Source organism: Salvia hispanica, chromosome 1 (assembly GCF_029641045.1).
Source record: "Salvia hispanica isolate PSC_SH4W2 chromosome 1, Shi_PSC_v1, whole genome shotgun sequence".
Lineage (NCBI taxonomy): Eukaryota > Viridiplantae > Streptophyta > Magnoliopsida > Lamiales > Lamiaceae > Salvia > Salvia hispanica.
The window spans coordinates 59610445-59682533 of record NC_142692.1 but is presented as its reverse complement, the minus strand read 5'-3'; the positions used below and the strand labels follow the sequence as shown (position 1 = coordinate 59682533).

The following is a 72089-nucleotide window of genomic DNA, read 5'->3' as shown; positions in this document are numbered from 1 at the left end:
GGAATGCTTGTGGCGCTTTTTGAGATGACTGACTGTTTATTAGAATTTGTACATTTTTATGAAAAGAGAATATTATGGCCATTCATAAATCAAATCAATGAAATAATTGAAAAAGATATCAAAGTTTTGATATAATTGACTGTTTTTAAAATTTGCAGAATGACTAAACGTTGACCAAACTTTTTGATCTATCTTAATCTATTGCTTTTTATTTTATGTATTTTTTGTATATTGGATAATCTTTATATTGACTATTTACCACATCTAAAACATTTCTCTTTTTGAAATTTTCCTCAGTAAAAAAGGAAAAAATCAAAAGAAAATGTTGCTTGACATTTTATGAATTGAATCAATCGAATGAGGTCTTATCACGTTCATGAGTTTTTGAAGTCAACTAATGAAAATTGAAATAGAAAAACCCAAAAAAATATAAATCCTAGCATTTTTAGTTTGAAAATCCAACTAACTTATACTCCCTTCGTCCCCCATTACTTGACACAGTTTGCCATTTTGGTCCGCCCCCATTACTTGACACACTTCACTTTTTCCATTTTTGGTAGTGGACCCCATATTCCATTAACTCATTCCTACTCACATTTATTATAAAACTAATACTCCCTCCATCCCATAAAAGTTGAGACAAAACTTTTGGGCACGGAGATTAAGAATTTATGTTAAATAAATAAGAGAAATAGAAAAAGTAGGAAAGATAAGAGAGAGTAAAGTAAATGATGGAATAAAATAAGAGTGATTAGATGTTTTGTCTTTAGTTAAAAAAGGAAATGACTCAACTTTGTTGGGACGGACAAAAATGGAATACGACTCAACTTTTATGGGACGGAGGGAGTACTTTAAAAGTAGGACCCACATCCCACCACCTTTTTCAACACACTTTCCATTACATTTCTTAAAATCCGTGTCGGGTCAGACCGTGTCATGTAATGGGGGACGGAGGGAATATGTTCCATTTATCTTTTAAAGTATACAAGGATGTGTCCACGATCTTTGGGATCCTTAAGATGTTTACTGAAAGGCTTAGATTTCGGCTACGCGTGTTCAAATAGGAAATAGCAGGTTCCCTAGATCCAGCAAGTCCACCAGATCACTCGGTCTAGGAACTTGTGGGTCGCGAGGAATCCCGGTCGTCGGACACACAGAGCACTTTTTCTTTCAAAAACCCTCAACCACTTTACTAAACCTAGTATAGGGAAGTAGGGATCGATCCCACAGAGAATGATGCGTAATACTCATGTTCAAGGATCTGGGAGTGTTTTTGGTGTTGGCTGCTGCCACGCATTTTCTTGGGTTGAGGAAAATCAAAATTAACTTGACTTGGAAACTTTTTTTTAAAAATTCTTAAACTAACAGCTAGACCTAGGAAATAAACCTACTGTGGGGACCATGTCTAAAAAAAAGCAAGGTACGACTGAAAAGTTGGCAGAATAACTAACTCTCGTACTAACTGACAGTGACATCGTCTTCTACAACCAAAATTGCGTAAAACTTCTTAAGAAAGACAGCATGAGCAAAATAAAAACAGAGCTACTGACTTGAAATCAAATTTATGCATAATAACTAAGAACTTAACAGATCTGCATACCCTAGACGAAGTAAAATAGAAACCAAGAAGAAATAAAGATCTATCGAACCACTATCTTTCCACACGTCAAATCCAACCTCAGACGCTAAATCCACTCCGGATCCAAGCGTCCAACATGAACTCCAAACAACAGAAACTCTCCATCACGTCAGATTTTTAAAATATAGAACTCCAAATACTCAAACAACCACAGATCTGTCACCAAATTCCACATCAAACACCTCAACATCAAAATAAACAGAGATCGACATAACATTTGAAGAAATAAACTAACAGCAGAGAGATCTATGCAAATTGACTTGAAATTTAACTGCTAAACGCAAATCAACAAACGGTAAAACAAGTAAGCATCATCATCATCAAGGTCGACTCCCAAAAGTGAAGTTCGACGGTAAAACAAGCGATACAACTGAAATTTAAGGTAATTGTATCTTCGCCCTCACTCGGACGGTGTTGCCAACCACAAAATTTCTAAAAAATAACCTTCCATTCCCGACTACCCCAGATCTATTTCCAAGTGTGTGTAAAGTGTGTGAGCTAAGAAGAGTGAAAAAGTTCTCCCTTTTGCGTTGCATGCTCTTCTATATATATAGGCGTTTGAGTGGGCCCAGCGAGGTATAGATAAGACTTTGTTGCCCTCAGTTGTAGACTCCTCTGTCACGCCAATTTTCCTTGTAATTCCAGCTCACTTCGTTCCTTTCCCTCGCTAGACCATCTCCTTCATTACTTCCTTGATCTAGCGATTTTCTTCACACACCTGGCTTAGGAAACGTGTTAGACCCAGCAAATTATAACATTTTTCGCACAATACCAATGCATGAAATTAGCCTTATCATTTACTGACACGACTGATTCGATAAAAGTATACCTAATTTATCATATATAATAACACTAGGTCTAATTAATGTACCCGCATTCTTCGGGGTGCTTGTGACGCGTCTTGATACGACAAAAATACACCTAATTTTTCACCTATAATAATACAAGATATAATTAATATAGTCCTACATTAAATTTTTTACTACATTAAATTTACTTAAATCTTATTCTCTCAAAAATGTCTAATAAAGTAAATGACATATAAACATAACTTTTTCTGAATTCACATCAATCAAACAATTAAAAAAGTATCAAAGTCATGATATTATTGATCGATTTTAAAAATTACCAAACTTTGTGGTTTTATTCGACAATTTACTACTCCATCTGCCCCATAGTAGATGTCACACTTTCCTTTTTTAGATTTTCCCACAAAAGATGTCACATTTCCTTTTTTAGAAAAAGTTCTCTCTCACATCAATTATAAAATTATATTTCTCTCACCACTTAACACATAAAATAACATCTCCTAAAATACCATGCAATCGTCCAAGGGTGACATTTACTATGGGACGGAGGAGTATAAATAAATTTAATCTCCCAAGCATGAGAAGAACCTAGCTACACATGTATATGTATCGTAATATTCGATCTTAAATCTGTATTTTGTGTCTATGTGTTCTTTCTATAATCTCTATACGAGGTTGTTGAGATGATGATGTTGATGATTGCTTAGTGGGGAGTGAGTCCCTACTATGAGTTTAACCGAATTCGGGTCTTAGAAAGGGTACGTCCCTACTCGGACTAGTGTACATGATGAGGACCGTGAGTCATCGAATGGGTTGGCCGGTTTTCATGCTCGTGGAAAGTGGTCACCTTACACGGCCCTAAAGAACAGATATGTGATACGTTCGGATTTTGCACGGTTTTAAGGCCATTATTTGCTCCGTTTTTTATGTCAAAGTCACTTTACATGTTGATTATTTGCATATTTTATCTATATTGGTATTTTGACATGTTTTGTAAGAAATGTGCATATTTGGGTCGAAAAACGGCGTCAAAACGCAAAGTTTGGAAATCTGGAGTCCGGATGGCAACCGGCGACCGCCGCAAAGTTGTGCGGCGACCGCCGGCGCCCGGCGGTCAGAGTTATGCAGTGGCCCGCCTCGGAAACTCACGCTTGGAATTGAGTCTCGCCCGGCGACCGCTGGGAGTCATGCGGCGGTCCGCCGCCGAAAGGACAGAGTCTCTGGAATCCAACGTAGTGACAGCCGGCCAATGTGCGGCGGTCAGCCGGAGAAAGGCGGCGAAAATGGCCTTGGATCTTCCTTAAATTCTTTCGTATATGCATATTCTAGTAGTTCTTGATGTTGTTGTATGTTCTATTTGTTAAGTGCGACGCTATTGCCTCCCATCTGCAAGTAATTTACTTCAAATAGTAAAAGTTTATTCGGAAACCAAAAAAGTAAGTCACAATCATTCGAGCTATTGTCTCAATTTAAATAAAATTCAATCGGATAAGAATAAGTTGACAAACATATACGGAATATGAGGTCTCAAAATTCACATTTGTATTAGTCTCTGACCTATGAGCGAATATGCAAGCAGTGTACATGTGCGCATGCGTGAGTGTGTGTGTGTGCAATGTGCGTGTCGTTGTCTGTGCATTGTGTGTGCAGTTTGTGTGTGTGTGTAGTGTTTCGATTTTTTTCTTAATTATTAAATATTCCTTAATTTTTACTTTATTGTAAAATCTGAAAATTATAAAATATATAAATTGAACAATTCCGACCCATATATATCATTGGATTATTTGAATTTACAAATAAAAATAACCATGAACTATGTTGTAGACCTAGTAATCTTCCACTGCTTCTATCATATGATACTCATCGTGGCAGCCACAGGAGCCGTCTTGGGCCTTTCTTGGCTTTTCACGAAGGTCTTTTATGGTCAGGCTGAGAGCACAATACACATGATATCATAGGGTAGAGGAGATCATAAACCGGACAGACTCTGGTCGTTGGACCCACTCTCAGACAACTCTCAAAAACCTCAACCCGCTACACTAATGGCTAGTATAGGTAAGCAAAGGATCGATCCCACGAAGAAGGAAAGGATGTGAGTCGCATTCATCGTACATCAGAGATCAAGCAGAAATTAGAACTCAGCAACTACACTTACTAGACCTGGTAAACGGGCTTCCTAAAACAATTAGACAGAACGAAAAACATGATATGGGGACCATGTTCCCAAAACAGAAAGGTACGGCTGAAAAGCTGCAACGAGTAAGTGACGAAACTTCTGACTCTAACTAACTACAATCTTCATCTCTTTCAACGAAATAAGCACAAACATGTATAAAACACAGTAAATTATGATTAACCAGAAAATAAGCAGATGTACACTACTAGGTCAAGTAAACAAACAGAACAGCAATAAAATATCCATAACCATGCAGAAATTCACCAACCTGTACAGATCCATACATCAAACGCTTAATCCACTCTGGATACAAGCAATCCGAACTCAACAACGATCAAACCCATCTCCATCAACTTTGATTCAAACATTCAACCACAAATCAACTTCGATTCAACAAATCAAATGCGAAAAACATTCAAAATCAGTAAATAGCATCAACCAACATCGAAGTAAACCAAAACGAAACATAAACTTCCATAGCAACAATATTCAGATATTCAACACATAATCAAAAGACGTCGAGCTTCTCAAGATGGAGTCTCGGCTTAAAAACCCCAAAAACAGAAATTAAAATAGCAATTGTATCTTCGCCCTTCATGAGGACGGTGTTACACCACGATGCTACGACAAAACCTGATGAAAGCCCTAATTTACCCCATTGTATTGAAGTGTGTACGTTGAGGCGATTCTTCATTCTGTTGAGTGCTTCGCTATTTATAGGCGAAGCTTTGGTCTTCTAGAGTCTTCTTTCTCTTGAATTCTCCATTTTTCCGTTCCTAGAAATCCTCTCTGCCATCTTTACTCCTGCTCCACGCTCATCCTGGCTCTCCTTGGTCATGTAGAATGTTTCTCTTTCACTCACTTTTTTGTTTGATTCCTCCGCTTGGTAGATATTACTCTTCATTTCCTAGTCCTGGCGGATTCTCTACATACCTGAACTTAAAACATGTGTTAGACCCTGGAAATCACTGAATTTACCCCCATAACCTTATGCATGAAATTGGCCTTATCAGTCATAAACTCCCCGCAGCCATCGACCGCGTAGCGTCCGATATGAGCTGTGACAGACGAATGTATTTGGCGGCAACCCTTGTGTTTCCTGGCCAGGAGGATACCTAGACCTAATCATGTCGTTGGATCTGTGCCTAAACGCTCTTATCAACAAAAAAACCTCAACCCACTACTACTGGCTAGTATAGTGGAGTAAGGGTTGGAAGGGTTGGTTTGCTACCACGCTTTATGGGGTTAAGATTAAAACTAGGCGTGAAATGAAATGGAACCTATATCTAAACTGGAAAACTTGAGCTTGCTAACAAAAACAGGACCTATAACTAAACTGACAAGTTAGTGAAAATGAGATCTATACCCCTCCAGACCAGGTCAGGGTGGGATCTGTTAGGACTGGTATACTGAAAAGCATATTTCAAGCATGTTGCACGGATAGAATTTCTTGTATACAATAAAACTCTACAAATAAGTCTTTCTTGTTATTTCTTAATCATTTTTTATATAACATTGAGCATACGATATTGATTATGCACTATGATTTATCAAAAGGTGCAGATTTTGAATACTGATATTCTCTCTTCTTTCTAATCAAGCCCTTTTCGATTCTAACAAGCTTTGCCCACCCAAAGGTTCGTGGTAGAGTATGAAGATCATCACATAGAGAAGCTATCGACGATTCTTTGGAGAATCTGTTCGGTAATCCTAAAGCGTAGAATATCATGAATTAGGTTTTATTTCCTAAGCATGATTTATGTGCGTTCTAGCATGCAATTAATATTTTAACATGTGATAAATTGTTCCCATAATCAGTCAAATAGATCTGTGTACATGATTAATTTGTTTATGCATGACTTCCGTTGTGCAAGGGGCACCAAACCCCAATTGGTATCAGAACCAATTTTTGGCTTTGATTATGTGGATTAATTTCATGTTATGTGATTTGCTATGTGTTTCGATGTATGTTAGTTGTTTAATTTGTTTCCAAAACAACGAACGGCGAAGGACACAAGAACGTGAGGAGGGGAATTGCTTGCTGCAATAGTTCGACAATTCCATGCATACAATGAAACCTTCTTTGACTTCTGATCTCCATAAGTGGAAACTAATTTGCTTAACACGTGATCACTATGTCCTTGTAATGATTACTTGGTTGAATTAATTGTGGATCTCTTTTTGTATCCATATGTCAATTTGGGTAATGCATGGTATGAATCCCTTTGGGAGCATGGAGTAGCACCGCGACGGTGCTGGGCAGTTTTGTTCCAGCAGGCCGGGTGCGGCAAAGGGCTGAACTCCAGCATCTCCGACGCCTGCGTGAGATGGAGAAGACAGTCCAATCCAGTGGGAGCCCAATTAACTAGGGCTGATCGGATAGCGGCGGCTGTTCAGGGAATAATCAACGAGCCCCCAAATCAGATTGTTGATCCGAGATGACAAAGAAATGGAAGGGAAGAAGAATGAGATCGCGAGAGGTTTCTGGGAAGAATTTTTGTGTACTGATTCAAATTGGGCAAAATTATAGTTGAATTGCTCTAAAGCCTTAACCCCCTTTCTTATGCTGAAACTAACTAAACAACAAAACAAAATGATCCTATGGCTAGGATTTGATCTCAAATCAGCTATGCCATCGGACGGCTCACAATCATCAACTACTTAATTGCAGCTAAGCAATTAATCTCTACAAATCTCCACCTTCTTTGGTTAGATGGAATTATCAGTATCTGCACAAGCCAACCAGTTTCAGACAAAGTTCAAACTTCTCCTTAGCTAGCGGGTTTGTGAGCATATCTGCAGGGTTCTCTGTAGTGTCTACCTGGAAGAGCTTCACCCTTCCTTTCTCAATTTCATCTCTAACAAGCTGTAGCCGCACATCAATGTGCTTGCTACGCTCATGAAACACTTGGTGCTCCGCCAAACTCAAAGCCCCATTGTTGTCACAGCCTATGGGTATTGTTTGCTGCTCCACCCTAAAATCAGTAGCAATCTCCTTAAGCCAAAAGCTTTTCCTCACAGCCGATGTAAGGGCAATATACTCAGCCTCGGTTGTAGATAGAGCCACCACATTTTCTAGGCCCGATTTCCAGCACACTGCAGCACCATACATGGTGAATATGTAGTCGGATTGAGACTTTCTAGTATCAATACTCCCTGCAAAGTCACTGTCACAGAATCCTATTAAAGCATCACTTTTAGTATCTGCACCAGGCTTGAATAGAATCCCTAAGTTTCCAACTCCCTTAAGGTATCTGAGTGTCCATCTTAGAGCCAACCAGTGTTCTCTGCCTTGGTTGCTCATAAATCTGCTGGTAGTACTGATAGCATGTGCCACATCTGGCCTGGTTCTAATCATTGCATACATCACACTCCCCACAATTTTTGCATATAGAATTGACTGCATCTCCAGCCTTTCTTCTTCATCCTTTGGTGCCTGCTCCACAGATAATCTGAAGTGTACAGCCATGGGTGTTCCTGTTGTCTTAGAATCTTCCATTCTGTTCAAGCTCCCAGTCCATCTTTGCAACCACAGCCAACAAAATCCTTATAGAATGGTGTTTAACTACAGGTGAGAACACTTGTGTAAATCCCCGAGCAACTAACCTGGCTTTAAACCTTATCTTCTCATCCACTTTGTCCACTAGAACCCAAGTGCCATTTTTGATTAGGGAATCGATTTCATCTATCATTGCTTTCAGCCACTTGTCCCTTTCTTTGCAGTTCATTGCTTCCTTGTATGACCCAGGCTCTGAAAATTCTATCTCCTTAGCCACACATAAAGCAAAATAAAGCGTCTCAGAGTAAGTATATCTAGATGACTGCCTTACATTCTGCCTTCTGGTTCCGTCTCGAGCTAGCTAATAATCCCTCAAATCAGGTAGTTTAGTCTCACTTTCAGATTGATCTTCATCCGATGTATCAGATGAAGCACTGTCTGGGATGAAGCACTGTCAGATGCTCCCTTAGCCTCCACCTCAAAACCAGAACCAAACTGAGAATCATCACAAGGCTTCTCTACATTCTTAAAAGGAATATCAGTCTCTGTAAATATCACATCCCTGCTAACAATGACTTTTTGATTCCCAGGCTCTACACACCAGAGCCTATAACCTTTTACTCCTGACTGATATCCCAGCATCACACACCTCAAGGCCCTTGCATCCAACTTGGTTTGCTTTAAATATGCATAGGCCTTGCACCAAAAAATCCTCAGATGAGAATAGTCTCCAATGCTGCCATACCACCTCAGATCTGGAGTGTCCCCATCAATACTGGAGGATGGACACTAATTGATCAACTTCGCTGCAGTAGCCACAGCTTCTGCCCAAAACCTCTTTTCCATGCCTGAAGTGAACAACATGCATCTTACTCTCTCCGTAATAGTTCTCTTATCCCTTTCTGCAACTCCATTCTATTGAGGGTTTAGGGGAACAGTTCTGTGCCTTTTTATTCCCTTACCCTGACAGTATGAATCAAATTCTTTGGACACAAATTCTAAACCATTGTCAGTCCTTAAGCATTTCACCACACATCATTTCTCCTTTTCAACAATAGCACACCACTCTTTGATCTTAGAGAAAGCTTCTGACTTCTCCTTAAGTATATACACCGAATACTTTCTAGAGTAGTCATCTATTATAGTCATGTAGTATTTGCCTCCACCAACTGACAAGACCGGGGATGGCCCCCACAAGTCACTATGCACATAGTCTAGAGGAGCCTTAGAAGTGTGTTTACCTTTCTGATATGGAAGTTTCTTTGCTTTGCCAAGGATACACTCCTCACACTGTTGACCAACTCTCTCCTCAGTGCCATGAATCACTTCCTTTTTCATTAATTCTCTGATACTTCCATCAACTGGATATCCCAGCCTCATATGCCAGAGCTCAATGGATTCTGACTTGACTGAGTTAACCAGATTAGTTGCTCTGATGGCTGATCCAAAGAGGTAATATCAGCTGCCATTCCTCCTTCCTTTGATGATCACAACTCCACCCTTCCTTATTTCCATGCTCCCATCAGATGAATGGAAGGAGCATCCTTTTCTTTCCAGCAATCCAAGGCTGATTAAGTTTCTTTTCACCTTAGGGATGTACCTCACTTCACTCAGGATGGTAGTTGAGTTATCATCCAATCTGAATCGAATCTTTCCAATTCCCTTGATTTGGCACACTTGATTATTCCCCAACACAACAGACCCGTGAGCCTCTGAGATTTCCTCAAATAGTTCAAGACTTGGGCACATATGCAGACTGCACCCTGAGTCTAGAATCCAGTTCTCACCACACAATTTCTCCATGACATTCAAGGCATGTGTATTTTCTTGTTCCTCAATACAATCAGAGCTAGGTTTGGGATTTGTACCTTCTTGTGCCTGCTTCCTCTTCCAAGCAAAGCAATCTTTCTTCAAATGGTCGGACTTCTTGCACCAATGGCAAGCCAGAGTCTCCTTCGGCTCAGTGCCACTAGATTTTAGGGCTTATTTCTCCTTCTTGAACCCCTTCTTTGCCTTGAATTTCTTTATATTCAAGCTGTCTGGAGCTGATGCATTTGCAGGATCTCCATTTCTTTGGAGCTCTTTGGATCTCAGTGCTGACTGGACTTGTTGCAATGTGACAGTCCCTTCTCTACCAAAGAGAATCGCATCCCTCATTTGATCGTACACCTTTGGCAAGGCATTTAGCAGGAGAATTGTCTTGACTTCATCATCGATCTTGACGTCAATGTTATCAAGATTGTCTATAGCCTTACTGAAATCTTCCAATTGCTCCAGAATGTTCCTCTCCTCCGAAAACCGATAAGCATACAATCGCTGCTTCATAAAGATCCGATTCGCAAGCGATTTTGTCATGTATAGCTCTTCGCATTTCTCAACGATCCCCAACTCCGTGGTCTCTTTCGACACCTCTCGGAGAACCTTGTCACCGAGACACAACACCACAACACTGTGTGCTTTAGCAAGAACATCCGCTCGCTTAGCCTTGGCTTTCTCGTCGAGCACCACCGTCGGATCATCCTTATTCAACGCCTATGCTAACCCTTGTTGAATCAGCATCGCTCGGACCTTCATCCTCCATAGACTGAAATCATTCTTGCCGGTGAATTTTTCGGCCTTATATCTTGAAGCCATCGCTCTCGATCTGGAGCTCAATCGATCTCAATAATAGGCTTCCACCTCCGCCCTTCCCACAGACGGCGCCACTTGTCAGATTGTTGATCGGAGATGACAAAGAAATGGAAGGGAAGAAGAATGAGATCGAGAGAGGTTTCTGGGAGGAATTTTTGTGTATTAATTCAAATTGGGAAAATTACAATTGAATTGCTCAAAAGCCCTAACCCCCTTTCTTATGCTGAAACTAACTAAACAACAAAACAAATCAGCAATGCCATCGGACGGCTCATAATCATCAACTACTTAATTGCAGCTAAGCAATTAATCTCTACACCCCATCTGCAGCGACTTGATGCTGCGCATCTAGACGAAGTGGGCAACAGAGGCCTTGTGAGGCCAATGTCGGCGATCTGCTCGAACAAGCCAGGCGGGCTGACGGCAAATTCCGATCAGCAGCCGCAGCGGCATTCAGAGTGGTAGCCTTGCGGCGGCGCAGCTTTCCAAAATTAATTAGGCTTTCTTAATCTAAGAATGAATTTTGGATTTAATTCAAGATATTTTATAAGAATAAGATTTGAATACATTTTAAGTGGATTATCTAAAAAAATTTAATTTTAATTAAATTTTGGATTAACTGAATTTTTATTCTTATTTTATAGAGTTAGATAGATTAAATTCTATCCAGATAAATTCTAGATAAATTAGGATAATTATAATTAATTTTATTTATCTTATGGATTTATATAGATTTAATTCTATGTGAATAAATCCTAGATAGACTAGATAAATTAATTAATTATATTTGGATCTTTTATCCTTATTCTATGGATTTAGATATATTTAATTATATCTAGATAGATAATTAATTTTATTGTCTTATCGATTTATATAGATTTAATTTAATTCTATGTGAATAAATACTAGATAGACTAAGATAAATTTTAATTATGTTTATTCATATCTTGTAGATATAAATAGATTTAATTCTATCTAGAATGTATCTTAGCTGATTTGGATAGTTAAAATCCATGTTTATCTTTATCTTGTGGATACTTATAGAATTAATTATATTTAGAAAATATCCTATTAGATTTAGATAATTAAATTTGTCTTTGTCTTATAGATATTGATAGATTTATATCTGTCAAGAATATATCTTAGAATATTTAAATAATTGTTAATCCAGTATTGTAATTATCTTCTGGATTTAAGTAGATTTTGTTTTATCTAGTTAAATCCTAGTTGAATTAATTAATATTAATTCTAATTTATCCTAATTTTATGGATATAAATAGATTTATTTCTATTTAGAAAATATCCAAGATAAATTTGGATAAAGATAATACAAGATAATTCTTATCCCATCCCGAAAAGAAATCCCTCTATTAATAAGAAACGGAGGGAGTACTATATTATAGTGTAATATTATTTATAAATAATGTAATTTCATTGTTTGGTAGTGATCGTGTTATGTCAAACTAATTTGTATAGTAACTTACAAACATTACCAAAATCCGCACGAACACACAGAATTAATGGTTTGAGACCAGATAAGAACTGATGATTTTGGATTGAATTAGGGTTCGACCTTATTGGGTTGGATCAATATTGGATTGACCCAATAAAGACTCAACACGCACAATTTTCCAGCCTTAATACATATACTGCATCCTTTGATATTTTAACATGATAAGTTTATTTAATAAAATCATTGAAAACATCTAAACTGAGAATGAAAATAAAAATTTCATATGAAATATTATTATGAAATACATACGTTAACAAACTAGTAATTTCCCACTTCTTCCATTTTTTGATAATCCGGTGGCAGCCTTTGGCTGCGCAGGTGAGCTCCGTCTCCGGCCTTTCTTGGTTTGCCACTGAGGCCATGAACTTACCGCTACCATCGATGGTGTAGCCTCCAATATGAGCTTCTTAATTCTTTATGCACTCGAGGTAGATTTTAATGAAATAACAACTCCATTCTAATCTTGTATTTGGTAAGCGCAAGACAAACAAAGGGAATGAAATTGATATTCCTTAATAAATTTCATTCTTATAGAGTACTTGATAATTGCAAATAATATATGAATTGAATGAAAAAGTATCAATTAATTAATTTAGAATTGAATTTCAGTTTTAATTTATTGTTATTACTATAATTAATAATTTCAGACACATGATGTTTCTCGTTATTGAATTGGAATTCTAAAGAAATGTGTGTGTGTGTGTGAGTCAATGTGTGTGTTTAGGTGTGCGTGCAATGTGTGTTTACAATGTGTGCAGTGCATGTTTCCAGTGTGTGCAATGTGTCAATATGTTTCATGGTCTGTGTTAAAATGACACCTCTTAAAGTGACACTATGACACCATGTATCCAGCAATATTATAAACGCTACACAGCAATAGTGTAAACGCTAGACAACAATCTATACTATCTTGAATATTGGACATTGCTGGCCGAGAAAAATTGTTGTACGGTGTATTGGATATTGCTGGCCGAGAAAATTTACCGTTGAACATTTTTTATGATTGCCACATGGCAGCTGATTATTCGTCCACGTGTACAAATGATTGGCTAGGAATTGTGGGTGGTATGATGTTACTTTAAGAGGTGTTGTCATTTTAACGCACCCCTATGTTTCATAATTAAATAATTACAATGCGGTTATATAGCACCCCATATGTCCGCAAATAGGAGTCCCATTTTTTTATTTTAGTTCGTTCGTAAATAGGAGTCTCGATTTTAGTACTATATAACTTCTTAAATATCAATATGTTTCATAATAACATAATTACAATGCGGTTATATAGCACCCCATCTGCCCGCAAATAAGAGTCTCTTTTTCCATTTTAGTTCATTCGCAAAGAGGAGTCCTGATTCTTTTTTTACTCTAAATGCTAATAGAGTCTCACATTCCACTAACTCGTTACACTCACATTTCATATAAAACTAATACTATATACAAGTAGAACTCATATTCCACTAACTTTTTTTGCACACACTTTTCTTAATATTTTTTAAAACTCGTGCCACCAAGAAATGAGACATCTAGTAGTGGACGGAGAAAGTATTTTTTTAAATATTTTTCGACCTACCAAAAACTTCCCATTATATTAGTACGATTATGAGAGTGGACAGGTTGCTTAAAAATTAAAGTGGATACAAATAATTAATACAATTCGATTTTCATCTATTTTTTCCTTTTTTATATTTCCTCCAGCCCATAAAAATATGAGCATATGATATGGCACGGGAATAAAACCAATGAATTATTTCCTCCGTCCCATAAAAATATCGTGTGCTGAAAAAAAATGGCTCCACTAGTGTGGAACGGAGAGAGTACTTATTATAAAAATCAAATTTTTCTTATCCTTATCATTTTAAAATCTATATTTTGGTGTTCAATGAATTATTAAATCCTAAATAAATTTCGCCACTTGTATTTATTCCTCTAAACTATATTTGTAGATTAGTTGCATTCGGATGTAATTGTGAATAAAACCAATTATGTAATTAATAAATAAATAAAAATAGCAAGATTGTACATAAGTTAAGGTGTATATGTTGTAACAATATGAATATAGACGTAAGTGAGAACGGAAATAAAAAATACAAAGTACTTAATTGCATTTTAATTATTCAATTAGTAAACATATTGAGGTTTGAGAAGTTATATAGTATTCCATCTGTCCCATTAAAAATGAAACGTTTTCATTTTAAGGTTGTCCAACTAAAAATGACACACACACTGCAAACACACTATACGACTGCGCGCGCGCACACACTGCACACTAGGGCTGTCAAATCATGCGGGTTGGGTCGTTATCGTGTCAACCAATTATCGACCCAACCCAACCCAACCCTAAATCATCGGGTTCTTATCGTGTCCCAACCCAACGGGTTCGTGCGTGTTATCGTGTACCCAAAAAAAAATCACTTCTCTATTATTGATAGTAAGTTACCATGACAAGACACGATAACAACTAAAACATGATGTTATTATACGATTTAAACATGATAATACACGATAAAATAAAAAATAACCCAATTAAAATAATTATTTTATTAATCAAAATAATAAAATTAAAGTATAGCAATATTAAATCTAAATAATAAAATCAAATGATTAAAATAATTAATTTTTAATAAAATCTAAGCATAATATTTTCTTAAAATTCATAAAAAATTGATTAATATTTTTTAATTTAAAAAAAATTAAATTGTAGTATTTTTTAATTAATTAAAATTAAAATATAATATTTTATTAATTAATTAAAATTAAAGTATAATATTTTTAATCAACAAAAATAACTAAAATTATAGTTTAATAATTTTTAAATTATTTAAAAATAATTATTTTTTTTCTTAACATATAACCAAAACCCGACCAAAACACGACCCGATCCAATCTGTTATCTTCAGGTTCTTATTGGGACGACCCATTGAGGACCCAAATCCTAAACATGCATGTTCGTGTTGTGTTAATTTTGTAATACCCGCACCAGTATTTTGTTTTCGATATAGTAATGTGGAACTAGAAATGTAACGTTCTCTCATTTCGTGAAAATAAATGGAACTCGAGCCGTTATTGAAACTTAACCTTTTAGTTACAAAAAAAAAACTAAAGAAGTAGGTGAGCGAATTAAAAACAGACTAAAGATACTTTTCGGAAAAATAAAGTGTTTCGAATGGCATTTCATGTTCAATAAAATGAACAACTAATAAAATAGGTTACATGGATCAAAGTCCTCAAAGAAAGAAAACAAGGAAAGGAAAATATAAAATTTTGGGTGCACTTCGGGCCTTTTCTCCAGGCCCAAATTAGGGCCCGTTTCGAGCAGCCCGTCGGCCCAGACAACGAACCCAGGCCCGCTCGAGGTACAGCTAGGTAGTAGCCAAGATTTCTCTCTCACCTGCAAGATAAAAACAAGTTTTAATGGCTAAGGAACAAGAGTAATTAAGGGACTACTATTAGAAGGGGAGAAACAACCTTTCCTTTTGCTATGGAGGACCAAAGACTCACCAAGAGGGGAAAGTCAATCCTGCAAATCCTCCACACTATGCAGCACCTGTTTCTACCAGCCACAATCAAACAATTGAATTCATTAGCCAAGTACCAAGTACCCAAACTAGGCACCAAACTACATTAAGATAAAGTGGCTGCAAAAGATCAAAAAAAAGGGAGATTTGCTGCAGGAAAATAACAAGAAAATACAACAGCTTTAATTAAATTTTGGATTAACTGAATTTTTATTCTTATTTTATAGAGTTAGATAGATTAAATTCTATCCAGATAAATTCTAGATAAATTAGGATAATTATAATTAATTTTATTTATCTTATGGATTTATATAGATTTAATTCTATGTGAATAAATCCTAGATAGACTAGATAAATTAATTAATTATATTTGGATCTTTTATCCTTATTCTATGGATTTAGATATATTTAATTATATCTAGATAGATAATTAATTTTATTGTCTTATGGATTTACATAGATTTAATTTAATTCTATGTGAATAAATACTAGATAGACTAAGGTAAATTTTAATTATGTTTATCCATATCTTGTAGATATAAATAGATTTAATTCTATCTAGAATGTATCTTAGCTGATTTGGATAGTTAAAATCCATGTTTATCTTTATCTTGTGGATACTTATAGAATTAATTATATTTAGAAAATATCCTATTAGATTTAGATAATTAAATTTGTCTTTGTCTTATAGATATTGATAGATTTATATCTGTCAAGAATATATCTTAGAATATTTAAATAATTGTTAATCCAGTATTGTAATTATCTTCTGGATTTAAGTAGATTTTGTTTTATCTAGTTAAATCCTAGTTGAATTAATTAATATTAATTCTAATTTATCCTAATTTTATGGATATAAATAGATTTATTTCTATTTAGAAAATATCCAAGATAAATTTGGATAAAGATAATACAAGATAATTCTTATCCCATCCCGAAAAGAAATCCCTCTATTAATAAGAAACGGAGGGAGTACTATATTATAGTGTAATATTATTTATAAATAATGTAATTTCATTGTTTGGTAGTGATCGTGTCATGTCAAACTAATTTGTATAGTAACTTACAAACATTACCAAAATCCGCACGAACACACAGAATTAATGGTTTGAGACCAGATAAGAACTGATGATTTTGGATTGAATTAGGGTTCGACCTTATTGGGTGGGATCAATATTGGATTGACCCAATAAAGACTCAACACGCACAATTTTCCAGCCTTAATACATATACTGCATCCTTTGATATTTTAACATGATAAGTTTATTTAATAAAATCATTGAAAACATCTAAACTGAGAATGAAAATAAAAATTTCATATGAAATATTATTATGAAATACATACGTTAACAAACTAGTAATTTCCCGCTTCTTCCATTTTTTGATAATCCGGTGGCAGCCTTTGGCTGCGCAGGTGAGCTCCGTCTCCGGCCTTTCTTGGTTTGCCACTGAGGCCATGAACTTACCGCTACCATCGATGGTGTAGCCTCCAATATGAGCTTCTTAATTCTTTATGCACTCGAGGTAGATTTTAATGAAATAACAACTCCATTCTAATCTTGTATTTGGTAAGCGCAAGACAAACAAAGGGAATGAAATTGATATTCCTTAATAAATTTCATTCTTATAGAGTACTTGATAATTGCAAATAATATATGAATTGAATGAAAAAGTATCAATTAATTAATTTAGAATTGAATTTCAGTTTTAATTTATTGTTATTACTATAATTAATAATTTCAGACACATGATGTTTCTCGTTATTGAATTGGAATTCTAAAGAAATGTGTGTGTGTGTGTGTGAGTCAATGTGTGTGTTTAGGTGTGCGTGCAATGTGTGTTTACAATGTGTGCAGTGCATGTTTCCAGTGTGTGCAATGTGTCAATATGTTTCATGGTCTATGTTAAAATGACACCTCTTAAAGTGACACTATGACACCATGTATCCAGCAATATTATAAACGCTACACAGCAATAGTGTAAACGCTAGACAACAATCTATACTGTCTTGAATATTGGACATTGCTGGCCGAGAAAAATTGTTGTACGGTGTATTGGATATTGCTGGCCGAGAAAATTTACCGTTGAACATTTTTTATGATTGCCACATGGCAGCTGATTATTCGTCCACGTGTACAAATGATTGGCTAGGAATTGTGGGTGGTATGATGTTACTTTAAGAGGTGTTGTCATTTTAACGCACCCCTATGTTTCATAATTAAATAATTACAATGCGGTTATATAGCACCCCATATGTCCGCAAATAGGAGTCCCATTTTTTTATTTTAGTTCGTTCGTAAATAGGAGTCTCGATTTTAGTACTATATAACTTCTTAAATATCAATATGTTTCATAATAACATAATTACAATGCGGTTATATAGCACCCCATCTGCCCGCAAATAAGAGTCTCTTTTTCCATTTTAGTTCATTCGCAAAGAGGAGTCCTGATTCTTTTTTTACTCTAAATGCTAATAGAGTCTCACATTCCACTAACTCGTTACACTCACATTTCATATAAAACTAATACTATATACAAGTAGAACTCATATTCCACTAACTTTTTTTGCACACACTTTTCTTAATATTTTTTAAAACTCGTGCCACCAAGAAATGAGACATCTAGTAGTGGACGGAGAAAGTATTTTTTTAAATATTTTTCGACCTACCAAAAACTTCCCATTATATTAGTACGATTATGAGAGTGGACAGGTTGCTTAAAAATTAAAGTGGATACAAATAATTAATACAATTCGATTTTCATCTATTTTTTCCTTTTTTATATTTCCTCCAGCCCATAAAAATATGATCATATGATATGGCACGGGAATAAAACCAATGAATTATTTCCTCCGTCCCATAAAAATATAGTGTGCTGAAAAAAAATGGCTCCACTAGTGTGGAACGGAGAGAGTACTTATTATAAAAATCAAATTTTTCTTATCTTTATCATTTTAAAATCTATATTTTGGTGTTCAATGAATTATTAAATCCTAAATAAATTTCGCCACTTGTATTTATTCCTCTAAACTATATTTGTAGATTAGTTGCATTCGGATGTAATTGTGAATAAAACCAATTATGTAATTAATAAATAAATAAAAATAGCAAGATTGTACATAAGTTAAGGTGTATATGTTGTAACAATATGAATATAGACGTAAGTGAGAACGGAAATAAAAAATACAAAGTACTTAATTGCATTTTAATTATTCAATTAGTAAACATATTGAGGTTTGAGAAGTTATATAGTATTCCATCTGTTCCATTAAAAATGAAACGTTTTCATTTTAAGGTTGTCCAACTAAAAATGACACACACACTGCAAACACACTATACGACTGCGCGCGCGCACACACTGCACACTAGGGCTGTCAAATCATGCGGGTTGGGTCGTTATCGTGTCAACCAATTATCGACCCAACCCAACCCAACCCTAAATCATCGGGTTCTTATCGTGTCCCAACCCAACGGGTTCGTGCGTGTTATCGTGTACCCAAAAAAAAATCACTTCTCTATTATTGATAGTAAGTTACCATGACACGACACGATAACAACTAAAACATGATGTTATTATACGATTTAAACATGATAATACACGATAAAATAAAAAATAACCCAATTAAAATAATTATTTTATTAATCAAAATAATAAAATTAAAGTATAGCAATATTAAATCTAAATAATAAAATCAAATGATTAAAATAATTAATTTTTAATAAAATCTAAGCATAATATTTTCTTAAAATTCATAAAAAATTGATTAATATTTTTTAATTTAAAAAAAATTAAATTATAGTATTTTTTAATTAATTAAAATTAAAATATAATATTTTATTAATTAATTAAAATTAAAGTATAATATTTTTAATCAACAAAAATAACTAAAATTATAGTTTAATAATTTTTAAATTATTTAAAAATAATTATTTTTTTTCTTAACATATAACCAAAACCCGACCAAAACACGACCCGATCCAATCTGTTATCTTCAGGTTCTTATTGGGACGACCCATTGAGGACCCAAATCCTAAACATGCATGTTCGTGTTGTGTTAATTTTGTAATACCCGCACCAGTATTTTGTTTTCGATATAGTAATGTGGAACTAGAAATGTAACGTTCTCTCATTTCGTGAAAATAAATGGAACTCGAGCCGTTATTGAAACTTAACCTTTTAGTTACAAAAAAAAAAACTAAAGAAGTAGGTGAGCGAATTAAAAACAGACTAAAGATACTTTTCGGAAAAATAAAGTGTTTCGAATGGCATTTCATGTTCAATAAAATGAACAACTAATAAAATAGGTTACATGGATCAAAGTCCTCAAAGAAAGAAAACAAGGAAAGGAAAATATAAAATTTTGGGTGCACTTCGGGCCTTTTCTCCAGGCCCAAATTAGGGCCCGTTTCGAGCAGCCCGTCGGCCCAGACAACGAACCCAGGCCCGCTCGAGGTACAGCTAGGTAGTAGCCAAGATTTCTCTCTCACCTGCAAGATAAAAACAAGTTTTAATGGCTAAGGAACAAGAGTAATTAAGGGACTACTATTAGAAGGGGAGAAACAACCTTTCCTTTTGCTATGGAGGACCAAAGACTCACCAAGAGGGGAAAGTCAATCCTGCAAATCCTCCACACTATGCAGCACCTGTTTCTACCAGCCACAATCAAACAATTGAATTCATTAGCCAAGTACCAAGTACCCAAACTAGGCACCAAACTACATTAAGATAAAGTGGCTGCAAAAGATCAAAAAAAAGGGAGATTTGCTGCAGGAAAATAACAAGAAAATACAACAGCTTTAATTAAATTTTGGATTAACTGAATTTTTATTCTTATTTTATAGAGTTAGATAGATTAAATTCTATCCAGATAAATTCTAGATAAATTAGGATAATTATAATTAATTTTATTTATCTTATGGATTTATATAGATTTAATTCTATGTGAATAAATCCTAGATAGACTAGATAAATTAATTAATTATATTTGGATCTTTTATCCTTATTCTATGGATTTAGATATATTTAATTATATCTAGATAGATAATTAATTTTATTGTCTTATGGATTTACATAGATTTAATTTAATTCTATGTGAATAAATACTAGATAGACTAAGGTAAATTTTAATTATGTTTATCCATATCTTGTAGATATAAATAGATTTAATTCTATCTAGAATGTATCTTAGCTGATTTGGATAGTTAAAATCCATGTTTATCTTTATCTTGTGGATACTTATAGAATTAATTATATTTAGAAAATATCCTATTAGATTTAGATAATTAAATTTGTCTTTGTCTTATAGATATTGATAGATTTATATCTGTCAAGAATATATCTTAGAATATTTAAATAATTGTTAATCCAGTATTGTAATTATCTTCTGGATTTAAGTAGATTTTGTTTTATCTAGTTAAATCCTAGTTGAATTAATTAATATTAATTCTAATTTATCCTAATTTTATGGATATAAATAGATTTATTTCTATTTAGAAAATATCCAAGATAAATTTGGATAAAGATAATACAAGATAATTCTTATCCCATCCCGAAAAGAAATCCCTCTATTAATAAGAAACGGAGGGAGTACTATATTATAGTGTAATATTATTTATAAATAATGTAATTTCATTGTTTGGTAGTGATCGTGTCATGTCAAACTAATTTGTATAGTAACTTACAAACATTACCAAAATCCGCACGAACACACAGAATTAATGGTTTGAGACCAGATAAGAACTGATGATTTTGGATTGAATTAGGGTTCGACCTTATTGGGTGGGATCAATATTGGATTGACCCAATAAAGACTCAACACCCACAATTTTCCAGCCTTAATACATATACTGCATCCTTTGATATTTTAACATGATAAGTTTATTTAATAAAATCATTGAAAACATCTAAACTGAGAATGAAAATAAAAATTTCATATGAAATATTATTATGAAATACATACGTTAACAAACTAGTAATTTCCCACTTCTTCCATTTTTTGATAATCCGGTGGCAGCCTTTGGCTGCGCAGGTGAGCTCCGTCTCCGGCCTTTCTTGGTTTGCCACTGAGGCCATGAACTTACCGCTACCATCGATGGTGTAGCCTCCAATATGAGCTTCTTAATTCTTTATGCACTCGAGGTAGATTTTAATGAAATAACAACTCCATTCTAATCTTGTATTTGGTAAGCGCAAGACAAACAAAGGGAATGAAATTGATATTCCTTAATAAATTTCATTCTTATAGAGTACTTGATAATTGCAAATAATATATGAATTGAATGAAAAAGTATCAATTAATTAATTTAGAATTGAATTTCAGTTTTAATTTATTGTTATTACTATAATTAATAATTTCAGACACATGATGTTTCTCGTTATTGAATTGGAATTCTAAAGAAATGTGTGTGTGTGTGTGTGAGTCAATGTGTGTGTTTAGGTGTGCGTGCAATGTGTGTTTACAATGTGTGCAGTGCATGTTTCCAGTGTGTGCAATGTGTCAATATGTTTCATGGTCTGTGTTAAAATGACACCTCTTAAAGTGACACTATGACACCATGTATCCAGCAATATTATAAACGCTACACAGCAATAGTGTAAACGCTAGACAACAATCTATACTGTCTTGAATATTGGACATTGCTGGCCGAGAAAAATTGTTGTACGGTGTATTGGATATTGCTGGCCGAGAAAATTTACCGTTGAACATTTTTTATGATTGCCACATGGCAGCTGATTATTCGTCCACGTGTACAAATGATTGGCTAGGAATTGTGGGTGGTATGATGTTACTTTAAGAGGTGTTGTCATTTTAACGCACCCCTATGTTTCATAATTAAATAATTACAATGCGGTTATATAGCACCCCATATGTCCGCAAATAGGAGTCCCATTTTTTTATTTTAGTTCGTTCGTAAATAGGAGTCTCGATTTTAGTACTATATAACTTCTTAAATATCAATATGTTTCATAATAACATAATTACAATGCGGTTATATAGCACCCCATCTGCCCGCAAATAAGAGTCTCTTTTTCCATTTTAGTTCATTCGCAAAGAGGAGTCCTGATTCTTTTTTTACTCTAAATGCTAATAGAGTCTCACATTCCACTAACTCGTTACACTCACATTTCATATAAAACTAATACTATATACAAGTAGAACTCATATTCCACTAACTTTTTTTGCACACACTTTTCTTAATATTTTTCAAAACTCGTGCCACCAAGAAATGAGACATCTAGTAGTGGACGGAGAAAGTATTTTTTTAAATATTTTTCGACCTACCAAAAACTTCCCATTATATTAGTACGATTATGAGAGTGGACAGGTTGCTTAAAAATTAAAGTGGATACAAATAATTAATACAATTCGATTTTCATCTATTTTTTCCTTTTTTATATTTCCTCCAGCCCATAAAAATATGAGCATATGATATGGCACGGGAATAAAACCAATGAATTATTTCCTCCGTCCCATAAAAATATCGTGTGCTGAAAAAAAATGGCTCCACTAGTGTGGAACGGAGAGAGTACTTATTATAAAAATCAAATTTTTCTTATCTTTATCATTTTAAAATCTATATTTTGGTGTTCAATGAATTATTAAATCCTAAATAAATTTCGCCACTTGTATTTATTCCTCTAAACTATATTTGTAGATTAGTTGCATTCGGATGTAATTGTGAATAAAACCAATTATGTAATTAATAAATAAATAAAAATAGCAAGATTGTACATAAGTTAAGGTGTATATGTTGTAACAATATGAATATAGACGTAAGTGAGAACGGAAATAAAAAATACAAAGTACTTAATTGCATTTTAATTATTCAATTAGTAAACATATTGAGGTTTGAGAAGTTATATAGTATTCCATCTGTCCCATTAAAAATGAAACGTTTTCATTTTAAGGTTGTCCAACTAAAAATGACACACACACTGCAAACACACTATACGACTGCGCGCGCGCACACACTGCACACTAGGGCTGTCAAATCATGCGGGTTGGGTCGTTATCGTGTCAACCAATTATCGACCCAACCCAACCCAACCCTAAATCATCGGGTTCTTATCGTGTCCCAACCCAACGGGTTCGTGCGTGTTATCGTGTACCCAAAAAAAAATCACTTCTCTATTATTGATAGTAAGTTACCATGACACGACACGATAACAACTAAAACATGATGTTATTATACGATTTAAACATGATAATACACGATAAAATAAAAAATAACCCAATTAAAATAATTATTTTCTTAATCAAAATAATAAAATTAAAGTATAGCAATATTAAATCTAAATAATAAAATCAAATGATTAAAATAATTAATTTTTAATAAAATCTAAGCATAATATTTTCTTAAAATTCATAAAAAATTGATTAATATTTTTTAATTTAAAAAAAATTAAATTATAGTATTTTTTAATTAATTAAAATTAAAATATAATATTTTATTAATTAATTAAAATTAAAGTATAATATTTTTAATCAACAAAAATAACTAAAATTATAGTTTAATAATTTTTAAATTATTTAAAAATAATTATTTTTTTTCTTAACATATAACCAAAACCCGACCAAAACACGACCCGATCCAATCTGTTATCTTCAGGTTCTTATTGGGACGACCCATTGAGGACCCAAATCCTAAACATGCATGTTCGTGTTGTGTTAATTTTGTAATACCCGCACCAGTATTTTGTTTTCGATATAGTAATGTGGAACTAGAAATGTAACGTTCTCTCATTTCGTGAAAATAAATGGAACTCGAGCCGTTATTGAAACTTAACCTTTTAGTTACAAAAAAAAAAAACTAAAGAAGTAGGTGAGCGAATTAAAAACAGACTAAAGATACACTTTGGAAAAATAAAGTGTTTCGAATGGCATTTCATGTTCAATAAAATGAACAACTAATAAAATAGGTTATATGGATCAAAGTCCTCAAAGTCCTCCAGGCCCAAATTAGGGCCCGTTTCGAGCAGCCCGTCGGCCCAGACAACGAACCCAGGCCCGCTCGAGGTACAGCTAGGTAGTAGCCAAGATTTCTCTCTCACCTGCAAGATAAAAACAAGTTTTAATGGCTAAGGAACAAGAGTAATTAAGGGACTACTATTAGAAGGGGAGAAACAACCTTTCCTTTTGCTATGGAGGACCAAAGACTCACCAAGAGGGGAAAGTCAATCCTGCAAATCCTCCACACTATGCAGCACCTGTTTCTACCAGCCACAATCAAACAATTGAATTCATTAGCCAAGTACCAAGTACCCAAACTAGGCACCAAACTACATTAAGATAAAGTGGCTGCAAAAGATCAAAGAAATGGGAGATTTGCTGCAGGAAAATAACAAGAAAATACAACAGCTTCAATTAAGGCTTCACGAGTACACACTCTTGCCTATAAAATCCCCTCCACACCACCTTTGATCACTCTCCTACACACTTCAAATTTTTCCAGCAACATAGCAAGTTGAGAGGAAGAAAGCTGAGGTTTTAAGAGCTGAATTCTCAAAGCAGCCGCAGCTTCAAGAGGTATTCCACCTCCACCCCTTCTCCCAGTCAAATTTACATATCATCATATAGAGGCACCATAACTTAAGAATCTCAATCAAAATAACACAAGCACACCCTCTACTTTTTTTTTCGAACATCATGCTAGGCTCAAGAACATAGATTTATGGCTGTAGGAGCCTCACATCAGTAACAAGCTTTAATAATCAAAGGATCAGCTTCTTTTAGCCAAACTCATAGGTTGATGGCAGATTAGTAAAGCCCCAGTAAAGCCTCGACTCTTAGAATTATAGAAGCAACACTTAGCATAAGCAAGATAAACAACTCAAGCTCATTCCAGTGAGTTGAGCTCCAAAATCAAAGTCTTTAATCGCACATAGCTACTGCCTAGGTTTGTTTTTAATCAAAAGGCTAAGAAATGAAAGGGGTAAAAGAACTGAGCTTTAAAAAAAAATATGCTTGAGCTGACCGATCTGGACAACGACGGAGGGCTGCGAGGCGGCGGCGTCGGCGCTGGTCTGAGAAACAGATTGAGCAGCGTCGGCAACGGCAACGGGAGGCCGCGGCGAGCAGCTACCAAGCTCTCGAACAACAGCCGCGTCGCAGCGGAATCAGAGGGAGAGAGGGACGCCGCCGGAGGCGGCGGCGGATGGCAGCGTTAGACAGAGGCGCCGTTTCCAAATCCTTGCACGACGGCAGCGGCACGGGTTCGTCGCCGGTCCATAGCTGGCGGCGCCGGCTGCGAGACAACGGCGACCTGACGACCGGCGTGGCGACGGCGAACGGCGAGAAGAACTAGGGTTTCAAATTGGGGATTTTTGTTGGATTTGAGAATGTTGAGAGAGAGGTCGATGGAAATGAGAAGAAGAAAGTGTTGGGCCCTTACTAACTAAAAACACGGGCTAGAGTTTAAATGGAAGATGGGCTAGTGATATAAAGTACTAAGTTGGGCCACCAACTAAATTAAAGTATGGACTAGGAATCTAATTAAATCATGGGCCTTCCTATGTTATGGATTAAATAATTAATAGTCCGCTAATTATTTCCACGAAGCTAAGTTAAATTTTCCGGACCTTAATTTAAGTGCTCGAATAAATATTTTTCAGAATTTTATGCGCTAACGATGAATAGACCTCGAGTCTATTTTAGTGCTTGAATAAATGGCATAGGAGGTAACACCCTCTAGTTAAGCATTTGGTTTAAATTAATTAAATCTACTGATTTAATTAATATTCAAGAATTCTAGAACCTTTCTAGAAAAATTTAAGGAAAAGAACAAAAGAGCACGCACTTAGGATGCATCCACGTTTAAGCTTAATTGATTTATCAAAGTCTAATTAAGTATTATGTTATTTCCTAAAGGGGCGTCTACGAACGTCATCTAAGGCCAAGTTAAGGAAATTACGGAAAGAGCTTTAGCTTTTGAGGTGGGCATTCTTTCAAAACGTGATTTCAGTATGAGAATGTGAATTTTTGCTCAAGTATGTTGTCATGCCATGTTTTGTTTTATGATTACCTATCTGCTTGGCTATGCCAATTTAAGTTAAATCGAATTCGGGTACCAGTAGGGCCGCAAACCCTACTCGGACTATTGTACACATAAGGGGACCGTGAGCTAACAAAGGAGTTGGCCGGTCCAGTGACCATCGTGGAATGTGGCCACATTCCCGGTTCACATTAGTTTCAGATATGGAATATCTATGTTACGAGATTGCGCAATCAAAATCTTTATGAAAGAAAAGGATTTAGTGACTCGGGCCTTTTTAATAAAAACCCCGTGATCACTCAGCTGTGGCTTGACAATTAAAAATAGAACTGCTTTTGTCAATGTGCTCACTGAGTATATCAAATACTCAGCCCTGCATGTTATTTTCAAATGAGCAGGTTGAACGTGGACGAGCAGGCAAAGGTGTTGGGAACGATCCTTAAATAAGTAGATAGGTAGCCCAAGGTAGTATGTCTCCATACATACTACTTTGTCTTGGACTTTTCCGCTGCATTAGGACTTGTACTAGGAATTTATGAACCTAGACCGCACTCTGATTTTATTTTGGCCTTGATTCACATTCGCCTATGAGACTAATGTCCTATATTCAACTTATCAATCATGTTTACCCCATTTCATTATTTCTAAAGTGTTATTTAGTCTCGTATAGATGCAGTCACTACCACTAGGGAGAATGTGGTCGTGACAAATTTCATGCGGGTCCATGTCGTATAAAAAATTGTCAGCCATATTGCACACACACTGATTCACACATGCACACACACTAATTCACACATACATATATGTATCGACAATGTATTGATTTCTATTTTGTGTTTTGTGCATATTCGTGATCTTTATATCTATTTTCCTCAATTAAAAGTGGAAAAATGAAAGTAGAAGTTGCTTGACGTTTTATTAGTTGAATAACTCCAAACTAAGGTCTCATCCATATTTTGGAATCTTTCCCAAAAAAATATTGAAAGATAGTATTTCCTTCATCCCATATGAAGCTTTTTAATAATCGAAAAAAAAAATCAAAACACTACACTCATACACATATTGCACTCACTAAAAACACACACTGCACATGCACACACACACACTGCACATGCGCGCACACACACTGATTTATTCACACAATTCCATAGAATTCCAATTCAATACCGGACAACATCACATGTCTGGAATAATTAATTCTTGCAATATCAATTAATTAAAACTGGAATTAAATTATAAAATAATCAATTCTACTTATAACAAACGATATTTCAATGAGGAGTGAGGATGGAACGAGTGAGAGTGAATTCATCTCCCACAAGTTTATGAAGAACCAAACAGCTCATATTGGAGTTACGCCGTTGATGGCTGTGGTAAATTCTTGGCCTCTACGGCAAGCCAAGACAGGCCTGAGGCAGAACTCACCTACGGCTCCTGCGGTTGTCACCAGGATTATAACGGGATGGAAGAAATTAGAACTTCCTTGGGGCAACTTGTTGTCTGAGCACAATTATCTTTCTCGCTATTGCTTAATTTTTCCTACAAAATTAAGTTACAAAGTATAAAAATGACTGATAGTTTGTATTGTGAAGAAGAACCCAACATATACCCACTGACGCACAAGGATGCATATGTATTTCTATACAACGTTTACAAATATTACAGAATTAAAACACCAAAATCTGTCGTTTTATATGGGAACAAAACCATTAAGAAAAATTAAAACATCCTTACTCTATATTATGTTCTTGAAGAGACACAAAATGGTAGTAGTTAATTTCTATATAATCTCTTGTCTCTTGACATCCATGATATCAATACACATACCATCAACATTTTGGTATTTTAGTAAGATACATTTATTTAATAAAATCACAAAAATTATCCAAACTGGAAATGAAATGAAAATTCCTTACACATGTGCATTGCAATATTAAAATTTCCAATTGATTATTACTGTGAAATAAATGAACAATTCCAACCCATACAAATGAATTGGATTATTTAAATTTCCAAATTGAAAAAACTGGGAAATATGTTGAAGACCAAGAGATCTTCAACTGCTACCATCATGTGATAATCACGATGGGAGCCGCCGGCGAAGGTCAGCTCCTCCTCCGGCCTATCTAGGCTTGGCGCGGAGGCCATGAACTCCCCGCAACCATCGACCGCGTGAAGTCCGAGAAGAGCTGCATGATTCTTCATGCAATCCATGTACACGACTCCATCTTCCACCCTCGGTCTGAGCACAATGATCTTTCTCGCCATTGCATGCGCACAAAATTATATTTGACCCTACAAATACTAAGCATCTTGCTTTTGGACGAGTATGCAAGCAATGTACATGTGTGAGCGCGTGCGTGCGTGCGTGTAGTGTGTGCGCGCACAATGTGTGTAGTGTTTGGATTTTAATTTTTCAAATAAAAAATATCCAAAATTTTACATTATTATAAAATCTACATAATAAAACCGAGAGGATGATTCCAAAAAAGAACGGTGATTTGTAATACCAAATACTCCCTCCGTCCCATTAAATATGCAACATTTGTGAATTGGCACAAGTTTTTATGTAGTGTTGTTTTGTGAGTAAATGAGGAGAGAATAAAGTAAGAGAGATGAAAAAGTAGAGATAGAGATGTTTCTATTTTAGGAAACGTTTCATTTTTAATGGGACAAACTAAAAAGGAAAACGTTTCATTTCTAATGGGAGAAGAGGGAGTATAATTTTAGACAAATGCACAAGACTAATTTTGGATTTTAGTAATAATTATATAAAGATAAATGAGAAATTGCCTGTAAAGTAATGAATTTTTACAATAGTTTGGTTTTTCCCGTGAACTTTAAATGTTGCATGAAAAGTCATGAACTTTATCGTATTGTGTAAATTTTCCATCTGACCCGACTCGACCCGTTAGAATTATGATACAAACTTATCCTACGTGGTGCGCCGGAGGTGTGACTTGGCAAATGACAAATTTATGGTTCAAGTCGAATTGTGGAATTAATGCTACTTTTATGCTATTAATGCTACTTTTATGCTGAATTCGATTTGTGGAATTTGATTTGTATGTTTATGTCGATTTTTGCTGAATTTGATTTGTATGTTTTCATTTGTGCTACTTGTATATTTGTGATAAGTCTGGGGTCAGAGATTGGAAAGATAGAAGAGAACAATCCGAACATCACCCTCCACCATGAGGGTGTTTGATAAAAAAAAAAGAAAAAAAAAAGAGAACAATCAGAATTAGTGGAGTTGTCAAGTCACGCCTTCGGCACGACACATAGGATAAGTTTGCATGCGAAACATACACAGTCCGGTAAAGTTCATGACTTTTTCATGCAACATTTGAAGGAAAAACCGAACTATTTTGAAAGTTCTAACTTTACATACAATTTGCCCATGATAAATTGAAAAAATATGGTCAAGCTATTGGCTTTATGTAGAGATATAATTTAGTGCAAACAATATAGTTGTCTTTATTTAAAACCGAAAATCATAGAATTCATGTTTGTTGTGTTTTTCTATTCCAATTTTCAATAGTTGACTTCGAAAACTCATAAACTCGATGGACCCCAGTTTGGATGATTCAATTCATAAAACGTCAAGCAAATTTTCTTTCATTTTCTCTTTTTAAATGAGGCAAATAAATATTAAAGAGAAACGTTTTGGATGTGGTATTAATTGAGTATATAATGATCCCACGTATAAACAAAACGCATTATTGAAATCAATATATTACCGATAGATATATGCACATCAGCTCATGTATAGCTGGTTTCTTTTTTTATTTTATTTTTACTATCAAACACCTTCACGGTGGAGGATGAAGTAGGTCCCTCATCCCATTCATATCATTAGCGTACAATCTCAAAAGTGGACTGTCAAGTAAAACAACCAACTAGACTATCAGGAGGCTACATCATAGAACTTGGAACAAGCAATGGACTCTCATCAGACTATCCCCATTGGTGACACTCACCCAACCCAACCCCAATCAACTTTTGAATTAAATAATCATTTCTCTTTCATCCACATATTCAACCCCCAACTTATTAAAACTTTTACCTCCATCAATGACTCCAACTCAACCCCAATACATATTTTATTTTTCATATACTTTCAATCAATATAAATTTTATATTTATTCAAATATATTAAAAAACTCATATAAAATTATATAAATTATTTTATAATTCAAATTTATAATAAAAATTATTACACATCCATATATAAGTGAAGTACAATATAATAAAAATACACAAATAAAAGAAATACGGTACAATAATAGAAAATAAACAAACCAAATTACAAACTAAAGTGAAAAATAAGAAAGATTACTAAAAAAGATAAACATTACAAATTCAACTATTTGTGCCAAATTTATCCCAAATGTGCTCAATCAAATCATCTCGAAGGGCAATATGAGCTTCTCTATTGCGGAGTTGATCTCGATTTGTTATATAAGAAAACAAACTCCCAATCCGTTGAGTAGAGTAGCAAAAAGCTTCAGCATTTCCTTCTTGTGCTCTTGTAGGTGTATCTTCAAAAAACTCAGTAGGATCATAATAATTTTGATATGTATCACGTTCATCTTCTACTATCATATTATGCATGATTATACAAGCAATCATAATTTTTCCCATCAACATCTTGTCCCAGACAAGGCATGGCCTTCGCAAAAATGCGAAACGCGCTTGTAGGACTCCAAATGGTCGCTCAACATCTTTTCTGATAGACTCTTGGAATTGAGCACACAACTTATGCTTTTGAATTTGTGGAGAAGCAATTGACTTCACAAATGCAGCCCATGCAGGGTATATGCCATCAGTAAGATAATATGCCCTATTATACTGATGACCATTTACTACGTAATTAACAGATGGTGCTCGACCTTCTAAGACATCATCAAAAACAGGAGACCCATGGAGTACATTAATATCATTGCACGAACCTGGAGTTCCAAAGAATGCATGCCATATCCATAAGTCGTATGATGCAACAGCTTCCAAAATGATCGTTGGTTTGCCACTTCTCCCTGTATATTGTCCAGCCCATGCGTTAGGACAATTCTTCCATTCCCAATGCATACAGTCTATACTCCCAATCATGCCTGGAAACCCACGTTGATCTGCTACATATAGAAGTCTAGCGAGATCTTGTTCAGTAGGTCTTCTAAGATATGTGGCACCAAAACATGAGATAACACCTTCAACGAAATGTATTAGAGAATCTCTCGTCACCGTTGAACTCATCCGCAAATATTCATCAACGACATCGGATGATGTCCCATACGCCAGCACCCGCATAGCTCCGGTACATTTCTGTAACGATGACAAACTTTGTCTCCCTGTAGCATCGCGTCTCTCTTGAAAATACTCATCATTAGCAGTAACAGCTTCTACAATCCGAAGGAATACAGATTTGTGCATGCGAAATCGGCGTCGGAAGACCTCTGGCCCATATGTCGGGTTGGGACTAAAGTAGTCATTGATCAAACGCTCAGCACCAATCTCGCGTTGCCTTTCACAATACCTTTTTCTAACTGTAGAAGCTTGAGCCCCCACAATTAGATTGTGATTGGCGGATAACATGTTCTCAACAATTGTATAGATTTGATGATTTTGTTGAGAAACTCGTTCCTCCCATTCATTGAGGGCTATGATATTTGAATCATCAGAACTTGAATCCGATGAAACTGATGAGTTTTCACCAGAAGACATTTTTTGGAGGTGGAATGAGTACTTGGTGGTATCTTCAAAAAATTTCCACCAGCTATGTATAGACTAAATAAATTTGCATGTGACACTAAACGCCAAGACATGTGAGACACAATTGCAGTAAAGCATGTGACCTATCTAATTTTTGCATGATAATGTATGCGATGACAAAACGTTTGAGTGGCACTGTGATACATGTGACATTTCAAAACTTTTGTCAGATAAAGAAGTGATGTTTGTAAAGCATGTAACACACAATTGCAGTAAAGCATGTGACATATCTAATTTTTGCAGGATAATGCATGCGATGACAACTCATTTGGTTGACACTGTGATGCATGTGACATTTCAAAGCTTTTGTAATGCAAGTAGCACCAAATTCATATCTGCAAATGCATGTGATAAAGTAATGATGTTTGTGACATTTCAAATACTTTTGCAGGAAAATGCATGTGTCACGAAAATCATATCTAAAAAAATGCATGTGATAAAGAAATAATAATTGTGACATCTCAATTGCTTTTCCAGAAGATGCATGTGACCATATCACATAAACTTAATATTACACAAATTTATATTACATAAAGTGCAAACAAAGATCACACCAACATACGCCAAACTAACATTACATATTAAAAGCACACCAAACTAATATTACTTAAACTAATGTCACACCAAACGATGGTCTTACATAACTTATTATCACACCAAACTCATATCAAACTAAAATCATTCATTTTTTAAACACAATATCCATTAGTTGATGTTTCATCGCTTGATCTTCTGGGGACAAGTGATCTTTGTCCAACAACTTGATCAACATTTTTTGGTACATCTTCATAGAGGGCTTTTCCAGCTTTTCACGCTCTATCTGCAGTCGAGCCTTCACTAGTTCGTTCTCATTATCTTTAGCTAGCCTTAGTGCATGAAGTTCTGCAGCAACTTGAGCATTAGTAGAATCAGATTGTGTTACCTTACTTTTTCCTTTTCTTTTTGCCTTGTCTCTGCCCATAGGCCGAGAACTAGTTGAATGGCCAGATGTAGGAATTTCCGGATTTGAAGGGATAGTATACTCGCCAGATTCAGAAGTCTTTGTCCTCTTTGAATTGCTACCATCCTGTTCATAACCAACATTTTCATTGTCAGGAGGAAATACCTGTGTTGTATCATGAATACTCCACTTTTGATGTTTGCTCATAACTTCATTAAACACTGTCAAATCTTGAAATTTGTTGCCGCCTCCTCCTTGGTAGATGCTATGAGCTTCATTCTCAACATCTTGGTCGCTCATTCCACTCCTCCTTCGCGCGTTTGCTTCTCTACAAGCAGCCACCCATTTGTTTGCATTTTCGTTAAGTCGTTTCCATCGACTCTTCATAGAATCCACATTTCTTTTGTTAATTTCAGCTGGATTTTCTGCTTGAACTACGTGATACAAGTTTTTCACACGTACCCATAGTGCATCTCCCTTCTGATGTTTACCACGCACACTATCTACGCTTGCATGGACCCAAGAAGACATAAGTGCTAAATCTTCTTTCACAACCCAACTTACATTGTTTGAGCTCCTCTTCTTTTTGTTCTCTTGTTGGGCATCTCCGAACAAGTTTTGGACGACATTGTTTGATGTGAGAATTTCAGTAGATGTAGGAATTTGGCTTAGATTTGGAGATAATTCAAAGTTTTGTGAATACTCGGGATTTGAAAATGATTGGGGATTCTGATAAGGTGTTGCAAAATTTGGAAAATTTTGCGAACTTGGATATTCTGATGATTGTTGATAATTTTGGGAATTAAAATAGTTTGGGAAACAAGAGCGATAATCTGGATGATTTGGATCCATAAAACCAAATTTATCAAAACAAGAATGAAAGGGCGATAATTTGGAGGATTTTGTTGCTTTTGTGAGGAATTGTATATGTTAAGTGGGATATATATAGAAAAGTGAAGCACAATGTAGTAGCAAATAGTAAAAAATAATAAATTAAAATAAAATAATAAAAAAAGAAGTAGTCAGATGTCATTTTATGGAAGAGTGGTTCACATGATTTTTTTGGAAGAATAATTCACATGATATTTGAAAAGATATATAGAGATAAATATAATAATCATTGAATAAAAAAATAATAATTAATAAAACAATCAAAATTTAATGTAGTGCAAAATTTTCAAGATTGAAAATGTGATGTAAAATTATATTGTTATTGTGCAAATTTATTACAACATACATGTAGTCCAATAATAAGTAATAAAATAAATCAATAATAAAAAGTGAAAAAACAAAAAGAAAAAAGAAATCAATATTCAGCCATTAATATTATGACATGTGGCATGTGCCCCTCAATTTGTTTGGTGGCGGCAGGGTGCTCCTCATTCATGAGGGGCGGTTGGTTTTTTTTGTTTTAGAATTTTTTTTAATTGTACTTATTTTGTTTTTTGTGAGTGACATTGTGTGTAGTGTCACCAATGGAGGTGGTCTCAAAACCTAAAATTGGGGAAACCGAGTTGATCCAATCTGCACAAAGCCTTCACATGAGCTGGAGCCGAATCTTTAGTGACGTACGAACTCGATGCCAGACGAATACCCAAGTCAGCCAGGTGATCATCTGCCTTAATTGTTACCTTCCCTAAGGATATGCGATACCTTCCACTCTATGTCTTTCTAATCCCCCCTTATTCTGGCCAAGCCTTGACGAACTTCCATTGATCCCAACTGACCCAACCGCAACCACCCAACCAACAACTCAGCGTCTTATTCAATGCGTATGTTAGTTCCAAAAATTTTAGCAAGAATCAGACCCTCCCATAATGCCACGACTTCTGTATCAAGTCCTGACACAGCCTTCGAAACCGAAGCAAAAGCTGCCAAAATATCACCATTAGATCCCTCACCACATCACCCTCCTCCTGCACACCGTGTCGACAAGTGAAATGCTCCATCGGTATTAATTTTCATCGATGGTGCATCCGAAAGTCTCCATTGAACCCAATTCTCCTTGGTCGCACAACATGCGGCAGGCATGTCATGAAATCCACCATCAGGTCACACTTGTGGAAACTACGTGGCAAAGTGACTCCAAACACATTGCTGCCTCGCCATTTACAAACAGATGAAGTCTGGACTCAACCCTCGGCCTACTACAACACCTACAGCTAGAATCCAACGAAATTCCCCTCCGTTGAAGCTTTGTGTCCACTGGCAGCCTATTCGAACCTCCACAAGAACACGGATATTAAAGTTCCAATTCATTTTCCCCGTTTGAAATCATGCACCGCCCTCTTCTACGATTTATTTCTCATAAGCTCTCAGGCCGAGGCTACGTAGAAGTTTTCTGATGCTTGGGAGATTGATTTATTGAAGACAAATTGATGGAAAATCACGAAGTTTGATTAGTTTATGATCATTCTACAATTTTTAAAACTAGGTAATTAGTGTATCATAAATTTTAAATTTTTTCAATTATTTCATTAATTTAGTTTTATGGAAAATTATGTATGAGTACAATACTAAATAATACTAGTGTTATTTGATCATTATTATGGGTGGCCATGATTTTAAACGAAATATCAAATGTTGGGATATAAAATGGGATATCCTTATAATCTCTTGATATACATGATATCAATACATATACCAAATCTGATATTTTAAGATGAAAAATTTATAAAATAAAATCAATTGTGTTCGGAAACACCACAAGCATCCCGAAAATTATGGGCATATCTATATACTTTAAAAAAAACATGTTTTCAACACCACTAAAATCTGTCGTTTTACAATTATCGAATCAGTCGTGTTGGAAAGCATTGCAAGCATCCCGATAATCGCTGATAAATTTTTATACTTTTAATGAAAATACCATGTCTTTAACATCACTAAAATATGTCGTTTTGGACGTAAATGAAACCATTATGAATAATTTAAACATTTTAATTTAATATTTTGTTTACAAATCTTGCGGAACTGATCATAATTTAATTAACCTTTATGATTTAAATAACTTATCCCTTAATTAATCAATCAAATATTGTGACATATGGGGTAGTACCAGTTAATTTCTTTAAATCTCTTGATATGCTTATATCAATACTCACAAAACCACATTTTGATATTTTAACATGATGCATTTATTCCATAAAATTTTTCGTGAAGCACTACAAGCATCCGGAGATCACGGACAAATCTATACCGTGTTTACAAATATTACAGAATTAAAACACCAAAATCAGTCGTTTTATATGCGAAGAAACCATTAAGAAAAATTAAAACATCCTTAATCTATATTATATTCATGAAGAGACATATAACGGTAGTAGTTAATTTCTATATAATCTCTTGTCTCTTGACATCCATGATATCAATACACATACCACATCAACATTTTGGTATTTTAGAAAGATACATTTATTTAATAAAATCACAAAAAATATCCAAACTGAAAATGAAACGAAAATTCTAACCTTACACATGTGCATTGCAATATTAAAATTTCCAATTGATTATTACTATGAAACAAATTGAACAATTCCAACCCACAAAATGCATTGGATTATTTAAATTTTGAAATTGAAAAAATGTGAAATATGTTGAAGACCTAAAGATCTTCAATTGCTACCATCCTGTGATAATCACGATGGCAGCCGCAGGCGGCGCAGGTCAGCTCCGCCTCCGGATTATCTGGGATTGGCGCGGAGGCCATGAACTCCCTGCAGCCATCGACCGCGTGAAGTCCGAGATGTGCTGCATGATTCTTCATGCAATCCATGTACACAACTCCATCCTCAACCCTCGGTCTGAGCACAATGATCCTTCTCGCCATTGCTTTTCTTTTCCTACAAAATCAAGTTACCAAGTTTACAAATGATAGAACAGTTTGTATTGTGAAGAATAAATGAACATACACACACTGACACACAAGGATGCGTATGTATTTATATACATAATCATCCACTAAAGTCCGAAATTGGTTGTTTGCCTAAAATATATATTGGTCCAATTCATTAAATGTGTATTTAGCTTTTCGTCATAAACAATATGTTTTGGTTTATATTTAACGGTTCCGTGATAAATTAAGTGTCAACTACTTTTAATTATGTTTATGTCCATATTTAACACTTCATAAAGTCAAAATGCGAAATACTGTTACTTTTGACAGAACCGTTAAATATGAATCAAAACATATAGTTTAGGACCAGAAGGTAACACACAATATAAACTGAAAAGTATTTTTAGAAAAATATACTAGAGTAATTTTGAACTTTAGTATGATAATTATATAAAGGTAAATGGAATAGATATGGTTAAGTTGTGGCTTTAATGTTTATGTAGAGATATGAGTCAATTTAGTCGAAAGGGATAAGGTCAAAGTGATAAGGTCAAATAGGTTTAATTGAGGCAATTTTTGCTTTTAACTTTTTTTCTATTTTAGTTTAAGGCAAATAGTTTTAATTGCGGCAAATAGCTTTGACGAGGAGTGTTTATAATTGAGGCAAATAGCTTTGAATAGACGAGTTGATAATTGAGAAAGTAGATTAAAAGATGGGATATAGTTCTTTTTCAATAATTTTATTAATTTAAATTGTGATAAATTATGTGTGATTTGAAGCCAAAATGCTAAATAATAGTGTTATTTGATCATTATTATGGATGGCTATATATATTCATCTTTCATAAAAAAATGTAAAAATTTAAATTTTATATACTACTTACAAGGTCTAATTAATATACCCGCGATCTTCGGGATATAGTACTTACAGGGTCTAATTAATGTACCCGCAATCTTCGGGATGCTTTTTGCACTTTGTTATGTGATCATATTATGGATGGCGATAAATATTCTCCTTTCATAGAAATGTACAAAGTTATATTTTATATAATAATTATAAGGTCTAATCAATGTACCTGCTATGCTTGCGGCCATAAGTACTCTCCTTTCATAAAAATGTACCAATTTATATTTTATAGAGTACGTACAAGGTTTATTCAATTTACCCGCAATCTTCGGGATGATTGCAGTGCTTTTCGATACGAATGATCATAAGTATTATCCTTTCATAAAAATATACAAATTTAAATTTTATACAGTACTTACAAGGTTTAATTAATGTACCCGCAACCTTCGGGATGCTTGCGGCGCTTTTTGAAATGACTGATTGTTTATTAGAATTTGTACATTTTTATGAAAAGAGAATATTATGACTATTCATAAATCAAATCAATGAAATAATTGAAAAAGATATCAAAGTTTTGATATAATTGACTGTTTTTAAAATTTGCAGAATGACTAAACGTTGACCAAATTTTTTGATCTATCTTAATCTATTGCTTTTTATTTTATGTATTTTTTTTATATATTGGATAATCTTTTTATTCTCTATTTACCACATCCAAAACATTTCTCTTTTTGAAATTTTGCTCAGTAAAAAAGGAAAAAATCAAAAGAAAATGTTGCTTGACATTTTATGAATTGAATCAATCGACTGAGGTCTTATCACGTTCTTGAGTTTTCGAAGTCAACTAATGAAAATTGAAATTGAAAAACCCAAAAAAATATAAATCCTAGCATTTTTAGTTTGAAAATCCAACTAACTTATATGTTCCATTTATCTTTTAAAGTATATAAGGATGTGTCCGCGATCTTTGGGATCCTTACGATGTTTACTGACACGACTGATTCGATAAAAGTGTACCTAATTTATCACATATAATAACACTAGGTCTAATTAATGTACCCGCATTCTTCGGGGTGCTTGTGACGCTTCTTGATACGGCAAAAATACACCTAATTTTTCACCTATAATAATACAAGATATAATTAATATAGTCCTACATTAAATTTTTTACTACATTAAATTTACTTAAATCTTATTCTCTCAAAAGTGTCTAATAAAGTAAATGACATATAAACATAACTTTCTCTGAATTCACATCAATCAAACAATTAAAAAAGTATCAAAGTCATGATATTATTGATCGATTTTAAAAATTACCAAACTTTGTGGTTTTATTCGACAATTTACTACTCCCTCTGCCCCATAGTAGATGTCACACTTTCCTTTTTAGATTTTCCCACAAAAGATGTAACAACCCAAAACTTTGAAAGGATTTTACAACATTAAATAAAAGAATGATACAGCGAATATTAGATATTTCAAAGGGACACTAAAATTTAAAAGAATCTTACATTGAGTTACGAAAATATAGACGAGACATCTAATAAACTTTTGTGCTATTTAGCAATTATTTTCATTGACTATCCAAAGAATAAATTCAAAGAAAATTTTAATATCCGATACATGACTCAAGTCCAATATTACAAAATAATCAAAGCCTAGCCTATTACAATCGGAAGCAAAAGACGTGCAAGTCTCGGGCAGCCCATTTGACGACACTGTTCACATCCCAACAAAGTCCAACACGTCACCGACATCCGCAAATGAATGTTCCTCCGTAAAATGGGAAAAATTAGTAGAAATCATATAAGATCTTGGACTTAATGCCAAGATCAAAATATACAGTAGCAATATGGATTTGAAGATTTTCTCAAAGATTTACCTAGGCATTCATTTATGAAGATTCACGTATTATATCGAATAAAATATGATGAGATATAAGTAAGAATTTGCAAGTGGGTTGTGTGCATTTAATGCATATAATCTTTGAAGATTTCATCACAAGATTTGACGAAATAGATTATGCCATGTAAACAAATAAGATATCAAATCCAATAGTAGATTGAGTAGAATTGATCGACGGAGCATAGTTACCCCAAATCCAAACACAATCTTTGAATAGATTTTTGGCAGTAAAACTCCCCAAGGTAAAACCTCCCCCATGTTAAATCTTCCCCAATGTTAAACCCCCTCCACTTGCATAGTAACTTGCAAAGAAATAGCAAGTATAAAAAGCCCAGCCTTTCCACTTTAGGAAACCCATCACTGTCAAACATTCCACAAATTCTTTCCATACTCACATAGAATAGAGGAGTTCATACTCGCATCGGATAGAGGGAGAGTTGCAGATACTTGTAGGATTAAGTCTCCAATCCAACAACACTTTTTCCTCACATCAAAAAGGTAAGCCCCAAACCTTTCTTTTCTTTCATATATGTACAAGCATATGCATATATAAAGTGAGAGTAGAATCTGCCCAAGTAACATTAACAAAACACAGCAAGATTAACAAGAGGTTTCACTATCAAGTCTTCTTCTAAGTAGCTAGAAAAATACTCACAATTCACCAAATTCATAAATAGAACCAAAATAGAATCCTACTACCTTAATAACTAGAAAGAATGAGAAAGCTTATCTCGTTAGTACAAATCTGTCGGGTTTCCGGCGAAGGCTCTTCAGCAGCCCGGAGACGACAAGGGCAGCCCCACACCCCATGACTGCTAGAAATTCACAATCTTGACAAATCTACAAGTTACACACCGAACTTTTAAATCAAAGATCAAATCTTTAGAAATAAAACCAAAAAGGAAACAGAATGGAATTTCCCTAATTTACCTCTCGGGATTTGGTGAGGAGGCAGCGGCCAGGGCTGGAGTGGCGCCGGGAAGCTGCTCCGGCAGCACGAGGAACGGAGGAGGCCGAAGCCACCGCCTGTGCATGCACAGTGGCGGCGGCGGCGGATCCGAGAGAGAGTGAGGGCGGTGGCGGCGGAGCCAAGAGAGGGAGAGGGAGAGATAGAGGAGGGGGAAAGAGAGAGAGGAGAGGGAGAATCGGAGAGACGCCGCCGGGGGCTGCGCCGGCAGGATGGCGACGGTGGCGTCAGGTAGGGAGTGGGATGAGCTTCTCTCAAATCTAATTAAGGTTAGGTTGAATGATGAGGGAGATAATGAATTTGGGTATTTATATATATGAGTTCTATTCTTAATGAATTAATCTTTATTCGTTTGGGCTAAAGAGGTGAGAAATAAATCTGAGCCCAATCCCTTTTAAATAATAATGCCTGCAGTAGATAATTGAAAAATAATCCATTTCTGAATTTATTTGTTGATTGGGCTTAAAATGAAATAGGATGTCTTGACCAGTTTCGAAATATCAATTGATATTTTTACACATTGCTTTTCTTTAAATAATATGATTAAAGTAAATTTTTAAATCTTAGTATGGGTCTACTTAATTATGGAACCTAAGATACGTAGAAGAAGAAGCATGGAATAAGATGCATGTCATCAAGCTATCATATTTTATTCTTGAAGCTAAATTTAGCTTGTATTTTGTTTCCAAAAAAGGGAGAACCTGGAGGAAGGTAACATTGAGAAATAGAGAATTATTTGTGAAAATCTTTGAAAGCAAACAAGGTGAGCTTTTATATCCTACATACTAATATGGATAAAAATGCAAATTATTTTTGAAGCGATATTTATGAAAAACTCGAACATATGTTCGTTGTTTATTTTAAATGATGTTGTCTTGCCAAAATGTTTTATGTATGATGCCTATCTGTTTTAGCGTGAGGCCAAGTGAGTTATGAATGATGATATATGAATCGAATTCGGGTCCAAGTGAGGGTGGTGTCCCTATTCGAACTAGTGTAAACAGGAGACCTATGGCCAGAGGGCAGGTCTGGTGACCGAGGAAGGTGGCCACTTTCCCGGCACAAGAATGTTGATGTGACTGTGAGAGAACACCATCTCTACGGCACAAGATTGTTAATGTGACCGTGAGAGAACACCATCTCTACGGCACAAGATGATCATATATGGCAAAATACAGAAAGAAAATGGACTGCAATCGAAAAATGATTTTTAGTAAGCTCAGGTCTTTTTAATAAAACCCCTGACTATTACTGTGATAATGGCTTGACAATATTTTCAAATGTATATTTGTATTTTTCGGCAATATGTTCACTGAGTACTTTTGTACTCAGCCCTGCATATATTTCTAAATGTGCAGGTTGAGCAGTGAAGTGGTGGAAGAAGTGCTATTGAGACAATACATTTAATTCAATCAGATTAGGACTCTCGGAGGTACATGAACCGCGTTCTTTTCCTTCCGCTGTGCATCTTAAAAGACTCTAGTCTATTTTGTTCAAAACTCTGGTATTTTGAAAACTTTTACAAATAATTACTCGAGTTTTCATAAGCGAGTATCTTTTCCTCTATCTATCAGCACTTGATTAGTCCTGTCTCCAACCAATGTTTGAATTTATTTTATTTTCCCCCTATTTCTTTCCCCGCTTCTTATACCCCCGCCCCTAGTCACGGTTTCCCGACTGTGCTATCCTTAGCAAGTGCAGTCTTGACAAAAGATGTCACATTTCCTTTTTAAGAAAAAGTTCTCTCTCACATCAATTATAAAATTATACTCCCTCCGTCCCAATAAATATGAAACATTTGGTTTCCGGCACAGGATTTTATGCAAGTGTTGTTTTGTGAGTTAATGAAGAGAGAGTAAAGTAAGAGAGAGGGAAAAGTAGAGAGAGTGATGTTTCCATTTTAGGAAACGTTTCATTTTTAGTGGGACAACCGAAAAAGGAAAACGTTGCATTTCTAATGGGACAGATGGAGTATTTCTCTCACCACTTAACACATAAAATAACATCTCCTAAAATCTCATGCTATCGTCCAAGTGTGACATCTACTATGGGACGGTATAAATAAAGTTAATCTCCCAAGCATGAGAAGAACCTAGCTACACATGTGTATCAATCGTAATATTCGATCTTAAATCTGTATTTTGTGTCTATGTGTTCTTTCTATAATCTCTATTATTACCACGTACAAAACTATTCTCTTCAAAATTAATTTTCTCCAATTTAAAAATACAAAAATGAAAGAAATAATTGTTTGACATTTAATAAATTGAATCCTCCCAACTAACTAGGTTGCATCAACTTTTATGATTTTACAAATATTTTGGTTTTAACTTAAAGCCAATTAAATTATAACGTGAATTCATGTTCTACGTGAAAAATATTAATTCTAACCATATATGAAATGAGAACAAATAGGTGAAGATCGAACTGTATTAATTTTTTTTATCCTCTTTAAATTTTAAGCAACTTGTCCACCCTCGTAATATTGTGTAAATAGGTTGGTCGAAAAATATTAAAAAGTAGTGGTTTTGCCTAAATTATAAAATCGAATCAATATATCATATAAATATAGTGTGAGAGTAAAAATAAATACTCCAAGTCTCCATCCATCCCACTCTAAGTAGAACATTTACTTTTTTGAACGTGATTTTATGTAGTGTTATTTTGTGAGGATAAAGTAAGAGAGATGGAAAAAGTAGAAGAGTGATATTTCCATTTTTAAAAATGTGTCGTTTAGAGTGAGACATCTTAAAAAGAAAAATGTGCCACTTAGAATGAGATGAATGGAGTATAATTATATATCAATACACGTACAATAAATGTAATTAAATGTCAACTTCATTTTTGGGCCTAGAGCAATTAATCTTGTTAGCCCAATTCGAAATCCATTTGTTTGAGCCCAATTCACATACTACTATTTTTTTTCTAGCCCTAGTTGTGTTGATGTGAAAACCCATGTATTACTCCTCTCAACAATCGGTTTTGGCCATGATATGCATCGCCTAAAAAGAGGAACAAATCAGTCTTCATCTAACATAATACAATCAGTGGCGGATCCAGGATTTATAAACGGATGGGTCGAAATAAATATTGGTAGGTTGGTTTAGGGAGAAAATGACAATTTTTTTTTTATTTTCTGGCCGACGTCGGGGCAAACGAAGGGGGCGGACATGGTAATTTTATGTCCTGCTAAGAGGAAATTAGTCGCACAGGAGAGAGTTGCCATTTCATCACTGGAACAGTCAGCGGCAGCGAACCGAGGCTGTCCAGTGATGGCTGGAGATGACGGCATAAAACCGCACGAGGGAGAAGGAGGAGGCCGGAGGCTTCAACTGCATTGTGACTACAGCAGCTCCTGCTGCGTCGCGACATCGGCAGCAGTGGTGACATAAAATGTAGATGACAACAAGTGAAGATGAAGGGAGATGTCGGTTGAGGGAGCAGCGGCGCTGGCATCCGGTGTGCTAACAGCAGCGGCTGCTCAAAGCGGCGACGGTGGAGGTGACGGCGGCGATGGCGGTGGCGGACAGCACCGGGCTGAACTCAGCTGCAGCAGGCTCGGCTGCAATGGAAACTATGACGGAGGAGTGGCAATGAGAGAGAGCGGAGGAGAGGAAGAGACAGGAGTTCGAGAGAGAGATATGAGATGAATTTGAGACTGCTTGGAGGTGGAGGATTTGGGAGAGAAAGATCAGTCGAAGAGATTGGCGCTGCACCGTCGTGAAAAGGAGAGCAGCGGCGCCACCGAAAGAGAAGACAGAGAATGTGCGAAAGAGAGATGGGAATGGAGATTATGGGCCAATTATTTATCAAATGAACAATGAGTCGGTTGGATTTTATTTAATTGTTGAAGCAATGGATTGCATACTTGATTAAGTGACGATCTGAAGCTTGATTTCTCTTGGGCAACTTCTTCAAATGTTTGGGGTTGATCATTATTTTCACTTTGGGTTAGAATGTTAATTTGGTGGAGTTTGGAACAGAACAATTAAAGAATGAGTTGAAGATTAACTTCTAGTGTTGGGTCGATGGAGATAGGAAGCTCGGGCGGCCACGAAAATAAATGAAAAAAAAGTGAAGCATGGTTTCAAGGAAGACATTCTCTGCAAACAAAATTAAAGTCGAAGTAAGGAATTCAAATTCAAAAAATTAAAAGAACGAGGTGGGCTTTCGAACTAAATACTTTCAAGAGCTTTAGTTTTAATATATCGATTCGAGTATCATTTTATGTGACGTAATGCCTATGATTTGCAATTATAATTTTATTACGTGATGATGTGATATGTAATTATGTACGCTTAAAGCGAAAGTGATTTTGATTGTTGCGAAGTATACCTATTGAGTGCTAGTGAATTTCTCTATTTTGTTGATATGATGAGAATTTGTGGACATATTTTTGTTTCACATGTTGTTGAGGTTGTTGAGATGATGATGTTGATGATTGCTTAGTGGGGAGTGAGTCCCTACTATGAGTTAAACCGAATTCGGTCTTAGAAAGGGTACGTCCCTACTCGGACTAGTGTACATGATGAGGACCGTGAGTCTTCGAATGGGTTGGCCGGTTTTCATGCTCGTGGAAAGTGGTCACCTTACACGGCACCCTAAAGAACAGATATGTGATACGTTCGGATTTTGCACGGTTTTAAGGCCATTATTTGGTCCTTTTTTATGTCAAAGTCACTTTACATGTCGATTATTTGCATATTTTATCTATTTTGGTATTTTGACGTGTTTTGTAAGAAATGTGCATATTTGAGCCGAAAAAGGGAGTCAAAACGCAAAGTCTGGAAATCTGGAGTTCGGATGGCAACCGGCGACCGCCGCAAAGTTGTGGGGCGACCGCCGGCGCCCGGCGGTCAGAGTTATGCAGTGGCCCGCCTCAGAAACTCAGGCTTGGAATCGAGTCTCGCCCGGCGACCGCTGGGAGTCATGCGGCGGTCCGCCGCCGAAAGGACAGAGTCTCTGAAATCCAATGTAGCGACCGCCGGCCAAGGTGCGGCGGTCCGCCGGAGAAAGGCGGCGAATCCGATTCGCCCTAGATCTGCTCCAAGATTTACCATATTTTGAAGATCTTTTCCTTTTACAATGAGGATTGACTTTCCCCAGTAAATAGGACCTCAAGCTTCATCAAATTAGAGCTTCTTTTTGCAAAATAATTTCCAGACTAAAAGCTAGAATACGTCATTGTGCAAGGAGTTGAAGAAGGATTTCAAGAACATCAAGAACGACAAGGATTCAACCTACTGGTTTTATTTGCTTTAGTTTTATGTTCAAATTGTTTTCCCTTCAATCTATGTGTTTAGCTTATTTCACTATGTGTAACTAAACTCATAGGATTCTAGGGATGTGTTAGTAACGACTTTGGTTATACAATTCCAGTTTTCTATTTAATATCCGTTTTGTGTTTACTTTGTTTCTTCCCTAAGTAATTCTGATGCTGCATGATTTAATATAACTTGCTTCATAATTGAGAGAGAGTTCTAGCGAGTTAGATCCACTTAGTAGATGCTACAATTAGCCTCCTTTAAAACGACACTGTTAATTGAGAGTGAGGACTTTTCAAGGGTCTTAGGAGCTTTATGGTGTTACGTGTTAGGATTGACAACCCTAATCTTGTAATCAACGTTTGCATTGTATGAGCATAAACTAGGCGACTCGTCCTATCAAAGTAATAACTGTGCTAGGGTATTGTAGTTTGGAATTTGTATAACCATTAATGTGAACACACATCCCTGGAATTCTCTTATCTCAATATTTTATCTCTGTGATTTATTCGCAATTAGTTGTTATTTATTTTCAATTTTTTTTAGTTTTCAAAAGTTTTCAAAATCTTTCGGTTCTTCCAGATAGTAATTGAGTCTTAGTAGAAGATAGACAGTGTGTGTTTGTTTTCCCCGTGATCGATATCCGGTACTGACCTTTGGCTATACTATTTCTATTCTGTATACTTGCAGGTATTAATAGTTCTAAAAAATAGTGCATCAATATGGCAGTTTCTTAAATAACTCAAGGAGAAATGGTTGTGTTTTTGAAACGATGTGGAAAATTACTTGGAGATGAGTAGAAAGTTTGTGCTTGAAATGATTTTAGTGTTTTCTCGATATTTTAAAGTAAAACCCGAGATTCACTCAATGGTGGCATAACATAACGGTTTTTATAAAATTGTTTTGGCATATGTTCATGAGTACATCAAGTACTCAACCCCTGTTTTCAAAATGTGCAGATTGAGCGGTGACGAGCGCGGTGGGTGTTGAGCATAACTGGGAAGAATGTCTATCAAATGTTTCGAATATATTATGTATTCATACATAACAGTATTCTACTCTCAAATGCTTCTGCTGAATGTTGCTTCTATTGAGTTCAAATATTGTTGAGATAACATTCATTTCGAGTTGTTGATTGTCGAAATGATACTCTAATTTTTATTCGAGCTATTTCTATTATATCGAGCTTTGGTCTAGTTTTGTTGTTTTCCCCTTTCTTTCCCGCTTCTTTAATCCCTACTAGTCACGATTCAACCGTGTTTTCTATCCTTAGAAAATGTAGGCGTGAACCTACTTCTTTCATCATTTATTTGAATATTTTTTTTATTTATTTAAAAAAAATTTCTCTCTATTTTTTGTTCTGCATTACTTTATTCTCTCTCCATTTAAAATAATAAACATGGTTTTTAATTTCTGCAACAAAAAGAAACAAACTAATTATAGCAGAAAGGAGGGAATACTCCTTCTTCTTATTATCTATGGATTGTTTGCAGTGCATCCCGACACGACAGATTCGATAAATCATCTGTTGGAGGCGCCTCACCGATTTTTGAATGGAAATCGATCCCGAAGCGGTGGCGCCGCTTTTTTTGACGATGTCAGGAAAATGGCCTTGGATCTTCCTTAAATTCTTTCGTATATGCATATTCTAGTAGTTCTTGATGTTGTTTCCTGTTCTATTTGTTACGTGCGACGCTATTGCCGCCCATCTGCAAGTAATTTACTCCAAATAATGAAAGTTTATTCGGAAACCAAAAAAGTAAGTCAAAATCATTCGAGCTATTCTCTCAATTTAAATAAAATTCAATCGGATAAGAATAAGTTGACAGACATATACGGAATATGAGGTCTCAAAATTCACATTTGTATTAGTCTCTGACCTATGAGCGAATATGCAAGCAGTGTACATGTGCGCATGCGTGAGTGTGTGTGTGTGCAATGTGCGTGTCGTTGTATGTGCATTGTGTGTGCAGGTTGTGTGTGTGTGTAGTGTTTGGATTTTTTTCTTAATTATTAAATATTCCTTAATTTTCACTTTATTGTAAAATCTAAAAATTATAAATTTTATAAATTGAACAATTCCGACCCATATATATCATTGGATGATTTGAATTTACAAATAAAAATAACCATGAACTATGTTGTAGACCTAGTAATCTTCCACTGCTTCTATCCTGTGATACTCATGGTGGCAGCCACAGGAGCTCCGTCTTGGGCCTTTCTTGGCTTTCCACGAAGGTCTTTTATGGTCAGGCTGAGAGCACAATACACATGATATCATAGGGTGTAGGAGATCACTAACCGGACAGACTCTGGTCGTTGGACTCACTCTCAGACAACTCTGAAAAACCTCAACCCGCTAGACTAATGGCTAGTATAGGTAAGCAAAGGATCGATCCCACAAAGAAGGAAAGGACGTGAGTCGGAATCTAGAGGACTTGGAAAAGGGTTGGCTGCTGCCACGCAACTATGGGTTGTGAAACTAAACTACTAGACTTGGGAAAAACAGATTTACCTATTCTAATAGCTATATCGAGGAAATGGAAAAGACAACGTACGCATTCATCGTACATCAAAGATCAAGCAGAAATTAGAACTCAGCAACTACACTTACTAGACCTGGCAAACGGGCTTCCTAAAACAATTAGACAGAACGAAAAACATGCAGTGGGGACCATGTTCCCAAAACAGAAAGGTACGGCTGAAAAGCTGCAACGAGTAAGTGACGAAACTTCTGACTCTAACTAACAACAATCTTCATCTTTTTCAACGAAATAAGCACAAACATGTATAAAACAGAGTAACAGAACAGATCGGAACAGAGCATACCAAATCGGACGTCGGAAATTACGATTAACCAGAAAATAAGCAGATGTACACTACTAGGTCAAGTAAACAAACAGAACAGCAATAAAATATCCATAACCATGCAGAAATTCACCAACCTGTTCAGATCCATACATCAAACGCTTAATCCACTCTGGATCCAAGCAATCCGAACTCAACAACGATCAAACCCATCTCCATCAACTCTGATTCAAACATTCAACCACAAATCAACTCCGATTAAACAAATCAAATGCGAAAAACATTCAAAATCAGTAAATAGCATCAACCAATATCGAAGTAAATCAAAACGAAACATAAACTTCCATAGGAACAATATTCAGATATTCAACACAGGATCAAAAGACGCCGAGCTTCTCAAGATGAAGTCTCGGCTTAAAAACCACAAAAACAGAAATTAAAATAGCAATTGTATCTTCGCCCTCCGTGAAGACGGTGTTACACCACGATGCTACGACAAAACCCGATGAAAGCCCTAATTTAACCCATTGTATCGAAGTGTGTAGAGATAGTGTGTGTAAAAGTGTGAGCTAAAAACCAGAGTGTATGAAGAGGCGATTCTTCATTCTGATGAGTGCTTCGCTATTTATAGGATAAGCTTTGGTCTTCTAGAGTCTTCTTTCTCTTGAATTCTCCATTTTTCCGTTCCTAGAAATCCTCTCTGCCTTCTTTAGATATAGTTTAGAATGTTGCTCTTTCACTCATCCTGGCTCTCCTTGGTCATGTAGAATGTTGCTCTTTCACTCTCTTTTTCGTTTGATTCCTTGGTAGATATTGTTCTTCATTTCCTAGTCCTGGCGGATTCTCTACACACCTGAACTTAAAACATGTGTTAGACCCTGGAAATCACTGAATTTACCCCCATAACCTGATGCATGAAATTGGACTTATCAGTCATAAACTCCCCGCAGCCATCGACCGCGTAGCGTCCGATATGAGCCGTGACAGACGAATGTATTTGGCGGCAACCCTTGTGTTTTCTGGCCAGGAGGATACCTAGACCTAATCATGTCGTTGGCTCTGTGCCTAAACCCTCTTATCAACAAAAAAACCTCAGCCCACTACTACTGGCTAGTATAGTGGAGTAAGGGTTAGAAGTAGGCCTGTCAAATTGGGTACCCGCGGATACCCGATCCGAAATTTTCAGGTACCGATCCCGAAATTCCCAAAATCCAATACCCGATACCCGACCTGAATTTTATTTCGGGTACCCGGATACCCGACTCGGGTATCCAGTCCCAATTGTGATTTTGATTTTTTTTTTTTTTGAAAATTAACTACAAACTTTTAGAATTTATTTAATATTATTTAATTCAAATTGTATACAATGTTGAAGTACTAATATTCAAGTAAAATTAACTACAAATTTTAGAAATACAAAATTCTTCTAGTAGCTCGAATTTAAGATAAAATAACTAATTCTTGTAGTAGTTCGAATTTAAAAGAAAATAACTACAAACTTTGAAAAATAAAAAAATCATAAGTTATACATATTAACATCTTTCATCCATCCACAATAAGTCAATAACCATCAAAATTCATAAGTTCAAACATTCATCCTTTATCAATATCACAATTCAATAATTCATAAGAATCAAGATCTAACAATAATGTCTTCAAAAAATTCAAAATTATAAATATCACGAGTCAATGAAATTAAAATATAATTAAAAAAGTAAATTACATATCTTATATGCTAACCATTAAGTATTAATTAAATTATAGTTAAGAAATTATATTACATTTAATTATAATCAAAATATAATTTATTAATTTTAGAAAATAAATCTGATTAATCGGATAATTCGGGTATACCCGATCGGATATCGGATAATCCGATACCCGATAATCCAAAATTCTCACTACCCGATCCCGATCCGATACCCGAAAAATCAGGTTTCGGGTATCCAATTATCTGACTTTTTCGGGTTTGGATATCGGGTATCCAATACCCGATATCGATATCCATTTTGATAGGCCTAGTTGAAAGGGTTGGTTTGCTACCACGTTTTAGGGGGTTAAGATTCAAACTAGGCGTGAAATGAAATGGAAACTATATCTAAACTGGAAAACTTGAACTTGCTATCAAAAACAGGACCTATAACTAAACTGACCAGTTAGTGAAAATGAGATCTATACCCCTCCAGACCAGGTCAGGGTGGGATCTGTTAGGATTGGTATACTTAAAAGCATATTTCGAGCATGTTGCACGGATAGAATTTCTTGTATACAATAAAACTCTACAATCCACTTTTAACCCAAGGCGAGAAGAAGTAATTTTATCGCATTGGTGTTTGCTTATGCAATTTAAGATGTTTTGCAAACATTTAAATGTATAAGAAGCAAATAAGTCTAATTTTTCTACATAGTAGACTGGTCATGAACGATGTTCACAGAAGGTGACGTAGTCGGTCCTTTGTAGAAGAGAAATAGAATTTCACAACCTAGATAGACTTTGGCTAGTTATCGTGAAAGGATGCAGTGTCAGTCTGCATGTTTCCTTACCTTAGAAAATAAACGACACTAGTGTGGTATAGTACTGAAGGATCTAACAGTTGAGATAAGTCTTTCATGCTATATCCCGAAAGATGAGGTCTCGGTGATTGTTATTTCTTAATCATTTTTGATATAACATTGAGCATACGATATTGATTATGCACTACTTTGATTTATCAAAAGGTGCAGATTTTTAATACTGATATTCTCTCTTCTTTCTAATCAAGCCCTTTTCGATTCTAACAAGCTTTGCCCACCCAAAGGTTCGTGGTAGGAAGTCTACCCTAAAAGCAAGGGCAAGCCTCCCTATAAAAGAAGCCACTTGGAGAGATAAAAGGTTCGGTTCTTGGGAGTTCGCAAGTTCGGTTCTCATACACACTTAGTAGAATTCTCTCTAGAAGATCAATCCTTCAGCATTGTCCAATCTTTCGTTCCTCGCCACAGCTATGGTCACTTGACGTCCAAAACTCTACCGGAGTAGTCATCATCCCACCGTTCCAGCCAGTTTGCCGTAGTAGTATAGCAGTATCATCGTCCGGAGTGGCAAAACAATCGTTATTTTGCTTTCTAGTTTAATCTTTACCTGTTTTCGTCATTGGATTTGTTGCAAACATTTATCTTTGTTGCCTTTTGAAGTACTTGGTGAAGATCCAAACGTTTAAGTTATGAAGTTTCTATTTCGTATGTCGCTTTGGTTTGAGTTTGCTTCATTCTGCCTAGGAAAGTTAGATCTAGTCGTTGCTTTTAATTTCTAAGCGTTTTCTTATCTGGATTTGTTGATCTGAGGTTGTAGTTTTGTTTCAGTCTAATTTCGTGAGAGGGGGGTATCGAGGAGACACATAGACATTGAGCCCCAAGAAGCCTGGGAGGAGCTAACCCACCCCGATGCTGGTCAGTTCGCCTCCACTACATCCAGATCCACCCATTTCAAAAATTCCATGCTCAGACTAGTGCAACTCTACTTGGGATATAAGTTACTAGGACAGAGTAATTCGGCTGCCAGAACATCTATGACTGAATTGTACATGGTGTGGTGCGCTAATCGCGGTAGCAGGCTGCATTTGGGATTCTGGACAGCCTACCAATGCCACCTGATAGCAACCCACCCAGCTAGGAACTTGTCCCTATGCCACATACTAGGAGCCTTCGTGCGCAACAACATCATCATAACAGAGGCAGAAGACCTATCTCCGATGTACATGGTCGACGCTCCTGGCCTGTTCGATATACCCTTCTTCGTTCGCACAAACTTGGTATACTACAGAGAAGGAGTGCCCCAATTCTACCCAATGGGAGAAGCCCCTGGTGGAAGGGCACAACAGGTCCAAGAGGGGCAAGCTGGGCAGATCGACCAAGCGCAAAGGCTGAGGCAAGAAAATCTGGAGAGGGCAGTCACTGAGCTAGCGGAGGAGAATAGACAATCATGGGCATAGATGGCAAAGCTGACAACCCTGATGGAGAGCATCCTAAAGGAATTGGCAAGATGAAAGGAAAGCACTGCAGCTGGAACAAGTGGACATGGAGGACAGAACGATGCACCCACCAAACCTGAGGAAGAAGAAGGTGATGAACAAGAGGAAGCAGATGACAACCAACCGGAACCCATTGAAGAGGAACCAAAGGAACCACCTGCACAGACCCCTGCGCCAAGGAGGAGCGGGATGAACGTTTTCTTTTACTTTTGTTAAATAGGTAGAATTATGTGTATTTACTTTTATTTCTGTTTTCTTTTACTGGGTCAGACCCCCCAAACTGACCCCCAAACTGACCCCCCAAACTGACCAGTTAGTTTTCTTTTTAATTTTTAGTTTTCTTTTATTTCTGTTTTCTTTTACTTTTGTTAAATAGGTAGAATTATGTGTATTTAAGGTGAGCAAACCCCATTCATAACACTTAGCCTATCTAATAGTCTAAGTGTGAGAAGTAAAGAGTTTGCTACTTCGGTGCATGTGTCTTGTTTATGTTTTTTGTGTTTTTTCATAACCATGCTAACTCACACTTAGCCTACCGTGTAGTCTAAGTGTGAGGAGTTTATATGTGTATATAGCATGTTTTGTAATATTCTGTTCTGTTTTGTTAAATCTATGTATATATCTGAAACTCTCCCACTTAGCCTATTGCATAGTCTAAGTGTGAGAAGTTTTTAGATATAGTATGTGTTTGTTATAATTGTGTGCCCGTCATACTAGCCATTCCCAATTTTCACTTCACAGCCCGTATCTGGGGCAGACACTTGTGAAGAGAGAGGGGGGAGCAAATGGCCAGTATGACATGTATATATGTGTTATTTGAGTCAGTGCATGTTAGTTTTTTTTTAGGGTTTGTTTAGGTCAAGGAATTATTAGTGTTTTTATGAAAGGGCTTAAAACTTAACTGCCTCGAACTGACGGTGAGGGGAATTGAGGGAGATAAGGCATGCCGGAAAACAGAAACCACCCCCCCAGTAACCCCTAGTCAGTATAGATGATGCAAGTATGAAGGAAAAACCCATCCCTTAGGTCAGACACGAAAGCCCTCTTAAAAGGTGAGTTAGAAGCCCCAAAGTGGAACTGCTTTCCACTAAACACTGAAAAAAAGAAAAGAGGCTACCACATGATGTCTAGGGCAAGGTGACCGCGTGTAGCAAACCCTGAAGGCAGTAGGAAACCCCCCTCGTGAAATGCATGTATTATCTGCAAAACAGTTGCTAAAATGTGCAGGATTAAGGGATCCAAATCAGTAGGAGATGATTCAGGTGACACAAGTGAAAAGAGCGCTAGAAGGGTGCAATACTGACCAGGATGCATGCCAGAGAAAAGGCTCGAGATGGAGAAGAAGGATAGCTGGGATGATCATTAACAAGGGCAGAAAAATCAAATCGTGAAGGAAGTCTACCCTAAAAGCAAGGGCAAGCCTCCCTACAAAAGAAGCCACTTGGAGAGAGAAAAGGTTCGGTTCTTGGGAGTTCGCAAGTTCGGTTCTCATACACACTTAGTAGAATTCTCTCTAGAAGATCAATCCTTCAGCATTGTCCAATCTCTCGTTCCTCGCCACAGCTATGGTCACTTGACGTCCAAAAGTCTACCGGAGTAGTCATCATCCCACCGTTCCAGCCACTTTGCCGTAGTAGTATAGCAGTATCATCGCCCGGAGTGGCAAAACAATTGTTATTTTGCTTTCTAGTTTAATATCTACCTGTTTTCGTCGTTGGATTTGTTGCAAACATTTATCTTTGTTGCCTTTTGAAGTACTTGGTGAAGATCCAAACGTTTAAGTTATGAAGTTACTATTTCGTATGTCGCTTTGGTTTGAGTTTGCTTCATTCTACCTAGGAAAGTTAGATCTAGTCGTTGCTTTTAATTTCTAAGCGTTTTCTTATCTGGAGTTGTTGATCTGAGGTTGTAGTTTTGTTTCAGTCTAATTTCGTGCATGAGTCTTTCGTTCTGCACTATAATCACCACCTAGCATGTTAGTCAGTAGAGGTAAACTGCAGTTTCGCCGTTCATTTTAAGTTTGTGCATTTTAATCTATGGATCTTGAGTTTGAAGTCATGAATCTGAGTTTAGTTATGGTGTTTGTGTTCATATGATTTCTGTTAATGCTTGGTGAAGAAGAAAACGTCAAAATCAACTTTAGTTTGGACCACTTTACTTTTAAGTTACTTTTGCTTTTGTTCCCTACTTTTCAGTTGTACCTTCCAGACTTGTCAGAAAACCAACCAGCCACCAGATATACCTTGTTGTCTAAATTTCCCCTTTTAGTAACTGTCTACTTTTCATATACCTCTGAGACAATTTGTCTCCTATTATCACGAACACAACCACATGCCTGTTATTTTCACGCCAACTAGTAGAGTACCATCTTTATTTCTTGCCTAGGTAAATTCTCAACCCAAGCATGGTAGCTAACCAAAAACACCCAGGAAAGTCACCGCAGTTATCCGAACGTGTCCATCCTTGTGGGATTCGACCCTTACCTCTACTATACTAATCAGTAGAAGTGGGTTGAGGAAACTTGTTTGAAATCAGGTCCCGGTTGTCGTACCAACGACTCAGGAATCTCTTTCTGATCAGTTGGATACACTCCCAATTACATACGTTGACCGAGAGAAAACCTGCACGCTTTCAAAGATCATCACATGGAGAAGGCGCAAGCTATCGACGATTCTTTGGAGAATCTGTTCGGTAATCCTAAAGCGTAGAATATCATGAATTAGGTTTTATTTCCTAAGCATGATTTATGTGCGTTCTAGCATGCAATTAATGGTTTAACATGTGATAAATTGATCCCAGAATCGGTCAAATAGATCTGTGTGCATGATTTATTTGTTTATGCATGACTTCTGTTGTGCAAGGGGCACCAAACCCGAATTGGTATCAGAACCAATTTTTGGCTTTGATTATGTGGATTAATTTCATGTTATGTGATTTGCTATGTGTTTCGATGTATGTTTGTTGTTTAATTTGTTTCCAAAACAACGAACGGCAAAGGACACAAGAATGTGAGGAGGAGAATTGCTTGCTGCAATAGTTCGACAATTCCATGCATACAATGAAACCTTCTTTGACTTCTGATCTCCATAAGTGGAAACTAATTTGCCTAACACGTAATCACTATGTCCTTGTAATGATTACTTGGCTGAATTAATTGTGGATCTCTTTTTGTATCCATATGTCAATTTGGGTAATGCATGGTATGAATCCCTTTGGGAGCATGGAGTAGCACCGCGACGGTGCTGGGCAGTTTTGTTCCGGCAGGCTGGGTGCGGCAAAGAACTCCAGCATCTCCGACGCCTGCGTGAGATGGAGAAGAAAGTCCAATCCAGTGGGAGCCCAATTAACTAGGGCTGATCGGATAGCAGCGGCTGTTCAGGGAATAATCGACGAGCCCCCATGTCAGATTGTTGGTCGGAGATGACAAAGAAATGGAAGGGAAGAAGAATGAGATCATGAGAGGTTTCTGGGAGGAATTTTTGTGTACTGATTCTAATTGGGCAAAATTATAATTGAATTGCTCAAAAGCCCTAACCCCCTTTCTTATGCTGAAACTAACTAAACAACAAAACAAAATGATCCTATGGCTAGGATCTGATCTCAAATCAGTTATGCCATCGGACGGCTCACAATCATCAACTACTTAATTGCAGCTAAGCAATTAATCTCTACAAATCTCCACCTTCTTTGCTTAGATGGAATTATCAGTATCTGCACAAGCCAACCAGTTTCAGACAAAGTTCAAACTTCTCCTTAGCTAGCGGCTTTGTGAGCATATCTACAGGGTTCTCTGTTGTGTCTACCTTGAAGAGATTCACCCTTCCTTTCTCAATTTCCTCTCTAACAAAATGTAGCCGCACATCAATGTGCTTGCTACGCTCATGAAACACTTGGTGCTCCGCCAAACTCAATGCCCCATTGTTGTCACAGCCTATGGGTATTGCTTGCTACTCCACCCCGAAATCAGTAGCAATCTCCTTAAGCCAAAAGCTTTCCTTCACAGCCGATGTAAGGGCAATATACTCAGCCTCGGTTATAGATAGAGCCACCAAATTTTGTAGGCCCGATTTCCAGCTCACTGCAGCACCATACATGGTGAATATGTAGCCGGATTGAGACTTTATAGTATCAATACTCCCTGCAAAGTCACTGTCACAGAATCCTATTAAAGCATCACTTTTAGTATTTGCACCAGGCTTGAATAGAATCCCTAAGTTTCCAGCTCCCTTAAGGTATCTGAGTGTCCATCATAGAGCCAGCCAGTGTTCTCTGCCATGGTTGCTCATAAATCTGTTGGTAGTACTGATAGCTTGTGCCACATCTGGCCTGGTTCCAATCATTGTATACATCACACTCTCCATAGTGTTTGTATATTGAATTGACTGCATCTCCACCCTTTCTTCTTCATCCTTTGGTGCCCGCTCCACAGATAATCTGAAGTGTACAGCCATGGGTGTTCCTGTTGTCTTAGAATCTTCCATTTTGTTCAAGCTCCCAGTCCATCTTTGCAACCATAGCTACTAACCTGGCTTTAAACCTTATCTTCTCATTGTCAGCTGACTCAATCTTCTTTTTAAATAGCCATTTGCAACTGACCAACTTCCTGCCGTCCACTTTGTTCACTAGAACCCAGGTGCCATTTTTGATGAGGGAATCGATTTCATCTATCATTGCTTTCAGCCACTTGTCCCTTTCTTTGCAGTTCATTGCTTCCTTGTATGACCCAGGCTCTGAAAATTCTATCTCCTCAGCCACACATAAAGCAAAATAAAGCATCTCATATTAAGCATATCCAGATGACTGCCTTACATTCTGCCTTCTGGTTCTGTCTCGAGCCATCTAATAATCCCTCAAATCAGGTAGTTCAGTCTCAATTTCAGATTGATTTTCATCCGATGTATTGGATGAAGCACTGTCAGATGCTCCCTTAGCCTCCACCTCAAAACCAGAACCAAACTGAGAATCATCACAAGGCTTCTCTACATTCTTAAAAGGAATATCAGTCTCTGTAAATATCACATCCCTGCTAACTTTTTGATTCCCAGGCTCTACACACCAGAGCCTATAACCTTTTACTCCTGACTCATATCCCAGCATCACACACCTCAAGGCCCTTGCATCCAACTTGGTTTGCTTTAAATATGCATAGGCCTTGCACCCAAAAATACTCAGATGAGAATAGTCTCCATAGCTGCCATACCACCCCAGATCTGGAGTGTCCCCATCAATACTGGAGGATGGACACTTATTGATCAACTTCACTGCAGTAGCCACAGCTTCTGCCCAAAACCTCTTTTCCATGCCTGAAGTGAACAACATGCATCTCACTCTCTCCGTAATAGTTCTCTTAGCCCTTTCTCACGATAAAATTAAAAATTACCCAATTAAAATAATTATTTTCTTAATCAAAATAATAAAATTAAAGTATAGCAATATTAAATCTAAATAATAAATTTAAATGATTAAAATAATTAATTTTTAATAAAATCTAAGCATAATATTTTCTCAAAATTCATAAAAAATTGATTAAAATTAAAATATAATATTTTATTAATTAATTAAAATTAAAGTATAATATTTTTAATCAACAAAAATAACTAAAATTATAGTTTAATAATTTTTTAATTATTTAAAAATAATTATTTTTTTTCTTAACGTATAACCAAAACCCGACCAAAACACGACCCGACCCAATCTGTTATCTTCAGGTTCTTATTGGGACGACCCATTGAGGACCCAAATCCTAAACATGCATGTTCGTGTTGTGTTAATTTAGTGCGGGTCCATGTCGTATAAAAAATTGTCAGCCATATTGTACACACACTGATTCACACATGCACACACACTAATTCACACATACATATATGTATCGACAATGTATTGATTTCTATTATGTGTTTTGTGCATATGCGTGATCTTTATATCTATTTGCCTCAATTAAAAGTGGAAAAATGAAAGTAGAAGTTGCTTGACGTTTTATTAGTTGAATAACTCCAAACTAAGGTCTCATCCATATTTTGGAATCTTTCCCAAAAAAATATTGAAAGATAGTATTTCCTTCATCCCATATGAAGCTTTTTAATAATCGAAAAAAAAATCAAAACACTACACTCATACATATATTGCACTCACTAAAAACACACACTGCACATGCACACACACACACTGCACATGCGCGCACACACACTGATTTATTCACACAATTCCATAGAATTCCAATTCAATACCGGACAACATCACATGTCTGGAATAATTAATTCTTGCAATATCAATTAATTAAAACTGGAATTAAATTATAAAATAATCAATTCTACTTATAATAAACGATATTTCAATGAGGAGTGAGGATGGAACGAGTGAGAGTGAATTCATCTCCCACGAGTTTATGAAGAACCAAACAGCTCATATTGGAGTTACGCCCTTGATGGATGTGGTAAATGTTGGTGCTGGCAGCGGAAGCGTGCGTTCATAATAAATCACATAATAATCAGATCTATTTAGCAGATTATTTAGACAAAATCTATTCGCGTAATTATCACATGTATCATGCTCATAACTTGAATTAATCATGCTTTAAGAATATTGAAAACCTAAAACATGCTTTTCTACGGAGCAGAAAAATACCTAATTAATTCTCCAAAGAATTGAAGATGGCTAGCTACTTCTCCACGTGATGCTTTGAGTACTAAACCACAAATCTTCTCTCTGGTTCCCGAACTGTACTCCAATATCAGTGTGGGCTGATCTTACTAGAATACTAGGACTTAAATAAAGAAGACAGAAGAAATCCTTTTTGGAATAGGAGAAGATTTCGAAAATCTCCTCAGCTTGGGAGAGGAATTTTCGAAAATTACAATAATGAGAAATTATTATTTTTCTGTCTCCTTTATTCTCCTATTTATATTAAGTTCCTTTTGGGCCCAGACAGGGATCTATGGAAGGTTTTGGATATGGGCTCATCCAATTTACTTTTTACTAATTAAATTGAACCCACAATTTAATATAAGTTATAATTGGAATATTACGAGCAGCCACTACAGAAGTAATATTGAACTCTCCCCATCCAAATCCGAAATTATAAGTAATCCGGGTTTCCGTTTATCTTTCATTTCCCGTGCTTAAGATTAATATGTCCATTAATTAATTAATGTCTGCTATTGACTTAATTAATTAACTTCTTATTAATTCCAAGAGTGGACTTAGCATGAAACACTTATTTATTATTCATAGAGTAATCATACTCCAACTAGCTAGGTTCCGAATAATAAAACCTCGTTTCGCGCTCCTCTTGAGGACATTATCAAACGAGACTCAGCTCGTGCACGATTCAATATAATAGCAATCCTAGCACCGCTAGATATCGATCACCACTGCCCAATATATCAGGATAATTGGGTTACGAAAAACCCGCACCATTTGATAAGTCAAAGCAGTGCATAATCAATACCGTATGCTCAATGCTAACCTACATTGATTAAGAAATAAATATTTATCAAGACCTCGCCTTTCAGTAGATAGCCTAAGGCAAGTCTTGCTGTTAGATCCGTTCAGTGCTATACCACACCAATGTCATCTTATTTCAGTAAGGCTTAGAAATATGCGGACTGACATTGCAACCTTTCTCGATGGGTAGTCTAATTCCATCTAGGTTGGAAATTCATATTTTTCTTTGTTTAGAACTGACCGTATTACCTTAAAGTGGACGACGCCCACAACCAGTCTACTGAAACAAAGACTTAGACTTTGTTAAGTTAACTTATACATTTAAACATGTATTAACATCCATTAAATGTAAAACATAACAACATTATGACAAAAATAATCTGTTTTATTCATTGGAAAATAAAATAAGAGTTTTACAGTATTCAATCACTCGAAACGTGATTTCTAGTATACAAACTCTAACAGTAAATTCATGGCCTCTACGGCAAGCCAAGACAGGCCGGAGGCAGAACTCACCTACGGCTCCTGTGGTTGTCACCAGGATTATCACGGGATGGAAGAAATTGGAACTTCCTTGGGGCAACTTGTTGTTTGAGCACAATTATCTTTCTCGCCATTGCTTAATTTTTTCTACAAAATTAAGTTACAAAGGATGCATATGTATTTCTATACAACATTTACGAATATTACGGAATTAAAACACCAAAATCTGTCGTTTTATATGCGAACAAAACCATTAAGAAAAATTAAAACATCCTTACTCTATTATGTTCTTGAAGAGACACAAAATGGTAGTAGTTAATTTCTATATAATCTCTTGTCTCTTGACATCCATGATATCAATACACATACCATCAACATTTTCGTATTTTAGCAAGATACATTTATTTAATAAAATCACAAAAATTATCCAAACTGGAAATGAAATGAAAATTCCAACCTTACACATGTGCATGGCAATATTAAAATTTCCAATTGATTATTACTGTGAAATAAATGAACAATTCCAACCCATACAAATGAATTGGATTATTTAAATTTCCAAATTGAAAAAACTGGGAAATATGTTGAAGACCAAGAGATCTTCAACTGCTACCATCATGTGATAATCACGATGGGAGCCGCCGGCGAAGGTCAGCTCCTCCTCCGGCCTATCTGGGCTTGGCACGGAGGCCATGAACTCCGTGCAACCATCGATCGCGTGAAGTCCGAGAAGAGCTACATGATTCTTCATGCAATCCATGTACACGACTCCATCTTCCACCCTCGGTCTGAGCACAATGATCTTTCTCGCCATTGCATGCGCACAAAATCATATTTGACCCTACAAATCCTAAGCATCCTGCTTTTGTACGAGTATGCAAGCAATGTACATGTGTGAGCGCGTGCGTGCGTGCGTGTAGTGTGTGCGCGCACAATGTGTGTAGTGTTTGGATTTTAATTTTTCAAATAAAAAATATCCAAAATTTTACATTATTATAAAATCTACATAATAAAACCGAGAGGATGATTCCAAAAAAGAACGGTGATTTGTAATACCAAATATAATTTTAGACAAATGCACAAGACTAATTTTGGATTTTAGTAATAATTATATAAAGATAAATGAGGAAATTGCCTGTAAAGTAATGAATTTTTACAATAGTTTGGTTTTTCCCGTGAACTTTAAATGTTGCATAAAAAGTAATGAACTTTATCGAATTGTGTAAATTTTCCATCCGATCCGACCCGACCCGTTAGATTTCTGATACAAACTTATCCTACGTGGTGCGCCGGAGGTGTGACTTGGCAAATGACAAATTTATGGTTCAAGTCGAATTGTGGAATTAATGCTACTTTTATGCTATTAATGCTACTTTTATGCTGAATTCGATTTGTGGAATTTGATTTGTATGTTTATGTCGATTTGTATGCTGAATTTGATTTGTATGTTTTCATTTGTGCTACTTGTATATTTGTGATAAGTCCAGGGTCAAAGATTGGAAAGATAGAAGATAACAATCCGAACTTCAACCTCCACCGTGAGGGTGTTTGATAAAAAAAAAAGAAAAAAAAAGAGAACAATCAGAATTAGTGGAGTTGTCAAGTCACGCCTTCGGCGCGACACGTAGGATAAGTTTGCATGCGAAACTTACACAGTCAGGTAAAGTTCAAGACTTTTTCATGCAACATTTCTCGAAAAAACTGAACTATTTTGAAAGTTCTAACTTTACATGCAATTTGCCCAAGATAAATTGAAAAAATATGGTCAAGCTATTAGCTTTATGTAGAGATATAATTTAGTGCAAACAATATAGTTGTCTTTATTTAAAACCGAAAATCATAGAATTCATGTTTGTTGTGTTTTTCTATTCCAATTTTCAATAGTTGACTTTAAACATTTTAATTTAATATTTTGTTTACAAATCTTACGGAAATGATCATAATTTAATTAACCTTTATGATTTAAATAACTTATCCCTTTATTAATCAATCAAATATTGTGATATATGGGGTAGTACCAGTTAATTTCTTTAAACCTCTTGATATGCATATATCAATACTCACAAAACCACATTTTGATATTTTAACATGATGCATTTATTCAATAAAAATTTTCGTGAAGCACTACAAGCATCCCGGAGATCACGGACAAATCTATATCGTGTTTACAAATATTACAGAATTAAAACACCAAAATCAGTCGTTTTATGTGCGAAGAAACCATTAAGAAAAATTAAAACATCCTTAATCTATATTATGTTCATGAAGAGACATATAACTGTAGTAGTTAATTTCTATATAATCTCTTGTCTCTCGACATCCATGATATCAATACACATACCACATCAACATTTTGGTATTTTAGAAAGATACATTTATTTAATAAAATCACAAAAAATATCCAAACTGAAAATGAAACGAAAATTCTAACCTTACACATGTGCATTGCAATATTAAAATTTCCAATTGATTATTACTATGAAACAAATTGAACAATTCCAACCCACACAAATGCATTGGATTATTTAAATTTTGAAATTGAAAAAATGTGAAATATGTTGAAGACCTAAAGATCTTCAATTGCTACCATCCTGTGATATCACGATGGCAGCCGCAGGCGGCGCAGGTCAGCTCCGCCTCCGGATTATCTGGGATTGGCGCGGAGGCCATGAACTCCCTGCAGCCATCGACCGCGTGAAGTCCGAGATGAGCTGCATGATTCTTCATGCAATCCATGTACACAACTCCATCCTCAACCCTCGGTCTGAGCACAATGATCCTTCTCGCCATTGCTTTTCTTTTCCTACAAAATCAAGTTACCAAGTTTACAAATGATAGAACAGTTTGTATTGTATTGTGAAGAATAAATGAACATACACACACTGACATATGCGTATGTATTTATATACATAATCATCCACTAAAGTCCGAAATTGGTTGTTTGCCTAAAATATATATTGGTCCAATTCATTAAATGTGTATTTAGCTTTTCATCATAAACAATATGTTTTGGTTTATATTTAACGGTTCCGTGATAAATTAAGTGTCAACTACTTTTAATTATGTTTAAGTCCATATTTAACACTTCATAAAGTCAAAATGCGAAATACTGTTACTTTTGACAGAACCGTTAAATATGAATCAAAACATATAGTTTAGGACAAGAAGCTAACACACAATATAAACTGAAAAGTATTTTTAGAAAAATATATGAGAGTAATTTTGAACTTTAGTATGATAATTATATAAAGGTAAATGGAATAGATATGGTTAAGTTGTGGCTTTAATGTTTATTTAGAGATATGAGTCAATTTAGTCGAAAGGAATAAGGTCAAAGTGATAAGGTCAAATAGGTTTAATTGATGCAATTTTTACTTTTAACTTTTTTTCTATTTTAGTTTAAGGCAAATAGTTTTAATTGCGGCAAATAGCTTTGACGAGGAGTGTTTATAATTGAGGCAAATAGCTTCGAATAGACGAGTTGATAATTGAGAAAGTAGATATAAAGATGGGATATAGTTCTTTTTCAATAATTTTATTAATTTAAATTGTGATAAATTATGTGTGATTTGAAGCCAAAATGCTAAATAATAGTGTTATTTGATCATTATTATGGATGGCTATATATATTCATCTTTCATAAAAAAATGTAAAATTTAAATTTTATATACTACTTACAAGGTCTAATTAATATACCCGCGATCTTCGGGATATAGTACTTACAAGGTCTAGTTAATGTACCCGCAATCTTCGGGATGTTTTTTGCACTTTGTTATGTGATCATGTTATGAATGGCGATAAGTATTCTCCTTTCATAAAAATGTACAAAGTTATATTTTATATAATAATTATAAGGTCTAATCAATGCACCTGCTATGCTTGCGGCCATAAGTACTCTCCTTTCATAAAAATGTACCAGTTTATATTTTATAGAGTACGTACAAGGTTTATTCAATTTACCCGCAATCTTCGGGATTATTGCAATGCTTTTCGATACGAATGATCATAAGTATTATCCTTTCATAAAAATATACAAATTTAAATTTTATACAGTACTTACGAGGTTTAATTAATGTACCTGCAACCTTCGGGATGCTTGCGGCGCTTTTTGAAATGACTGACTGTTTATTAGAATTTGTACATTTTTATGAAAAGAGAATATTATGGCTATTCATAAATCAAATCAATGAAATGATTGAAAAAGATATCAAAGTTTTGATATAATTGACTGTTTTTAAAATTTGCAGAATGACTAAACGTTAGACCAAAGTTTTTGATCTATCTTAATCTATTGCCTTTTATTTTATGTGTTTTGTATATATTGGATAATCTTTATATTCTCTATTTACCACATCCAAAACATTTCTCTTTTTGTAATTTTCCTCAGTAAAAAAGGAAAAAATCAAAAGAAAATGTTGCTTGACATTTTATGAATTGAATCAATCGACTGAGGTCTTATCACGTTCTTGAGTTTTCGAAGTCAACTAATGAAAATTGAAATAGAAAAACCCAAAAAAATATAAATCCTAGCATTTTTAGTTTGAAAATCCAACTAACTTATATGTTCCATTTATCTTTTAAAGTATATAAGGATGTGTTCGCGATCTTTGGGATCCTTACGATGTTTACTGACACGACTGATTCGATAAAAGTATACCTAATTTATCACATATAATAACACTAGGTCTAATTAATGTACCCGCATTCTTTGGGGTGCTTGTGACGCTTCTTGATACGACAAAAATACACCTAATTTTTCACCTATAATAATACAAGATATAATTAATATAGTCCTACATTAAATTTTTTACTACATTAAATTTACTTAAATCTTATTCTCTCAAAAGTGTCTAATAAAGTAAATCACATATAAACATAACTTTCTCTGAATTCACATCAATCAAACAATTAGATTTTCCCACAAAAGATGTCACATTTCATTTTTTAGAAAAAGTTCTCTCTCACATCAATATATAATTATATTTCTCTCACCACTTAACACATAAAATAATATCTCCTAAAATCCCATGCTATCGTCCAAGTATGACATCTACAATGGGACGGAGGAGTATAAATAAAGTTAGTCTCCCAAGCATGAGAAGAACCTAGCTACACATGTATATCTATCGTAATATTCGATCTTAAATCTGTATTTTGTGTCTATGTGTTCTTTCTATAATCTCTACTATTACCACGTACAAAACTATTCTCTTCAAAATTAATTTTCTCCAATTTAAAAATACAAAAATGAAAGAAATAGTTGTTTGACATTTTATAAATTTAATCCTCCCAACTAACTAGGTTCCATCAACTTTTGTGATTTTACAAATATTTTGGTTTTAACTTAAACCCAATTAAATTATAATGTGAATTCATGTTCTGCGTGAAAAATGTTAATTCTAACCATATATGAAATGAGAACAAATAGGTGAAGATCGAACTGTATTAATTTTTTTTATCCTCTTTAAATTTAAAGCAACTTGTCCACCCTCGTAATATTGTGTAAATAGGTTGGTCGAAAAATATTAAAAAGTAGTGGTTTTGCCTAAATTATAAAATCGAATCAATATATCATATAAATATAGTGTGAGAGTAAAAATAAATACTCCCAGTCTCCATCCATCCCACTCTAGAACATTTACCTTTTTTGCACGTGATTTCATGTAGTGTTATTTTGTGAGGATTTAGTAAGAGAGATGGAAAAAGTAGAAGAGTGATATTTTCATTTTTAAAAATGTATCGTTTAGAGTGAAACATCCCAAAAAGAAAAATGTGTCACTTAGAATGAGATGAATGGAGTATAATTATATATCAATACACATGCAATAAATGTAATTAAATGTCAACTTCATTTTTGGGCCTAGAGTAATTAATCTTTTTAGCCCAATTCGAAATCCATTTGTTTGAGCCCAATTCACATACTACTATTTTTTTTTCTTGCCCTACTTGTGTTGATGTGAAAACCCATGTATTACTCCTCTCAACAATCGGTTTTGGCCATGATATGCATCGCCTAAAAATAGGAACAAATCAGTCTTCATCTAACAGAATACAATCAGTGGTGGATCCAGGATTCATGAACGGAGGGGTCGAAATAAATATTGGTAGGTTGGTTTAGAGAGAAAATGACCATTTTTTTTTATTTTCTGGCCGATGTCGGGGCAAACGAAGGGGGCGGACATGGCAATTTTATGTTCTGCTAAGAGGAAATTAGTCGCACAGGAGAGAGTTGCCATTTCATCACTGGAACAGTCAGCGGCAGCGAACCGAGGCTGTCCAGTGATGGCTGGAGATGACGGCATAAAACCACACGAGGGAGAAGGAGGAGGCCGGAGGCTTCAACTGCACTGTGACTACAGCAGCTCCTGCTGCGTCGCGACATCGGCAGCAGTGGTGACATAAAATGTAGATGACAACAAGTGAAGATGAAGGGAGATTTCGGTTGAGGGAGCAGCGGCGCTGGCATCCGGTGTGCGAACAGCAGCGGCTGCTCAAAGCGGCGAAGGTGGAGGTGACGGCGGCTGGGCTGCTTGAGACTGGAGTTCGAGAGAGAGATATGAGATGAATTTGAGACTGCTTGGAGGTGGAGGACTTGGGAGAGAAAGATCAGTGGAAGAGATTGGCGCTGCACCGTCGTGAAAAGGAGAGCAACGGCGCCACCGAAAGAGAAGACAGAGAATGTGCGAAAGAGAGATGGGAATGGAGATTATGGGCCAATTATTTATCAAATGAACAATGAGTCGGTTGGATTTTATTTAATTGTTGAAGTAATGGATTGCATACTTGATTAAGTGACGATCTGGAGCTTGATTTATTTAAATGTTTGGGGTTGATCATTATTTTCACTTTGGGTCAGAATGTTAATTTGGTGGAGTTTGGGACAGAATAATTAAAGAATGACTTGAAGATTAACTTCTAGTGTTGGGTCGATGGACATAGGAAGCTCGGGCGGCCTCGAAAATAAATGAAAGAAAAGAGAAGCATGGATTCAAGGAAGAAATTCCCTGCAAACAAAATTGAAGTCGAAGTAAGGAATTCAAATTCAAAAAATTAAAAGAACGAGATGGGCTTTCGATCTAAATACTTTCAAGAGCTTTAGTTTTAATATATCGATTCGAGTATCATTTTATGTGACGAAATGCTTATGATTGCAATTATAATTTTATTCCGTGATGATGTGATATGTAATTATGTACGCTTAAAGTGAAAGTGATTTTGATTGTTGCGAAGTATACCTTGTTGAGTGCTAGTGAATTTCTCTATTTTGTTGATATGATGAGAATTTGTGGACATATTTTTGTTTCACATGTTGTTGAGGTTGTTGAGATGATGATGTTGATGTTGTTGAGATGATGATGTTGATGATTGCTTAGTGGGGAGTGAGTCCCTACTATGAGTTTAACCGAATTCGGGTCTTAGAAAGGGTACGTCTCTACTCGGACTAGTGTACATGATGAGGACCGTGAGTCATCGAATGGGTTGGCCGGTTTTCATGCTCGTGGAAAGTGGTCACCTTACACGGCACCCTAAAGAACAGATATGTGATACGTTCGGATTTTGCACGGTTTTAAGGCCATTATTTGGTCCGTTTTTTATGTCAAAGTCACTTTACATGTTGATTATTTGCATATTTGATCTATTTTGGTATTTTGACGTGTTTTGTAAGAAATGTGCATATTTGAGCCGAAAAAGGGAGTCAAAACGCAAAGTCTGAAAATCTGGAGTCCGGATGGCAACCGGCGACCGCCGCAAAGTTGTGGGGCGACTGACGGCGCCCGGCGGTCAGAGTTATGCAGTGGCCCGCCTCGGAAACTCACGCTTGGAATCTAGTCTCGCCCGGCGACCGCTGGGAGTCATGCGGCGGTCCGCCGCCGAAAGGACAGAGTCTCTGGAATCCAATGTATCGACCGCCGGCCAAGGTGCGGCGGTCCGCCGGAGAAAGGCGGCGAATCCGATTCGCCCTAGATCTGCTCCAAGATTTACCATATTTTGAAGATCTTTTCCTTCTACAATGAGGATTGACATTCCCTACTAAATAGGACCTCAAGCTTCATCAAATTAGAGCTTCTTTTTGCAAAATAATTTCCAGAGACTAAAAGCTAGAGTACGTCATTGTGCAAGGAGTTGAAGAAGGATTTCAAGAACATCAAGAACGACAAGGATTCAACCTACGGGTTTTATTTGCTTTAGTTTTATGTTCAAATTGTTTTCCCTTCAATCTATGTGTTTAGCTTATTTCACTATGTGTAATTAAACTCATAGGATTCTAGGGATGTGTTAGTAACGACTTTGGTTATACAATTCCAGTTTTCTATTTAATATCCGTTTTGTGTTTACTTTGTTTCTTCCCTCTGATCCTGCATGATTTAATATAACTTGCTTCATAATTGAGAGAGAGTTCTAGCGAGTTAGAACCACTTAGTAGATGCTACAGTTAGCTTCCTTTAAAACGGCACTTTTAATTGAAAGTGAGGACTTTTCAAGGGTCTTAGGAGCTTTATGGTGTTACGTGTTAGGATTGACAATCCTAATCTTGTAATCAACGTTTGCATCGCATGAGCATAAACTAGGTGACTCGTCCTATAAAAGTAATAACTGTGCTAGGGTATTGTAGTTTGGAATTTGTATAACCATAACTGTGAACGCACATCCCTAGAACTTGCTCCCAGTCTTGCCTAAGTTTACATAGTGTTTAAGTTGATTTAGGAGGATGATTGGCCATCTTTTCTAGCCTACTTTAATACCCAAAATTTTTTACGCTCTCAAATTTTCAAAATTTTCCCTTTGGAGCCAATTTTGAGCCTTTAAGCCTTTTCTTTGGAAGTCAAAATAATGGGGACAATTCCTTGGGTTAGTTAGTATTTATTATCTTTTGTAAAGGAATTGGAAACATAAGGAGGAAATTACAAAAGTAGTGTGCTTAGTGTAATGAAAGTGCAAGTTGTGAAATAGAAAAATAAAAAATATGTGCTTGATTTTAGAAAGGGTGCGTATGAAAAAGAAATAAAAGTTGAAAAAGAAAAAAAAAATGTGAAAGGTCGTGAAAAGAAAATCAAAGGATTGAAAAGTGAGTTGAAAGAGAAAAAAAAAATTAAGTGGTAAAAGTGTCTTGGGGTTTAGAAAAGTGGAGTCAATTTTACTCTACTTGGTATATTTTTATTTTGAGTCACTTTTTAGCCAAATATTCCTCATCTACCAAAGAGCCTGCATTACAACCAAAGGTAAAGACCTTTCGGACTTTTGATGCTTAATCACATCTAGTAGAGGAGGGATTAGACTTTGAGCAAGCCTATGGTAAACTTTGCATGATGCATGATTGGAGTGCTTATACACATTACCTTTATATACTTTGAGAGTAAGAGAACACTTCCCATCTTTGGAAGTTTGCCACATATGAGTGCTTGAATTCAAGGTGTTCTTGCTTTATTTGATTGCGTTAATACAATCTTAATCTATTCTTTCATCTTTTGAGGCAATTATGACGTCTAGTCCTTGTGCATTACGTGCGTCTATTCTTGTGTCTTTATTGTTTTGTTCGAGGACAAACAAAATTGTAAGTTTGGGGGAGTTGATACACTCGGATTTTGCACGGTTTTAAGGCCATTATTTGGTCCAATTTTTATGTCAAAGTCACTTTACATGTCGATTATTTGCATATTTTGTCTATTTTGGTATTTTTGACGTGTTTTGTGAGAAATGTGCATATTTGAAGACCTAGTAATCTTCCACTGCTTCTATCCTATGATATTCATGGTGGCAGCCACAGGAGCTCCGTCTTGGGCCTTTCTTGGCTTTCCACGAAGGTCTTTTATGGTCAGGCTATGAGCACAATACACATGATATCATAGGGTATAGGAGATCATAAACCGGACAGACTCTGGTCGTTGGATTGACTCTCAGACAACTCTGAAAAACCTCAACCTGCTACACTAATGGCTAGTATAGGTAAGCAAAGGATCGATCCCACAAAGAAGGAAAGGACGTGGCTGCTGCCACGCAACTATGGGTTGTGAAACTAAACTACTAGACTTGGGAAAAACAGATTTACCTATTCTAATAGCTATATCGAGGAAACGGAAAAGACAACGTACGCATTCATCGTACATCAGAGCTCAAGCAGAAATTAGAACTAAGCAACTACACTTACTACACCTGGAAAACGGGCTTCCTAAAACAATTAGACAGAACGAAAAACATGCAGTGGGGACCATGTTCCCAAAACAGAAAGGTACGGCTGAAATGCTGCAATGAGTAAGTGACGAAATTTCTGACTCTAACTAACAATAATCTTCATCTCTTTCAACGAAATAATCACAAACATGTATAAAACAGAGTAACAGAACAGATCGGAACAGAGCATACCAAATCGGACGTCGGAAATTACGATTAACCAGAAAATAAGCAGATGTACACTACTAGGTCAAGTAAACAAACAGAACAGCAATAAAATATCCATAACCATGCAGAAATTCACCAACCTGTTCAGATCCATCCATCAAACGCTTAATCCACCTTGGATCCAAGCAATCCGAACTCAACAACGATCAAACCCATCTCCATCAACTCTGATTCAAACATTCAACCACAAATCAACTCCGATTCAACAAATCAAATGCGAAAAACATTCAAAATCAGTAAATAGCATCAACCAACATCGAAGTAAACCAAAACGAAACATAAACTTCCATAGCAACAATATTCAGATATTCAACACAGGATCAAAAGACGCCGAGCTTCTCAAGATGAAGTCTCGGCTTAAAAACCACAAAAACAGAAATTAAAATAGCAATTGTATCTTCACCCTCCGTGAGGACGGTGTTACACCACGATGCTACGACAAAACCCAATGAAAGCCCTAATTTACCCCATTGTATCAAAGTGTGTAGAGTGCTTCGCTATTTATAGGATAGGCTTTGGTCTTCTAGAGTCTTATTTCTCTTGAATTCTCCATTTTTCCGTTCCTAGAAATCCTCTCTGTCTTCTTTACTCCTGCTCCACGCTCATCCTGGCTCTCCTTGGTCATGTAGAATGTTGCTCTTTCACTCTAT

At 35.8% G+C, this 72089-nt stretch overlaps 1 protein-coding gene and 3 long non-coding RNA genes across 4 annotated transcripts; all 4 read right to left on the bottom strand.

Annotated features, from left to right (window-relative positions):
* Positions 1 to 15422: 15422 nt before the first annotated feature.
* LOC148934237 (uncharacterized) lies at positions 15423 to 15929 on the bottom strand. The gene is made up of 2 exons (XR_016135672.1): positions 15733 to 15929; positions 15423 to 15655 (listed from the first exon to the last, which is right to left on the bottom strand). It is a non-coding gene; the product is annotated as an uncharacterized LOC148934237 (long non-coding RNA).
* Positions 15930 to 20036: 4107 nt separating this feature from the next.
* Positions 20037 to 20543, bottom strand: LOC125220298 (uncharacterized). Its single transcript, XR_016135632.1, has 2 exons — positions 20347 to 20543; positions 20037 to 20269 (listed from the first exon to the last, which is right to left on the bottom strand). It is a non-coding gene; the product is annotated as an uncharacterized LOC125220298 (long non-coding RNA).
* A 10494-nt stretch (positions 20544 to 31037) lies between these two features.
* On the bottom strand, positions 31038 to 32494 carry LOC125189833 (uncharacterized). The gene has a single exon (XM_048087062.2). The coding sequence runs from the start codon at positions 32492 to 32494 to the stop codon at positions 31136 to 31138; it is 1359 nt and encodes a 452-aa protein (XP_047943019.2). The 3' UTR covers positions 31038 to 31135.
* A 7204-nt stretch (positions 32495 to 39698) lies between these two features.
* LOC148934236 (uncharacterized) lies at positions 39699 to 41393 on the bottom strand. The gene is made up of 2 exons (XR_016128628.1): positions 41000 to 41393; positions 39699 to 40909 (listed from the first exon to the last, which is right to left on the bottom strand). It is a non-coding gene; the product is annotated as an uncharacterized LOC148934236 (long non-coding RNA).
* Positions 41394 to 72089: the final 30696 nt, after the last annotated feature.

Excerpts from the sequence above, each read along its gene's own strand:
- LOC125189833 (XM_048087062.2), bottom strand. The coding sequence starts at position 32,494 with ATGTCTTCTGGTGAAAACTCATCAGTTTCATCGGATTCAAGTTCTGAT.